At 38.0% G+C, this 72,089-nt stretch overlaps 1 long non-coding RNA gene across 2 annotated transcripts; it reads left to right on the top strand.

The window, feature by feature from the left end:
- The first annotated feature begins 7,296 nt into the window (after nucleotides 1–7,296).
- Nucleotides 7,297–29,123, top strand: LOC118970717 (uncharacterized). Of its 2 annotated transcripts, none has more exons than XR_005058770.2 (4): nucleotides 7,297–7,514; nucleotides 20,210–20,347; nucleotides 27,069–27,099; nucleotides 28,815–29,123. It is a non-coding gene; the product is annotated as an uncharacterized lncRNA (long non-coding RNA). The 2 variants fall into 2 exon arrangements; XR_012132854.1 differs by lacking the exon at nucleotides 28,815–29,123 and adding an exon at nucleotides 27,316–27,488.
- The last annotated feature ends 42,966 nt before the right edge of the window (nucleotides 29,124–72,089 follow it).

The following is a 72,089-nucleotide window of genomic DNA, read 5'->3' on the forward strand; positions in this document are numbered from 1 at the left end:
GACAATAGGAGTATCAAAAGGAGTGGGACCTAGTAGAAGAGGTTAAACAAGCTACTTCAAGGAGAAAACTAAAAGCAGATGCCTACTTAATAGCCCATTCAAAAGTAGTTAGATGGATTAAACAGCTGTGAAAGATAAGCTATAAAATAGTAGAAGGAAATGAAATTGAATGTCTTTATGATATATAAGCAGAAAAGTACTTTAAAAACAACACTTCAAAAATCCTAAGACAAAAAAATTGATGAACATAATCACATAAAAATAAGGATTACTTTTCAATGAAAGATACAAGAGACAAAATGAATAAATGGATGATAGAGTGGAAGATGTGTAAAAAAAAGAGAAGTTTAATATATAAAATAGGCATGTATGCTAACATGAAGATAAGCAAAGAGAAGCTTCTCAAAACCCACAGCAAACATAACATTTACTGTGAAATGTTTGATGCATTCTCTTTTAAAATGGGGGTCGAGCAGTGATGACCCACGGTTCTTGTTGGGATTGTAAGTACACATTATTGAAACTAATGAACTAAATTCCCAGTCCTCATGTGGCTTTTGTCACAGTGGGTCTTTTGATAATGGACTTTATCTCTTGAGTCTGTACATAATGGGAAGATATTAGTCCAAGGATATGAAATTTCAGTAGTCAGATGAAAAAGTTCTGGGGGTCTAAAGGACAGCAAGGGAACTATAGTTAATAGAACTGCATGGCATATTTGAAATCTGCTAAGAGTATATCTTAAGTGTTATCAACACAAAAGGTAACTATCTAATGTAGATAGATGTGTTAATTAATTTGATTATATCAATCATGTCACAATATGTACTTATATTAAATCGTGTTGTATACTTTAAAAAAATCACAACCTATATATGTATACAATTTTTGTCAATCATACCTCAATAAAACTGGAGAAAAAATATATTTTAAAATTTGTTTACATACTTTTTGAAACCCTGAACTTTACTTTTTATCTAGCTTAATGAGGTTCTTTTTTTTCAAAAATTAACCATTATTCTAGTAAACGAGTATATAAGGAAATAATTTAAAAAGAACACATGATGGAACAATTGGTAAATAATCCATTGACTTAGACTGAGTACCTACTGACTTAAAAATAAAGATATTTTCTGATACAGCATCTACTATAACTCATTTTTTAAAGGAAAATTGATGCTTCATTTTATTTATGCTTTAATTTTTTTATTGAAATTTGATTTATAATCTTATACTGTATAATCATATTGAAGTATGACTGATATACAATCTTATATTCAAGTGGATGACACAGTAGTTCAACAGTTACCCATATCATTAAATCCTCACCCCCACTAGTGCAGTTATATCAACAAAGGAAGATGTTACAGAATCATTGACTATATTCTTAAGTGGACAACACAGTAATTCAACAGGTACCCATATCATTAAATCCCCACCCTCTCTTGTGCAGTTACTGTCAACAAAGGAAGATGTTACAGAATCATTGACTGTATTCTCTACGCTATACTACTATCCCTATGATCAAATTACAACTGAGAATTTTTGTGCCCCTTAATCCCCTCCCCTTCCTCACCCACATCTTCAAACAATCCCCCACGGTAACTGCTAGTCCAATCTATGTCTATAAGTCTACAACTATTTTATTCATTATGTTTTGTTTTCTTTATATATTCCATAAATAAGTGAAATAATATGGTATTTGTCTTTCTCCACCTGGTTTATTTCACTTAGCATAATAATCTCAAGGTCCATCCATGTTGTTGCAAATGCCAGGATTTAATTTTTATGGCTGAATAGTATTCCATTATGTATATGTTTCACCTCTTCCTTATCCATACTTCTACTGATGGACACTTTTGTTGCTTCCATAACTTGGTTATTGTAAACAATGTCACAATAAACATAGGGGTGCATATATATTTTCAAATCAGGGATTTTGTTACCTTTGGTTAAAATCCTAAAAAGTAAAATTACTGGGTTGAGTGGTATTTCTAATTTTAGCTTTTTGAGGAGCTTCCATACTGCTTTTCACAGAAGATGCATCAATGTACATTCCCACCAACAGTGTAAGAGGGTTCCCTTTTCTCCACATTTTTGCCAACACTTATTATTTCTTGTCTTTTGGATAGTGGTCATTCTAACTGGTATGAGGTGATACCTCATTGTAGTTTTGATTTGCATTTCCCTAATGATGAGTGATGTGGGGCATCTTTTCATGTACCTATTGCCACCTGTGTTTCTTCTTTGGAAAAATGTCTTTTCATATCTTCCACACATTTTACAATTGGGTTATTTGTTTTATTGGTGTTGAGGCACATGTGTTCTTTATATATGTTAGATGTTAACTCCTTATTGGATAAATCACTTACAAATATATTCTCCCATACTGTAGGATGCCTTTTTGTTCTACTGATGGTATCCTTTGAAGTATAGAAACACTTTAGTCTGATGTAGTCCAACTTGTCCATTTTTGGTTTAATTTCCCTTGCCCAAGGAGATGTGTTATGGAAAAACTGCTCATTGTTATATCACAATTTTTGCCTATGTTTTCTTCTAAGAGTTTTATGGTTTCATGTCTTACATTTAGGTTTTTGATCTATTTTGAGTTTACTTTTGTATATGTTTTTAGATAGTAGTCCAGTTTTATTCTCTTGAATGTAGCTGTCCAGTTTTCTACCAATTATTGAAGAGACTGTCTTTCCCTATTATATATTAATGGTTCCTTTATCATAAAAAATTGACCATACGTGTGTGGATTTATATCTGGGCTCTCCATTCTGTTCCAGTGATCTATGGTTCTGTTCTTGTGCCAGTACCATAGTGTCTTGATAACTATAGCTTTGTAGTATAGCTTGAAGTCAGAAAGCATAATACCTCCAGCTCTATTCTTTTTTCTCAGGATTGCTTTGGCTATTCAGGGACTTTTGTGGTTCCATATGGATTTTAGGATTATTTACTCTACTTTATTGAAAAATGGATTGGTATTTTAATAGGCATTATACTGAATCTATAAATTGCTTTGGGCAGGTTGGCCATTTTAATATTCAGTCTTCCTATCCATGAGCATTGAATAGATTTCCATTTATTTGTGTCTTCTTTAATTTATCTCATCAGTATCATAGTTTTCAGAATACAGGTCCCTTACCCCAATGTTTAGGTTTATTCCTAGGTATTTTATTGTTTTTGATGCAATTGTGAATGGAATTGTTTTCCTAATTTCTCTTTCTGCTAGTTCATTGTTAGTATATAGGAATGCAACAGATTTCTATGTACTAATTTTGTATCCTGAAACTTTGCTGAATTGAGTTATTAGTTCTAATAGTTTTTTGGTGGAATCTTTAGGGCTTTCTCTGTACAGTATCATGTCATCTTAAAGGTACTGATGAGGGTGGGTGGGAAGGGAGGGATAAGGAGAATGAGGGGCATTATGATTAACACATATAATGTAGGGGGGGCACAGGGAAGGCAACAGCACAGAGAAGACAAACAGTGACTCTATAGCATCTTACTACACTGACGAACAGTGACTGTAATGGAGTATGTGGTGGGGACTTGATAATCTTGGGAATCTAGTAACCACAATGTTGCTCATGTGACTGTATATTAATGATACCAAAATAAAAAAATATCATGTCATCTGCAAACAGTGACTGTTTAACTTGTTCCTTTGAAATTTGGATGCTTTTTATCTCTTTATCTGATTACATGGCTAGGACTTCCAGTACTATGTTGAATAAAAGTTGTGAGGTGGACAACATCCTTGTCTTGTTCCTGATCTTAGAGAAAAAGCTTTCAGCTTTTCACCAATCAGTATGATGTTAGCTGTGGGTTTGTCATATATGGCCTTTAATATGTTGAGGTATGTTCCCTGTATATCCATTTTTGTTGAGTGTTCTTTTTTATGAATGGATGTTGAATTTCTTCAAACACTTTTTTGATAGCTATTGAGATGATCATGTGGTTTTTATCCTTTCTATTAATGTGGGGTATGTCATTGATTTATAAATATTATAACATCCTTACATCACTGGAATAAATTTCACTTGGCCATAATAAATAATCCTTTGATGTGTTTTTTAATTCAATTCACTAATATTTTGTTGAGGATTTTTGTAACTGTTCATCAGGGATATTGGTCTATAATGTTCTTCTCTTTTGTAGTGTCTGTCTTCTTTGGTATTAGAGTGATGCTGGCTTCATATAATGAGTTGGGAAATATTCCCTCCTCTTCTACCTTTTGGAATACTTTAAGAAGGATGAATAGTAGTTCTTTTTAAATGTTTTCTGGAATTCAGCTGTGAAGCCATGTGGTCCTGGAATTTTGTTTGTTGGGAGTTTTTTGATTACCATTTGATTTCATTGCTGGTAATTGATCTGTTCAGATTTTCTGTTTCTTCCTGGGTCAGTTTTGGAAGGTTATATTTTTCTACAGATTTGTCCACTTCTTCTAGGTTGTCCAGTTGGCATATAATTTCTCATAGAATTCTCTAATAATATTTTTGTGGTTTTTGTCATCACTATCCCTTTTTCATTTCTGATTTTATTCATGTACTTTCTCTTTTTCTTGATAAGTCTGGCTAGGGCATTGCCTATTTTGTTTATTTTCTCAAAGAACCAGCTCTAGGTTTCATTGATTTTTTTCTTTTCTTTTATTCTGCTCTATTTTATTTATTTCTGCTCTTATCTTTATTATGTTCCTCCTTCTACTATGGGCTACATTTGTTCTTCTTTTTCTAGTTTTCTTAATTGTTAATTTAGACTTTATTTGTGATTGTTCTTATTTCTTTAGGTAGGCCTCTGTTGATATGCACTTTCCTCTAAGAACCAATTTTCAGCAACCACAAATTTTGAACTGTTGTATTTTTGTTTTCATTTGTCTCTATTATTGGTTGATTTCTGTTTTGATTTGTTCATTTATCCATTGATTATTTAGAAGCATGGTTGTTTGGCCTCCATGTGTTTGTAGGTTTTGTTTTTTTGTGTGTCATTTATTTCTAGTTTCATACCATTGTGGTCTAAGAAATTGCTTAGACTGATATTACAATATCAGTCCTTTTGAATTTATTGAGGCTCTTTTTGTGGCCTAATATGTGACCTATACTGGATGGAGAACATTCCATGTACACTGAGAAAAATGTGTATCATGCTTCTTTTGTGTGGAATGTTCTGAAGATATCTGTTAAGTCCATCTGATCTAATGTATTATTCAGTGTCTGTGTCCTTATTTATTTTCTTTCTGGTTGATCTGTTGATGTGAGTGGTGGTTAAAGTCTCCTAAAAGGAACATGTTGCAATCTATTTCCCCCTTTAGTTCAGATAGTATTTGTTTTACATATTTAGGTGCTCCTCTGTTGGATACATAGATATTTATAATGGTTAATCCTCTTGTTGGACTGACCCCTTTATCATTACATAATGTCCTCTTTGTTTCTGAATCTATTTTGTCTGATACAAGTGCTGCTACTCCTTTTTTCTCCCTATTAATTGCATGAGGTATCTTTTTCTATCCCTTCACTTTTAGTCTGTGTATGTCTTTAGTCTGAAATGAGTCTCTTACAGGCAGCATGTAGGTGGGTCTTGTTTGTTTACCCATTCTGCCACTCTATTTGTTTTGATTGGTGCATTCAATCCATTTACAGATAAGGTAGTTGATAGGTATGTAGTTACTGTATTTTATTGTTTGGTTGTTTTTATAGTTCCTCTCTGTTCCTACCTTTCTTTCTTATACTCTTGTTACTTGATGGTTTTCCATAGTGTTGTTACTGGATTTCTCTTTTAATTTTTTGTGTATCTATTATAGGCCTTAGGTTTGTGGTTACCATAATGTTCAAGAATAGCTTCCTAACTATGTGACTATTTATATCAAGTTGATGATTGCTCTATTTCAAACACAATCTAAAAGTACTTATTTTTCTCTTCTTCCTCCTCTACCCTTCATGTATTAGATGTCATAATCTGCATTTTTTCCATATCCCTTGACTGACTTTTTTGTATAGTTGGTTTTACTACTTTTGCTTTAATTTCATACTGGCTTGATTAATAATTGGTCTACTACTTTTATTGTGGGTTTATTTTCACTGGTGAAAAATAGTCTTAAGAACATTTCCATCTATAGAAATCCCTTTCAATAGCCTATAATGCTACTTTAGTGGTTATAAATTCCTTCGGCTTTCATTTATCCTGGAAATGTTTAATCTCTCCTTCAAATTTGAATGATAATCTTGCTGGTTGGAGGATTCTTGGTAGAAGGTTGTTTTGTTTCAAAACATTAAATATTTCAATCCCCTCCCTTCTGGCCTATAAAGTTTCTGCTGAGAAGTCTGCAGATAGCCTGATGGTGTTTCCTTTATAAGTAATCCTTTTTTCCCTCTCTGCCTGCTTTCAATACTCTCTCTTATCCTTAATCTGTCATTTTAATAATTATATGTCTTGCTTTTTTCTTCTTGGGGTTCCTTTTGTTAGGGACTCTTTGCATTTCCATGACCTAAGTGTCTATTTTATTCCACAGATTGGGGAAGTTTTCAATAACTTTTTCCTCAAAGAGATTTTTCTATCCCTTTGTCTTTATTCTCCTTCTGGTAACCTATTATACAAATATTGTTTCATTTGCAGTTTTCACACAGCTTTCTCAGCATTCTTTCATTCCAGAGATTTTTTTTCTCTCTGTTCCTCAGCTTCATTGTTTTCCTGTTCTCTAATTTCCATCTCATTAGTTATCTCTTTTACTTGCAGCAATCTATTTTTCCTTTCCTCTATTGTATATTTCATTTCAATTATTGCATTATTCAGTTCTGAGGGGCTACTTTTCAGTTCATTTTTTTGTTGAAGTTCTCCCTGATATCTTCAATACTTTTCTACAGATCAGTGGGCATATTTATGACTGTTACATTGAAGTCTTCATCAAGAATATTTGTGATTTCTGTTTTATTTAGACTTCTTTCTGGTGTCTTAACCTGTAGTTTTGTTTGGAACGTATTCCTTTGCTTCATTTTGTCAGGGTTTCTGTATTTCTTCCTTTTAGATGGATCTGCTGTGCTTCCTATTCTAAAGAGTAATGGCTTCATGAAGACGGCATCCTGTGGTGCCCAGAACTCTAGACTCTTTACTCTCCAGTGCCTGGTTCAACTTTTCAGTGGTGCCCCAGTTGCTGTTGGTAGGCATTTGGTGGGGCTGCCTTTCCTGGCAGTGGTCAATCACATTCTGCTGCAAAGGGCAGTTTGCCTGAGGAAGGCCTTTGTGATGCTTCTGCTGTGATTGCTATGGGTGGGGCCACCCTCCTCTTGCCCTGCAGCAATGGTTGGGCTGCTGAGTTAAGGGGGTGGGTGGGGCATGCACACCGCAGGGCACACAGCACTGGGCGAGGCTGCCTGCAAGGAGGAAGAGGCGCTGGGAGATGACCCCTGCAGGCACTTCTCTAACTGGGATGAGACAGGGCTGAGAAACCTGGAAAAGCCTCCCTTTGTCTTCCAGAGCAGGCAACAAATTCTGACATTACTGGGCCAAGCCAGCAGGTAGGCTGAGTTGCCAGCAATGGTGATGAGCAATCTGGGCCTCCCAAGACTGCTCCCCAATCTGTTGGGCCAAGGGAGGGCTGAGGAAGTGTCATCTACCTGCCCTTTCTCCTATGGAGATAACTCCTTCTAACTTACCCCTCTGGCACCCTTCCCACTGCTGGCAAACCTTTCAAACCACCACCTCTGCTTTGGGTCTCAGGGGGACTGGCAGAGTGTGCTTGTCCTCAAGCTGCTGGAGTCTCAGCTTCCCAGAGTGCTCCAACTCTGAGGTCCATCCCTGCTAATCACCAGAACCCAGTGCAATGTTGACTTGTGTTCCCATAGCAGATCTCCAGGAACAGGTGTACAGAGTTCCTGAGCACCTATTACCTCCCTGCTCTGTTCCTCTTCCTCCTGTCTGGGGGCTGTGATGGGGGAATGGCTTGGATTCTGCTCAATCATGGCCACAGGATCCATATTATATAGATAATATTTTTTTGTGTCCAGCTCCCCTAACACCTGCTGGAGCTCTGCATATGTTTTCCAGCTAATAAGTAAGTATGGTAAATCACCCTGATTAGGACAATCTGCCCTGCTGGCTGCTATCAGCCAATCCAGAAGCACCTGATTTCCTGAGGTGTGATGGGTGCTTTGCAACCACTGCCAGATGGAAGGGTGAGTCATCAGGGAAGCCAGTCGACTCAGTTCAGAAACCAACATAACAATGTTTTCCACCTGCATATCCCAAAGACGCAAAAGCCATGTAGGCAGAGGTTACAATGGCTTCTTCTGAAACCATATGCTCATGTCCACCAGCTTATTCTGGGTATAGAGGTGGAACATGGAGTGCTCCACAACCTGGGGAGGGAGTGGCTCCTTCCCCTGAGAAGCCTGCTATTGTTGAATTTTTACTTCCTTAATTATAGCTGGTTGGGCCTTTAGTACGGGAGAGGCTGGTGCCTCAGGTAGCAATAGTTCTGCCCTCAGCTCCGCCCTCTCATCTTCTGCCAACATCTCCACTACCATCTCTGGGGCTGAAGACACCACTCTTTTCTCCCCCACAACCTCCTGCAACATGGATTCCCTGGCTGCCTTCTCCCTTGCTGCTACTAATGTATCTTCCAGGAGCGTGACCCATCTTCTCAATAACTGTCTTTCTTAAGGGCATCCCTTTGATTCATTGCCAAGCTCTTGCAAACAATGCCGAAATATGTCTTTCTCCTGCCAAAATGTCTTTCCTTGATAACCCTTTCCACTATCTTGCAAAACAAACATCCATCCCATAATCCAGTTGCTACACAGCCACCCAGGGCCTCTAGGCAGTCTTCTAGCTCATGGAGGGCTAATTTCACAGTTCTCAGTGTCTCCACCCTTCCCCAAATCTGGGGAAGTCCCCACCCACCTAGGAGGAAGTTTACCCTAGACCAGTTTCCCACTAGGGACTCCCCAGGTGGAAGCCCAATGGATAGGGGGCCCCTGGGTGAAACCACAACTCCCACTGCTGCAGTCACTGGGGCCTCCCCACCATACACTGCGGGGGTTCCAGGTATCTCCCCACCATCTACAGGGGCAGCCTGCCCTAGCATCGCACCCATGAAGACAGATTTCAAGTTCAGAGGTCCTGCCGACTACCACCAGGTGTAACTCCAGGGGCTATGGGGAATAAATTCCCAGCCTGGGGCAAATTACCTTTGAAGTCAAAATCAATCAAAAGGATAAAGTGGGAGAAACTCATTTATTGCTTACAAGCAGTCATCTACTTCTGCTCACCCATGTCTTATGCAACGCAGCTATAAAAAAAGAACTCCCCAAACTTTTCCAGTCCAGTTATATCCTTACTCCCACCACCCTTGTAATTACCCATTGATATGGAGATGGACTACTTCTCTTCACCCTAGGAAACATCTATTGATATGGAGATGCACAAGGCCAGCTGAGAGATTCAGAATATATTGCAGTTTTACCCACATCTCTGTGTGGTCTTTTCTTCTTCACCAGGTGTGGGTAAAATTGCAATATTTCCAGGATCTCTCTCCTGGCTTTAGTGTATCTGTTTATCAATAGGTGTTTCCAAGGGGTGGAGAGATTAGTCCATTAACATATCAATAGGTAATTACAAGGGCATGTGAGGGCTAATCTGGACCAGAGAGGTTGGGTGGAGCTCACTTCTGCTGCAGCCTGGTCAAGAGAGAGACAGGACAACTCCTTGTAAGAAATAAATGGGTTTCTTAACTTTATTTCTCCCTTTCACTAATTTCAGTTTTAGAGGTATTTTGTCCTGAGATTTTACCCCGGAGTTACCTCTGACGGTAGTTGGTAGAACCTCTGATCCCAAAATCTGTGTAAGTGGGTGCAACCCTTGGGCAGGCTTGCCTCTAGTGATGATGGAGAGGCCCCAGTGACTGCAGAAGTAGAGGGTGCAGCATCACTCTGGAATCCTCTATATGTGGGACTTCCAATTAGGGAGCCTCTATTGGGGAACTGGTGGAGGGTAAAGCATCGTCTAGAGAGGTGGCGCCTTCCCCAGAATTGGGGAAGAGTGGAGACAGTGGAAGCTGCAGAATTAGTCCTGTCAGACAGAAGACTGCTTAGAGGCCCTGAATGGCCATGTAGCACCTGGCGTTGTAGGATCTCTTTTCATTGAGATAGTGGAAAGTGTTATCAAGCAGAGAGAGGATTACTGAGGAGAGAGAGAGAGACAAACTTCAGCTTCACTTGGAGGAGCTGGGTGATGACCTATGGGACGCCCTTAAGGAAGAGAGACAGTTACTGAGAGAATGGGTCGTGGTCCTGGAAGATTCCTTTGCAGCAGCAAGGGGAGAGGCAGCAGGAGAGTCTGAGTTGCAGAAGGTCATAGGGGAGGGAAAGAAAAGATCGGTGCCTTCAGCCCTGGAGATGGTGGAGGAGTGTCAGGAGGGGATGAGGGGGTGGGGCCGAGGGCTGATCTGTTGCCAAGGCCACTGCCGGAGGCACCAGCCTCTCCCATATTAAAGGCCTGCCCTGTTTAATTAAGAAAGTACAAACACAACCTCAGGCTCCTCAGGGGAAGGAGCCCCCCTCCCCAGGTTGTGGAGAACTCCGTGCTCCACCCCTATACCCAGGATGAGCTGGTGCACATGAGCGTCCAGTATCAGCAGAAGCCATCAGTACCCCTGCCTACATGGCTTTTGCATCTTTGGGAAATGGGGGTGGAAAACATTGTTTTCAGATTTTGAACTGGGTAGACTGGCTTCCCTGATGACTAACCCTTCTCTCCGGCAGTGGTTGCAAAGTGCCCATTACACCCAGGGAATCGGATGCTTCTGGATTGGCTGATAGCAGCCATCAGAGCAGATTGTCCTAATCAGGGTGATTTATCATACTTATCCACTAGCTGGAAAACGCATGCAGAGCTCCAACAAGTGCTGTGAGAATTGGACATGAAAAATATTACCTATAATATGGACCTCCAGGGCTCCAATTAGTTGTTGTTCACCGTAGGAATGAGAACTCTGGTGCTCCATACAGCTCCCCCAATCTCTATTTGGGTCCCTAGTGCTTATTCTTGCACCCCACATAGGGCAACCCGTAAGTGAGGCTACTCGTACTTTAGCAGATCTGGGGAAGGCTGAAACAATAAGGGCATGGAAGGACGTATGGGGTACAACTGAAAGGGGAAAGGCAAAAGTCTCCATGAAGGTCTCAAGGATCCAGATGTAGGTTGATTTGATAAAAACTGGGGTAGTGAAAGAAAGACTTGATGGGCAGCCCAATAGGATCATATTAGAACTGTGGCATGAATTAAAGCCAGAGCAGCAGTTCTAGCCACTGACGTCCAGGACACAAAAGCTAGAGGCAAAGCCCCATGTTCAGCCTGTGTTCCTACAAGACTTCCTGGAAGATAATACTCAGGCTTTACCTGGGCCCTCACCCCCACAGGACAATTGGACATTGCAGTTCAACTGAGGGGAGACTCAAGGCCCCCACCTTGAGGGACGTGGTGGGGACTAGAAGCCACATGTAGAATTAGCAACTCATTGGTCCCCTGCTAATGTACAACATGTCCTGGTGCTGGTGGACACAGAAGCTGCATATTCTTTGATTTATGGAAACCCTGAGCATTTTCCTGGGACCCCTGTTGTGATAGATAGCTATGGGTATAAGGAAATTAGAGTGAAGAAAGCCCAAATCCCATTGAGGATAGGGCATTACCCCCAAAGGAGTATACTGTGTACATTTCTCCCATCCCTGAATGTATTTTGGGGGTGGATATCCTGCAGGCTCTGTGGTTACAGACCACTGCAGGTGAGTTCAGACTGGGGGTATATGTGGTAAAGGCAGTATTGAGGGGACATGCTAAGCACCCACCTGTAGCTCTGCCTGTATCTAGGCAAGTGACAAATACTAAGCAGTATAAATTGCCTGGGAGGCACAGGGAAATTAGAGAAACTCTACAGGAGTTGAAGAAGTTGAGCATCATAAAGCCCACTCACAGACCTTTTAATTCCCCAGTGTGGCCAGTGGAAAAGCCAGACTGCTCCTGGTGTATGACCATGAACTACAGGGAACTGAATAAAGTCACATGCCCTTTGCATGCTGCTGTCCCCTCTATAACAGCCCTCATTGGACACACTAAGCCATGAGCTGGGGATGTGTCATTACGTTGTGGACCTTGCTATTGCTTTCTTTTCTATTGACATAGTACAGGGAAGTCAGGAACAGTTTGCTTTCATGTGGGAAGGCTGGCAGTGGTCATTCACTGTCTTTCCACAGGGGTGCCTCCACAGTCCCACCATTTGTCATGGACTTGTAGCCCAGGACTCGACCACATGGAAGAAACTGCAAATGGTGCAGCTCTATCACTATACTGATGATATCATACTCATGTCTGATTCTCTTGCAGATTTAGAAGGGGCAGTTCCTATACTGCTGCAACATCTACAGGAATAAGGATGGGCTGGAAACAGCTCTAAGGTTCAGGAACCTGATTTGTCTGTACAATTCTTGGGGGTTGTCTGGTGGGGTAAAACTAAAGTTATTCCTGAAGCAGTTATAGAAAAGGTCCATGCTTTCCCTACCCCTACCACTGTGGCAGTCTTACAAGAGTTTTGAGATCTTTGGGCTGCTAGAGAGTGTTTATCCCACACTTGGCTCAAATTCTGAGGCCCTTATACCAATTGATATGAAAAGGCATCAGGTGGGACTGGAATGAGAAGTGTGTAGCTGCTTTTACTGCTGCTAAGCAAGCAGTCAAGGCTGTACAGGCCTTGAGTGTAATGGACTCTTCAAGGCCCTGTGAGCAGATGTTCATGTAACCAGGGATGGTTATGGATGGGGCCTTTGGCAGCAGCTTGAATGGACATGCCAACCCATTGGATATGGTCACAATTATAGAAAGGAGCAGAGGTCTGGTACACCTTGATAGAGAAGCAACTGGCTGCTGTGTACTACATCTTGCTGGCTACGGAGCCCATCACCAGAACAAGTCCAATGAAGGTAATAACCACCTATCCCATCGCAGGGTGGGTATGAGACTGAACCCAAAGGCCATGGAGTGGTGTGGCACAGACACCCACACTGGCCAAATGGGGCACATATTTACAGCAGCATAGCACCCTCTCTACTAGCCCCTTAAGTGGAGAACTCCAATGCTTACTGGAGCCAGTGACCTATACCAGTGGAAAGCAGAAAAACTTGCTTTTGAGTTCATTGGTAGCCAAGAGTCCTTATCAGGAGGGAAAATCCCCTATACCTGAAGATGCTTGGTATACAAATGGCTCCAGTCATGGGCAGCTCCCAAAGTGGAGGGCTGTGGCTTTCCATTCTACAACTGAGACAATATGGATGGAGAATGGTGATGGGAAGAGCAGCCAATGAGCTGAGCTGCTGGTGGTATGGCTCATAATCACCCAGGAGCCCTCCCCTAGAGTTGTCTGCACTAACAGTTGGGCAGTCTATCAGGGGTTGACCCAGTGGCTACTGACATGGTATGGTGTCAACTGGATGGTTGGTCACCTGCCCCTTTGGGGGCAAGAGTTGTAGCAAGACCTATGGGCCTCTGATCAGACTAAGACTGTTACTGTATATCATGTATCTGGCCATTTACTTTTGGCATCCCCAGGGAATGATGAAGCAGCCACACCAGCCCATGTGTGTTAGCTAGAAGGAATGCCTACCTTTGATGTAAGCCCAATGGTTACATCAGCATTTGTTGCATGCAGGGAAAAAGACAATGTGGGCTGAAGCCCATCAGTTGGGCTTGCCTATTACCTTTGAACAATTCAGCAGAGCATGGAGGGAGTGCCTTCTGTGCTCTAAGAGGGACTTACACTGAGTCCGGCAGAAACATAAGACAATAGTAAAGGAGCTGATACCCCTTGTCAGGTGGCAGATAGACTATATTGGGTTTCTGCCCATATCAGAAGGATATTAGTATGCCATGACTTGTGTGGGTATGGCTACTGGCCTTTTGGTTGCTTTTCCTGCATGTTGTGTAGATCAGCAAACCACCAAGAGGGGCCTAGAGCATCTCTTTGCAGCTTACAGCTGGCTGCAGGTAATTATAAGTGATCAAGGTGCCCACTTCACTGGACATGTGTTACAAGAATGGGTGTAGCAATTAGGAATAAAGTGGAAATTTCATGTACTATATAACCCTACTGGGGCAGGCATGATAGAGAGATACAGTGGTTTGTTGAAATCTGGCCTGAAGTCAGACACCAACAGTCTATGGGGGTGGTCAGTTCGCTTATGGACAGTGCTCCAGACTTTAAATGAGAAGTCCTTAAAAAGAGCCTTGAGCCCTGTGGATGTGCTCACACACCTTGCTGCCTCTCCTATACAACTGTGTGTGCAAACCAAAGAGGAGTTATTGAAGCCAGGATATGGCCAGCAGAGCAACAGCCTGCTGCCAGCCCCAACTGCACTAAAACCTGGAGACACTGTTGAATGGATGTGGCCCTGGACATTTTGATACATGGACCAGCAAACACAAGCCCTTCAGGCTCCTTGGAGAAAAGGCCTGGAAGCTGGCCTCATGTGTATTCCTGGAGTAACAGCAGAGTGGACCCCAGAGGTCACGTTAGTTTACCCAAAATGTTGAGGAGGTAAGAGCATCTTGCAGAGAAGTTTTATCTTTATGGCCAGTGCATGTACCTCCCATCGCCCTATATATTGACCTATCTGAAATTCCCACAGCGAGCGGGGGTGAAGGTCTAGTATACTAGACCAGGATGAGATCCCATTCCTGCCACTGTCCTATCACGGGACCACTCTCTTGCATGTATCCTACCTGATGGACAAGATTTTCCTATGCTGGTGTCATTGAAACATGTATCTTACTGCCCTTAAGGTTTTCTTCTACAGTCCCTGTCCTTGATGTGCCTCCCGGCTACAGCTGCCACATGATAATGCTCTGAACTCCCTACCTTTTCAGCTACTGACTAGCTGTGGAGTGGGCGAGCTATGGATTTAATCTGCCTAGGACTTTGAATCTAGCTGAAGCCTCCAGCTTGAGGATTATCATGATTTTATTGCTGTTGCTATTTTATGCTATTAGCCTGGTTACAATGCTTGTTTTCTTGCCTAGGGGCCATTGGAGAAGATGGAGAATGTGTAGATTGTGAGGCAAGATTTCTGGTGGGGTGGGCTGTTAGTAAAATTGTAATATTTCCAGAATCTCTCGCCTGGCTCGCTTTAGTTCATCTGCATATCAGTAGGTGTTTCCAAGGGGTAGAGAGAGTTTTTCCATTTACATATCAGTTGGTAATCACAAGGGTATGTGTGGGCTTATCTGGACCAGAGAGGTTGGGTGGAGCTCTCTTCTGCTGCAGCCTGGTCAAGAGAGAGTTGGGACAACTGTGTGTGAGAAATAAAAGGATTTGTTAATTTTAATTTCCCTTTGATTGATTTCAGTTTTAGAGGTATTTTGTCCCGGGATTTCCCCTCCGTGCAGTCAAAGGGAGAAATAAGTTTCCCAATGTACATGCTATTTTTTACCTTCAATCTATCTTGGTACAGAGCTCATCTGCCTATATTTTAGTGGACCTTTCTCGTATATTTTGTCTTTAACTTTTCCCATATATATATTTCTTTATAGCTCATTGGAATGATTGACAATGATTTCTCCTACCATGGTTACAAAGGAATGGGAAAAGTTAGATAAACAAAGATTATATAACAACTAAGAGCTACAGTATATCATATTGTCAGTTAAAGATCAATTGTAAAATGGATTCAGAGGAACTGGATACAGAGAATCAATACCAGAAAGTCATTATATTAGTATTCAAAAACTGTTGTGAATGCCCTATAGGCTCTGTAATTTAATATACAGAACAGAAATTTGAATGATTAAGAACTCAGATATCACTTCCTTGACTCAGCAAGGGACTTTGACAAACAGGGTCAAGCTAAGGTGTGATAGAAAGGGATAGTACTTTCCTGGCAGTTCAGAGTACACCAGTTTACTATTCTGGGTGGATATAACATTCTAATTTAGAGGTATGAGTATGGAAGTGAGGCAATATACAAGACATGATGAACTGCAAAAACAATCATTTGCTCTTCTCCTTTTTTCTAGCATCTTCTTCTTCCTCCCTTGCATGTATATTATTCCTAGGAGAGGTGTCACATTTTTGTATAATCAAGTTGCCTGAGACAAAATTGATGGACCCAATGGAAGATATCTGATCCAATCTTTCTAGTTCTTTTCTTTAGGAGTTAGTTAAAAAGATTCAAAGAAGTCTCTTAGGTGGCTGAAACTAGAAAGAAGATCTTTAAGTCCATAATTGTTAGAAGTCTGTGTGGCGAGATAAAGGAACAATGCTACCATGCATGGTGGAAAATACTTTACTGCTTGGGGTTCTCTTGGCCAAGGGAGCATATATAAACTGCTCCCAGAGAATAGAAACTACACCCATTCATCTACTGACATCCAAAATTATTAATGAAGGAAAGTCGTAAGGGATCATATCCCTTTTCATTAAGCCAGTAGAGGTACATTTGAATATACTTCTAGTTCAATAAAAATAAAAAGTCTATCACCTACTTTCTCTTTCACCAAAGGCTTGTGAACAAATTTGGGATGATCTAATATATAAGAATAAATGTAGATGGTCTCAGGAAGTCCTTATTTTTTCTTCAAAGCAATATTGCTCTCCTTGAAACTGCAGTCAGCAGGTAGCAAGTACTGATATGGGGTTAAAAGCATTAGCCCATACTGGGTAATCAGTGAGTATTAGGTCAAGTTATGGTCCTGCCGTGTTTTGCAGGCTGTAAGTGCTGTAGGTGAAAGAAACCCAGGACAGCTTAGTTACAAATTGCACTTTTTATAATATATAGATAAAGAAAATCCACACAAGGAGACTTTAGAGTTGCCTGGCTTTTTCTAATTTATTACTCAGTGGCACTTAGAGGCCATATTAACAACTGAAAAGATGAAATAGGAAGGAATCCAATGTTTGGTTGTAGTTTCATATTAAATTCTATTAAATCTAGTGAGTATTTAAGTTAAATCAGTATGAAAACATTATAAAGAATGGATAATCGGGATGACTTTCCATGAATGGAAAAATGAGGAATAAACCAAAACAATTTATTGAAAGGAAGAAAAAAGTCAGAAAAGGGACAAAGGTATTTCCTGGCATTAAATTTCTTTTTAATTTAGGTTTTCATAATTAATATAGAGCAAAAATGTTCCAATTCAAACTGCAATCTTTAAAAGTGTCCACCTAAAACTCTGTCATAATTATGAAAAATATTTATCTTCAATGGATATCAAAATAATTGAGAAATTTGTGTGTGAAGAAAATAAGTGGAAAAGGTTTAAGTTCTTGGCAGATTTGATGTTTAAAGTAGTAATAGTTCTCTATGTACCAAAAAGAAAAAAAAATCTTGTTATGCAGTTGAATATTTTTAATACAAATAATCAGAGCTACCATTGTTGAGAGAAGTTTACCATGTGTCAGGTGCTTTCTCTATGTCATTTCCTATACACTGCTTCATTTAATTTCCACAAGCTTAGATAGTACTATTATTCCTATTTGACAGAATAGGAAAGAAAATAATGCTTGTTTTACAAAGCACTTTTTCAATAAGCATTTTTGAGTACTTGTTTTATTTACACTGTCTAGTTAGTTTTATGGATTAAATAGCAAATAAGAAACAGTCCTTTCTATTAAAAGTATGTCCTTAAAGTCACACAGCATGTATTGCTGACAAGAATTGAACCTGATTTTCTGTGACTTGACATCCTTTATCTTTGTGCAATGTTATACCATCCTTCATCCACTCACCCTCCCCCGACCAAAAAAAAAACTTAAAACAAAGTGTTGCATAGAATAATTTAAATCAGAACTAATTCTAAAATCAGACCTAATTCTAAATGGCATGTTCCCATTTTGGCTACACCATTATGTACATTTTTTTTTTGGTTTTAAGAGAATAAAAGGTTAGCAGTAAGGGCCGGTGAACTGAAAGTCTTCTGTCTTATTAGGCAAGCAGTGTTGCAATATGACCTCTGATAGATGGGAACAAATAGAAGGCATTAGATCATTCACTCTGCGAGCACACTTTCCAAATATCTTTTTCAAAAGTTCTTAACCTGGTGTTTGCAATTCAAAAGGCATCATGATCCTGTAGCCCTTTTCCAATTACAGATCTCATTTTTAGTCCCTGAATCAAAAAAAACTCCCTTTTTATTTCTTGACTTATTCTCCATCTCCAAACTCCCTGTAAGGCTGTGTCATCTAAAAGGCTATATTCTTTATGAAGTAAATTTTCTTTGAGTTATCTTGTTAATTTTCTTCCTTTAGCCCAAACTCCATTTATAAAAATTGCTCCAACAGTGGAAAAGCTTTTCTGAGAGATCCTGAAGAGGACTATTTTCATATGTTAAAATGGCTAAAGGAATGAAAAATAGAAGCCTAGCTTGGTTGTCTCCGTAGACTGGCATGCTTTACTTAGTTGTACTCTATATTTAGGTGCTTGCTAGCCTTTTATAAACCCAAACACCATAAAAGTAACTAAAATATGCACAATTCTGTGACTTAAACATTCTCATCATCTAAAATGTCTTCAGTGTATGTTATACCATGAATGCTAAAGAAGAGGTAATTCTTTAAAATGCACTAGCTTTCATTTACTGAAAGGTTAGCATGTGTAGACAATGTTTTGTATATTAACTAATTTAATCTTTGAAAAATCCTAAAAGGGAAGTAATATTATTTTCCCAATTTCTTAAGTAAAGAAAATGAGATGAAGGGAACTTGCCAAATACTCATAGTTAGAAAGTTACATAATTAACATTTAGTATACAGAAATATTCATAAGGTAATAATGATGTTTCATAAAAAGATTATATAAGTTCTATGATCCAGTAAAGACTATAAAAACTAAAGTCCTTTGAGGTCACATATAGATACCCATCTGCTTTGACTATTTTGGCTGAAATAACTGCCAACTTCTGACATATTAGTCCACCAACCTATCTGGTTTGCCAGTTTAGAAAATGCACTAATTTTAATTAACCTACTGTTTCAGCCACTTATTTCTTAATTTATTCAGGCTATAAATATGATTTATTCTTTAAGTTTGGTATTTTAGAAAGCATTGCCTTGAATTATTAAATTTAATACTACTTAGTCTGCCTTCTGTATTTTATAACTTTTAATTGCCCATTATTTTAAAAAATTTTATTTCATCAAAAATCTTTCCTTTGAACATATAAAATCAGCCAAGTACCTGTTATTTCTGTGTGCAAATGCTTTTGATTTATGACCTTAAGTTACTTAAATGGATCTTGGTCACTTAATAAGTTCAATTTAGAAAATTTAATCATGCTTTTAGATAATATTCTGAGATCTTATTCTTATTCTTATTCTTCAGATTTAGAAAATGTTGTGACAACTCTCTTCAAAATGCTGCCTTTATAGGGAGAAAGAGCTTTCTTATCCCTGGCTTTTCTCTTCTACAGGCTGTAGCTTTTAAAATAATGTAAAAATTTACACTGGTGGTTACTTAAGTCAAAAGGTATATTATTGCCATAATATATTTTTCAGGAGAGCCATTCATCTTTGGTTTAAAAACAATTAAAGAAAATCATTAATGACCATACCAATCCATTCTATTTTCCCACAGCTGTATTGTGATCTGGGATAGTTTTATGTGTTCAAAGTAAAAAGTTCTCATTTCTTCCTCCCTATCCCCATGTGTCATACACACGTGTGCAAAAATACATACAAATATAACTTTATATTCAGTGTAGTTCTTTTCCATTCTATGCATGTGTACACATAAGCATATATACATATATGTGAACAATTAAGGCTGAGCTTAATATAACAATTGGCAAAGAAAAAGAACAATATGAGGCCAGGGTTAACACAACCAAGGCCATGATAGGCTCTGCAGCAAGAAAAATAACCGTTTCAGAGTTTCCAACCAGACAGCTATGCTGCCCCCAGAAATGGCCCCTTGTTTACAAAGAGCTTTTGGAAAGCCCCTGCGCAAACAAGACAACTTGTTTTCTTGCTCTAAGGCAACCAGTAAGATACTAACAGCCTGCTCACCTTGCTTGCGGGTTTTCACCTTCTTAAACCCTCCCCCCACTAACCAGGGGCAGTGAAGTGGGGTGTAACATACTTTCCAGTTATATGCTATTGTGTCTCACCAGTTTGCAAATCTTTTCAAATAAAGTTCACTTTTTAATCTCAAACTCATTTTCTTTGTTTCAGCTAAACTTTTTTGGTGATGAGGATGGAATGTGAAGCAGCAGCCTCACGTGTACACCCAAATGAACAGACTTGCTGGCAGCCAGCACCTGGGCTGCGTGAGCTCTTTCCAGCTCTCCTTCAACCTCAAATGGACACCAGGTATGCTCTCCCATAGCCTGACCTCCCACACTCTGGTCGAGGCTGTGGGGCCATATCTTCCTCTTCTCTCCCTAAGATTTCAGGAGGGGACACCTTCACATCAGGGGGACATTAATTGTCCATAAGGACGGGAACTCCCTCCCTGAGATTTCTTGTGCACAGTAAGGTAGAAGGAAAGTCCCTCCATAAGGTTTTCCACTGTTCATGAAGGTCTCTCTCTCTGAAATGGGCTGCTCCTTGTCTAAGACTAGTCTACCTGAACACCTGCCATCAGGAACAGCTGCAGGATTCATGTTCAAAAATTATGGCCCTCAGACCTGCAAATATCTGGGGGTCTCTGGGTCAAAATTACTAAAGATGACCCCAAATTACATTGGTCTTCCTGGGGCACTTTCACCTCCCCAAACTTGTTTATCTCTGCAATCAACTGGAAAGATGTTGCTAACTTACTAAATAGGCACGATGGTAAACTTATTTTGATTGGTACTTAAAGCCTCAAAAAGGTCTCCTTTAAGATTGAAGCAAATGGAATCAATGCTGACAGAAGTACTAACCAGTTCTTATTTATGATCCATGCTCAAAAACTGATCTCATAAACATTACCAAAGACTTTCCCAAAACTGAAGCTGGTTCTATAGAATTTCAAAGATAATTGAGATTAATATTTACTGCATACAGATCTATATCAATTGGTCCAAATGTTTAGGGGACCAATTAAGGCACAAGAATGGATCAGAAAGGCAGGCAGGAAGGACTCAGTGGGAGATATTAGGCTTACCAACACCAACCCTCTCAAAGGCCTAAGAAAGACTCAGAATATTGCAGAATATTTCCTAGTGCCAATCCCCAATGTTTGGCTTCCCATACTTGTCTGGAAAGCAATAAAGCTTCGTAGTCAGAAAAAGGATGAAGACATATTGTCATATTTAGATAGATTTGAAAAAGATTTTATCAAAAACTCTGGCATTAAAACATTAGAAAGAAATACTATCAAATTATTTGCCACCCTCTTTTTAGATGAACTTTTAAATCTAATTTCTACTTTGGTTAAACAATATGATCCAGACTGGGACACAAAGTCTCCAGCCATCCTTGGATCAAATGGCAACAGGTTAGCCAAAGCCAGAGCGAGAGAAAAAGAAAGTTGTGCCAAACACGCTTTAGCTTGCCAATAAAAGATGACTAAACTAATGGACCTACAATTCCAGCTTATCTATTCCCATATCTTGACCTAGAACAAACAGGACCTAAAGATCAGATCAAATCTGAGTTTTAGGTAAGGAAAATGGCTATTTAAAAAAGGAGTGCTAGAAATATATAAATGGGCAATCCACAAAATGGAGCCCCACTCCACCCCTTTTAAAAACAAAACAGAATAAGGGTGCTCCAGGGAAATATCAGAGGGCCTTCTTTTGTTGACACTCAGCCAAATCAGGGAACTCACCCTCCAGACAGAAAAACAAACCCTGAACTTCTTGGTTGACACTGGGGCCGCTTCCTCTGTCTTAAACCCCGACTGCTGTACGGGCCCTCTGCCCCAGAGTGATCGGACCGTCCAAACGGCTGGGATTTCTACCCTTCCTACTGAAGCCCCTTTTTCTAAGCCCCTTCAACTGGTACATCTATGAGGCCACCATGTGTTCCCTCTTGTACCCTCTTCACCTGCACATTTCCGAAGACATGATTTGTTTCAAAAATGTTTTATTAACATTACCTTTAACCCATATACACATTTATTTAGATTTCCCAAGACCTTCAAATTATGAAGAAGACTCTCTTTAGTTCTATATCCGTATTACCCCTGAGCCAATCCTGCCCTAATCAGGTAGAGACACTTAAAAAAACCTACCGAATCATGACAGGCCATGTCTGATTTTGGACATATGTGCACAGCGGAACTTATTTCCATTTCTATCAACCTCTCAAAAACACTTCCCAATATAAAACAATACGCCCTTAGTCTATTAGGCATTTGCCCTATAAATGAAGACTTCATATCCAAAAGCCTAACAATATCAACCACCAGTCCATTTAACACTCCCATTCTACCAGTAAGAAAGTCAAATGGAAATAGCTGGTTATTTGTCTAGGAACTATTTACACCTTAGCTATCCCCTGACACCTTGTTGTTCCAGACACATTGTTCTCCAACATGCCACCCCAAAGCTCACTTTCTGGTCACAGATCTCCACAGTGCCTTCTTCAATATTCCTGTCTATCCAGATAATATCTTTTTGCTTTCACCTGGAAAGGACACCAGTATACATGGACAGCACTTGCCCAAAGCCATACCTAAAGTCCCACTTATTTTTCTCAAGCTATACATGCCGACCTGCCCAACTTACACTTCCCTGGCCATTCCACCCTACTTCAATATGTAGATAATCTCTTGCTCTGCTCCCCTGATTTCCAATAATCTTTGACAGACACCCAAATGCTATTAGTGGCTCTAGCATCAAAAGGACATAGGTGTCTAAAGACAAGCTCCAACTATGCTGCCCAACTGTAAAATTTCTTGGCCACATGCTGATGCCTGAAAGGCCTTAAAGTAGATCCTGCTAGGAATCAGACCATCCTTAACTATCCCCAACCAAGAACATAGACAATTACAGAGGTTCCTAGGACTTACAGAATACTACAAATCCTGGATACATAACTACTCTCTCTTTGCTGAACCCCTCTTTCAGTTACTAACCAAGGACCTACCCACACCCCTCCCTTGGGACCAAATGACATATGACCCCTGCAGGTTCTAAATCAGCAATTCATTCAGGCACCAACCTTGGGACAAACTACCAACTTACCTTTTCCCTATTCTTACATGAGACAAAAAGAATGGCTACTGGAGTTTTTACCCAAAAATATGAGGACCAACATCACCCTGTAGAATACTTTAGCATACTATACCCTGTCAGTCCCTCTGTGTCCACATGCTGTGCCTGCCTGTAGCTGTTTTACTTTGCCACAAGTAACTGAATTCACCCTTGGCTTGAATCTAACCCTATGCATATCCCACATGATCTAGGCTTTAGCTGACTTATGTCATATGTTCATTTCTCCTCTAACCACCTAACAAAACAAGAGCTCCTACTTCTTTCTGCTCCTGATGTCTCCATTAAACACTGTATTACCCTAAACCCTGCCACTTTACTACCTTCCTCACTCCCTGACCCCAATCACAATTGCCTACTCTCTATTAGCTCTCCACCATGACCTGCAGGAAATCCCCCTCCCAAATGTTTATTTGATGGTTCATATCTTAAAAACTCAGAAGGAAATTATCAGGCTGGTTATGCTATTGTCACATACTAAAATAATAGAATTCTGTTCTCTCCCAGCAGATGCCTCAGCACACAGGCTGAACTCTTTGCCCCATTAAAGCCTGCCAACTAGCAGCAGGTAAATCTTCTAAGAGCCTGTACAGAGAGTAGATATGCTTAAAGCATTGCTCTTGATTTCATAATGTTATGGCCACAATGGGGATTCCTTATGTCTTATGTCCTCCGGAGGTTCTATCAAAAATAAAGATCTCTCTTGATTAGATGCTATCCTTTTATCAAAAGCAAGCACTGTTATTAAAATCCAAGCTCGTTAACCTCCTTTTTCTCCAGAATCTTAAGGCAATACCTATGCAGATTCTGCTGCTAATAAAGCAGCCTCTCGTAATCCTGTCACCATAGCTCGCATAACACCCCTCAAACTCACCCTTGAAACTCTTATGCCCAAATTACATGTCTGTACAGGAAAGGGGGAAATGGATAAATCAAGGTCACCAAGTACTGGATAATTCCATGAGACCATGGCCAATCAATCCTATCTGACAAATTACAATACCCCATTTTACAGTATGTCCATGAATTAACACATTAGAACACTGATAAAGTGATCTAAACATTACTATTGGAAACTATCCCCTACTATTGCTCATCAAATATATGAGAGATGCCATATTTGCCTACCATATAACCCTGGGAGGCCCCTACATACAGCCTCTGGTCGCTATCCATTACCTCAGTCCTCTTTTAAGATTTGGCAAATAGATTTCACACATGCACATCCCCACCCCCCCCAAGCAATCCTCTGTATATTTATATGTATGGGTGATGGTTTGCATATTCTTACACTGGACTGAGGCTTTTCCTTGCTGGCAAGCCACGATGCAATCAGCAGCTAACATCCTTGAGAAATCATCCCAACTTGGGGTTTCTTTTTTCCTTTGAGACTCTTGTTATGTCTATACAGATTGAGCATTATAATTCCCTAGAGAATTTAATTCCCTAGTGACTGAGGAACTAACTTCACTGGACAAATAATGAAGCTGGCTTGTAAAATATCATAAACCACATCCAGTCATACATTTGGTTAAGCAGACTATGTTCTATGGCTGCATTTCTTTGCTATCTCCTGTTCCACAGAGCTTTGGTGCTAGTCTTAAACTTACTTCCTCTGAAACTATTGGTTATAAAGTAACATCTCAACTCTACAAGCACATGGAATGAGACAAAAAGTAGAACCTGTAAAACTGCAATGATTGTAATTTTATAATTTTGGCTTCCCTGAGCCTGCCTCAAGGAACCATAATTAATGCAATACATCTGTTAGCTTCTCTCAGGGGTAAAAAGGATCTAATTGAAACCTTGTAAAGCAGTCGCACAAATTAAATGGAAAGGATATTGACATTTATCTCCCAGCCCCACCTTTATACAGTCACAGATTATTCATGTTTCATAAAAATAAAAATGTTGTAAACCTTCATGCTAATATCACTACAACTGATGAATTTAGGTCAATAATGACAATCGAACCTTTAATTGATAATGTTTAATAAAATTTATTTTCTGGAATGAGAATCTATGGATTCTGAAGATTCTACAATTAGCAATAGTCATTTTATAATTCTCAATAACTTCTGGACCAGCGTATATAAATATTCTATATCTAATAAGTAACAAGTTGATTCATAAAAAGATGATTCTGAGAGCCAAGATAAAATAAACTCATTCTTTCCCCGTACTTGATGTTTGGCATCACTCTGAACAGTGTGAACAATGCAGGCAGGACTCTGAATTTTATATTATAAAAGATAGTACCTGTTTTTTCAGCACTGCCCCTCCTTATCTACCTCTTCTCCCCTTTTTTCCTCCTGCTGGTGATGCAGGATAGGGTAACCTGAATTCTGAGGTCTGCTTACATTATCTTTTTGAAGAATCTGTACCTGGTATTGATTGAACTTTTTGCATTGATTTAAATCTCTCAGACCCAAGAGGTACCTTCTCCAAAGGAATTATATGCATTTACCCTAGAATACATTTTACTCAACAAGTATTTACTGAGCATCTACTATATGTCAAACAGTGTATGATTGAAAATCAGGCTTCAGTGCATGAGACAGACCTAGACTTTCTCTTCATGGAATTTTCCTTGGTAATGATTCAGCTTATTGTCTAATACTCATATGACTTCTTCTTTCACCTATGGTGGGTTATTTTTGACTGAATTTACAAACTTACAAGTATGTGGGAATTTTCTAATCATTTTTTGTTATTGGTTTCTAGCTTCATTTCACTGTGGTCAGATCTATTTGCTTTTGTTTTGAATGTTGATGCTATCTACCCCAAATACGGTCAACTTTGGTAAATAATCCATGCGCCCTTGAAAAGAATGCTTATTATGCAAATGTATTGAGCAGTGTTTTACATATTTCTAGTAGGCCAAGTTTATTAATATTATTCTTCAAATTTTCTGGGTTTTTTTGCATTTATTGTTTTCTACTTGTTTGATCAGTTACTGAGGGAGGCATCTTAACTACCCTACCCAATTACTGTGAATTTCTTCTTGTGATTCTTTTTTCCTTTGAGACTTTTGTTATGTCTATACAAATTGGTAATTATAATTCCCTAGTGAATTTAACCTTTTATTATTATAAAACATCCTTCTTAATCAATAGTAATGTCTTTTGAATAAAATCTACTTCATCTGATATAAATATAATAATATAGCTATGCCAGTTTTCTCTTGGTTAGTAGTCATATTAACTTTATGTGTTATGAAACTTTTCTGTATCCTTCTAGTTTAAGTGTATCTTTTATATGCATTATAGTTAGATTTTACTTAAATTTAAACCCCTCTTATCTTCAGTTGATTAGCCCATTTGTATTTGGTGCAACTACCATTTTATTTGCTGTCTTGACTGAGCTACGTTTTTCTCTCTTTTCTTGCCCTCTTTCATGTTGATTAAATTTCATTACCCTATTTTTTTCCTTTCTTTCCTTGGTAGTTATTCACTTTCTTTACTGCTATTTTACAGCTATCCTAGAAATTACATTATACATTTTGACTTATCAAGTTCTTATATAAGCTCATACTTAGGGTGTTTGGTGATTATGATGTGATTTTTTTAAAGCATTTAACATCCTAATATATAAATATTTGTTACTTATAGACATTTTACCACATTTTAGCTATATTTTAGGAAATTGGTTGGGGTTTCGTGTTGATGTGTAACAAAACTATCATTTCAGGGTAAAATCTTTGAGTGTTAGGAATGGATTATTTAGTTTAGGCATGAGATACCTGTATTTGAGAATAAATTAATGATACAGAAATTGTCATGAAAGCCAGGATTAGATCTGCTTTTATTTGTCATTCAGCAGGACACTGTGAGCTTTGTTTAATAACTGTCAAATACCCAAAACATGACCTTAATTTTCATTTTTTATAGGAATGTTCAATATCCTGTCAACAGTTTCAAGGTAAGTAAGAAGACACAATCGCATTGAGATTTAAAATTCAATAAAACGATTGGAGGTACAGTTTAATAGAAAATATATTCTTATCTGGTAATAAAGAATATTTTTAAAAGTGTTTTTAGTTTTAAAAAAAAACTTCAGTTAAAAAAAAAGCCATCTTATCATATTGGTACATTTCTGGAGATTTCCAATGGCTAACATCAGAATCTCTGCCCAAAGGTGAATCTCTACTGAAGCTTAAGTTGCTGCACTGAAGACTTGGTGTCACAGAGAAATAATGGCTCACCGAAATAGCTCTCTACCAATAATTGATTCAAGTTGTTATATAAATACTTCAACTTCCTCACCCATCAGGGACTTTGAGATTATCCCAGGTAGTTGAAGTGCCAGTTGCCCATAAAGATAATTGACTTGATGATGTACAATTCGTTGGCTCATTCCCCTCCTTGTCTCAGTGTCCATGTCATTACTTGTGTTTCCTGAAATACCTCACAAATTAGTGACACTTGAATCTAGCTGTCAGTTTCTGGGGGAACCCGAACTAAGGCAAACGGATACTAGAAGTGGTTTAAAAAGCAGTTCCTCAGGATAAAACTCTGAACTTGGACTGCTCATTTCCAGATGCTTCTAAGGCCCCATTACTGGTCGGAATAGGGTAATGATAACCCTGAAAATGCTGTAGCATTGCAATAACAAAGACACTTACCTGTGGGTGAGTTAGGTCACAACTGGAATGAATCCCACTGGCTCATGCAATACCTCTAGAGATATGGGGACAGTAATTATTACAGAAGCTATGAAATTTTTTTCAGTCATTAAGTAATTAAAACAAACAAAAAACACCTGAAGGTCAAGTCAACTGGCATGACTAGGCAAGCCAGAGGCTAGTGCAGTGTTAAAAAGACTCTCGTCTCCAATAACCAGAGCGCACGCTGTGCTGAAAATCAGGCCCAGAATCTGAGTATGAGAAAATGAACTTATAAAGAATGCTAAATTCATATCCTGGCAAGTCTTCTACACTCAAGTCAGAACACTGACAAGGAAGGAGTAGAATTGAAGACCTTAGATGAGCTATGTAGTTAGACTAAGAACGTTGAAACCCAAGGCTGCCCAGACCTCTGGGCTAGCAGACATGGCACACTCTTTTTATCAGATAATAACAGTCTCCCTTTTTCTGGAGACCATGCAAAGACTTCACCTGAGGCAAATGTCTTACAAAATCATTTTTTTCTCCTCCAGAGCTACTTCTAATTTTCCTCATTACTTCCATACCAGTAACTATGATTATGACTCAGCATGGCCCAACTATCCCTGTGTATCAGTTATCATAACAAATTACTACAAACTTAGCAGCCTAAGTCAACAGACATACATATCACAATTTCTGTGAATCAGTCTAGACATAGCTGAGGTGGATCATCTCTCTCACACAGCTGCTATTAAGGGGTCAGCCAGAGTTTCGAAACCTAACTGTCACCCACCTTGGTAAAACCCCTCAGACTTTTCTTCCACTACAGGCTCTGAATCCTCAAAATCAGAGTATGGGAGCTGGACTGTATCGTTAATGATAATGGAAACAGATATGTTCAGAAGCAAAGGAAGAATGGGTTAAGCAAGAGTAAAAGCTTAGCTTAGATGTAAAGCAGGTTCATAGGACTGCAGTTGCCCTCCAGAGTTATAGATAATGTTTTGGTACATATCCTTGCATTGTTTTACAGGAGATGAGACCCTCCACCACCACCACCACCACCACCACATGGACCTGATGGCTCACTGAAACACAGACCCCAGACTAGTTAAAGCAAGATGAGTGATGCTTGAGATTCCCGAAAGAGCTACTGGTTGCCTAATGCTCAACCAGTCAGAAGATATCCCTGAGCTGATCATTGATCCTGAGATCCTCACTCACAATTTTCCCTTTAAAAGCCCTTGCTTGTAAGCCAATGAGAACTTCAAGACTTTAAGCACTAGCTACCCATTCCCCTTGCTTAGACCCTTGTAATAAATGCCTACTTTCTTTCACTGCACCCTGGTATCAATGTTTGGCTTGCTATGCATCAGGCAAGTGGACGCAGGCTTGGTTTGATAACAGCTTCAGTCTCATCTGAGGCCTACCCAGGGAAGAAACTTCTTTCAAACTCATGTAGTTTTGAGCAGCATTCAGATTCTGTAGGCTGATTAACCATTGTACCTATGGATGTTGCCTGGTTATACAATAAAAACAACAAAAGCAATTCAAAAACAGGTGATCAAGAGACTGATGCTAGATACCACCATGCAAAATCATAATGTTATACTAATATCCAGGGAACCTATTCCAGAAGAGGCTGCATCTTCTTGAGGAATACTGCATAAAATCCTATCAAGTATATGTTGCACCAGACACCATAATCTTTCCTCAAAGGGATCTAAAGAAATTTACCAAGACCTACTTCTATACTTTGAAACCTGTCAGATACAGAGTTTAACTAACAATATACTAGGGGACCCAAACGTCATACAGACCCTAAGCAGAATGCAAGCATATGGAGGCACAGTGATGCATGGAATACTTGCCTTCAGTCATCTCACTGTGGATCCAGCGATTCACAGGGCCCTCAGCTCTGGCTCCAAGAGCATTTCTCAGTCCACAAATGTATAATTAGGATGCATATATTTAATATGCAGAGCTCTTGCACTTGCAAACTTACTTTTGGAACAAAGCAATAATGGTAGGAAAATTCAAGTAAAAGCCCTGAAACTTCCTCCTTCTAAGTAGGTGAGTCAATTAAAAGCAATACTGCCTCTCAGGTAGAAGAGCAGAATGGTAGAGGCCTAAAGATGCAAGGGTAGTGTTTTTCATTTTAAGCCTATTTAACTAACCAGTCTGCATGTCCCCCCCACCTAAAAAACAACCAGAGCATGGCAAATGACAGCAAGTAGCATACACTTAACCAGGTGTTATTTTCAATTGCAGCTGCTGTACCAGATATATAACTTTACTAGGACAGATCAATATGGCCTTGAGCATTGATACACAGGTATTGATCTGGCAAATGTGCTTTTTTTTCTAATACTAATCAGGGAAGAGGATTAGAAGCAGTTACATTCACCTGGAATAGATGGTACTATACACTCATAGTCCTGACCCCAAAAAGCATTAGTTCCATACTTATTTTAGCAAAATACAGACGGAACCCAGGTAATTTGACCATTATATAGAATACATATAGCTGGGCCTTGATATTAACGTCATCACAGTGATTGGACCTAGTGAGTAGAAAGTACGAAGTACTTTGGATATCATCTTATGTGCCAGAAAGTGGGAGAAAAACCCAACTTCAAAACTCTGATTTAGGGACCTTTCAAATGAGGGAACTTTTTAGAGATCTAGTAAATGGAAGCATACCAGAACATTTCCGCCAAAAGCAAAAACACATCATGATACCTTGAAACTCCTATGATTTTCAAAAAGTTACTCCACTTGGTGGGACCATTTGGATTTTGTCAACAGCACAGAAAGACTTGGTAACACTGTCCTTGTCCACTTATCAAGTGACTCAGAAAACTGTCAGTTGAGTGGGCCCAGAAAGGGACAGGACTCTGTAGTACTTTCAGGCTGCCATACGAGCATCCCTGCAACTTTATTGCTATGGCCAGGTGGATGCCGTGGTGCTGGAGGTGTCTTCTCAGAAAAGGGAAAAGGGTGTCATATGGATTCTCTAGCATAGGAGGTATTTAAAACAGGGAACTATTAGCCATTAGAAAAGCAGCTTCTGGCACTGATTTGTCCCTAATAGAGACGGAACTAAGTGTCTCTCTACTAGGGACCAGATCTACAACTGGTACTACTCATCACAGGCTGGGAATTATGAACCTACCAAGTAATAAGATTGTGTAGACACAACAGAAATTCATCATTTCATGAAGATTATTAAGATGAGGCTTGAAGCAATTCAGAGCCCACAGATAATTTACAAAAGCCCAGATTCCAAGTTACCTAATTCATTTGTTCCAACATCTCCCCTGAAGCTCACATTTACAACCTGGTATGGAATTCCTGGTTCCCAGTTTGTGACCATAATCATGGTCCAGATTCATGAGCCAATATACTGATGTTATCCAAAAACAAACCTTCACAGAAGTGGCCTCATGTAGTGAAGAGACATTTTCCTAATGGGCAAAGCTTTGAGCAATGCTAGTCATTGCCTGATTGTAGAAGAGGATGCCCATTCAACTTAGGAGATGAATAAATTCCCAGACATAGGTGAGTGGCCTAGCTTGTTGGTCAAAAATCTGGGAAGAGTAAGAACAGATGACAGAGACTTGAGGGAAAGCATGTGACTTGTTCTATGAGAAAGTAAACAGAATGTGAGGATATATGCATCCCAGGGCAGTGCTCCCCAAGAACATCCTTCACAGAGGAAGTGTTGACAACTAAACAGGTAGAAAGACTCACACAGTGGTGGGTTAGCTAACCTCAGACTCATTCACCTCAGTGCTTGCATAATAATTCCATGACGGGAGTTCCCAGAGTGGGAGGGAGGGAAACTATGAACAGCAGCTCTTTCCTCATCATTGAGACTAGCCAGGCTACTGCTGCTACCGAATGCATGACCTACAACAGCGTAGCCCAGTGCTGACCCTTTTATATCTGTTATTGATGTAATGTCTTTGAGTTCCTAATTCATACTTCCTTGCCTGCTCTGTGATACTGGAACTTAATCCTATGAATTTCTCTCCTTTGGCAGCTGGTGTAATGTTAAGCTGGAAGGTCACTGCAAGGTCACCGTAAGAGGAACAGACTTCTCACCTTGGTGTGGTGTACTTTTTATTTTCCTATGATATAAAGTGCCAGAAAATCAGTGTGCCAGAGGCCTGGTGGTAAATACTCTCTGGGAGTTTCTTTACCACCCTGTAGGACCATCCTACCCAACAGTTCAAGTGCATACCTTCTGGCAAATTACTTCTCTACTAATCTTCAGCATATTTGTATGGCAACCACACTTTCTCTGAAGTCTGAATCTTAGCCTGGCAGTTAGTGTCTCAGTTCCTTCCTTGTTCCTTCTCTCTTAGCCCTACATACAGTAGCAAGGTGTCCTTAATTCTTTTTAGTAGTTAATACCACTTTACATTAAATTTTCTTCATTTGAATAACTAGTATGATTTCTGTGTCTTGACTGTGTCATGATTAATACTCATGACATCTCTCAAAGAAACCAACCAGATATTTTTTTTAACTACAGCATCTTTTTTATTTTTTTTTGTATCATTAATCTACAATTACATGAGGAACATTATGTTTACTAGACTCCCCCCATCACCAAGTCCCCCCCACAAACCCATTTACAGTCACTGTCCATCAGCATAGTAAGATGCTGTAGAATCACTACTTGTCTTCTCTGTGTTGCACAGCCCTCCCCATGTCCCCCCACACATTATACATGCTAATCGTAAGGCCCCCTTTCTTTTTCCCCACCCTTATCCTTCCCTTCCCATCCATCCTCCCCAGTCCCTTTCCCTCTGATAACTGTTAGTCCATTCGTGGGTTCTGTGATTCTGCTGCTGTTTTTGTTCCTTCAGTTTTTCTTTGTTCTTTTACTCCACATATGAGTGAAATCACTTGGTATTTGTCTTTCTCCACCTGGCTTATTTCACTGAGCATAATACCCTCTCACTCCATCCATGTTGTTGCAAATGATAGGATATGTTTTCTTCTTATGGCTGAATAATATTCCACTGTGTATATGTACCACATCTTCTTTATCCATTCATCTACTGATGGACATATAGGTTGCTACCATTTCTTGGCTATTGTAAATAGTGCTGCGATAAACATAGGAGTGCATATGTCTTTTTCAAACTGGGTTGTACAGCATCATTTTTCATATAAAACAAAGTACTTGTATTTTTTTTTAAAGGGCATCTCTCATATTTATTGATCATATGGTTGTTAACAACAATAAAATTCTGTATAGGGGACTCAATGCACAATCATTAATCAACCCCAAGCCTAATTCTCAACGGCCTCCAATGTTCTGCAGCATAACGAACAAGTTCTTACATGGTGAACAAGTTCTTACATAGTGAATAAGTTCTTACATGGTGAACAGTGCAAGGGCAGTCATCACAGAAACTTTCGGTTTTGATCACGCATCATGAACTATAAACAATCAGGTCAAGTATGATTATTCATTTGATTTTTATACTTGATTTATATGTGAATCCCACATTTCTCCATCATCATCATCATTATTATTATTATTATTATTATTATTTTTATTTTTAATAAAATGCTGAAGTGGTAAGTAGATGCAAGATAAAGGTAGAAAACATAGTTTAGTGCTGTAAGAGGGCAAATGTAGATGATCAGGTGTGTGCCTGTAGACTAAATATTAATCCAAGCTAGACAAGGGCAACAAAACATCCACAGATGCAGAAGATTTCTCTCAAAACAAGGGGGGTGAGGTTCTAAGCCTCACCTCTGTTGATCCCCAATTTCTCACCTGATGGCTCCCCTGCGACTGTGCCTGTCTTAGGTTGTTCCTCTCTTGAGGAATCTTACCCGTCTCTGGCTAACCAGTCATCTTCTGGGACCATACAGGTAAATGTAAAGTTGGCAAGTGAGAGAGAAGCAATATTGTTTGAAAAGTAACCAGATATTTTTGTTCCATTGACAGCATTGATCCCATCCATGGTGAAAGAACAAGGATTCTGCCTCATTGGGATTCAGGCATTTTCCAGATCTAGGCTTATGTTTCCTCTTTTTAATGCCTTAGACCACATTACTCAAAAAATTTCACAGGACAAGTTAAACAGGTGAGGGAAACTTAATTCAAGACTATTGCAATAGGTGAAAGCAACTAAATGCAATTGCACTGAAAGAGCAGGAGAGCTTTTAAGTGCTGGGATGAGGTAGTGGAAAAATACTAGGTGATCCTGGGGGAGGTTGGCCAATGTGATCAGGCTGCCTGAGTTTGCTATTTGGTGTTTAGGTCATGGTGGAAGTCAGGCTCCTGCCCTCCCTCAGGGACCAGGAGATAGAAGCACTGTCTTCCTTCATGATTATATTTCAAAGGACAGCACCGAAGAGCAAGAAAGACAGTCCTAGGTTATAAAACTGACGAGAGTCTAGGAAAGATTCACATCTCAAAGATGCAAAGAAAGAGTCTGCAATTATAGGTAATAAAATAAATGCTCTAATAAAGGGGAGGGCAGGGGACCTATGGTCAGGAAGAAACCTGTCAAATTTTCAGTCAAACTGAGGGCAGTGTTACTAAAGCCATCTTGGTCAAGGCTCACAGAGCAACTGATTTACTGTCCCTGCATCCCATATAAAAATATTACCTTGGATCAAGGAATCCATTTTATAGAAAACAAGGTGAACAATGAACGTATGAGCATGGGATCCTCCAATCTTGAATATATCTCATAACTTAGAAACTGCCAGCCTATCAGAATGTTAACATGGTCTCTTAAATGCATAGCAGAGACACCAGTTTGGAGTGAAGCTGTTCATGGTTGAATGCTGTCCTTCACGGTGTAAAATACAGTTGCACCAATGTACATGATATGGTGTTATAACCCTGATAGATTAAATTCTAAAAAACAAGAACAAACAGTAGTTCTTCCCACCACATTCCAGGTGCTCACGTAAGGCATTTGTACTGCCTGTGCCCATAACTTTAAGCTCTGCTGGACCAGAGGTTTGGGTCCCCAGGGGGACTTCCATAATAGGTAACACAGTCAAAGTTCCAAAAACCTAAATGTAGGATGCCACTTATTATTTTGGGCTTCTCTGGACTGAAGACTAGAAAGCAAAACAAACTCTAGGTGCCAAGGGTAGGCCAGTCCAAAATGTGCCACTTCGGCATGCAGATTATGCCAAAACTGAAAATCCAGGCCCAAAAGACTCAGAAAGAAACTTTAACCTTCCACCCACAACTGTGTAAAAGGAATTTAGATGGAGGAATTGCTCCAGGAAAAGCTATCACCAGAGATAATTACCTCATAAGGTGGGCTCAGTGGATACACAGGAAGGAATGTGGCAAGGTCTGCTAAAATTCTTCTCTGTGTCCCATTGTTTCTGTGTGACCCAGCAAATATTTGTTTACTAAATATTTACATTTTCATCTTCCTGTGAATTGCTTCCCTTTCCCTTTGAAGTCCAAATCCTATCCCTTTCTCCTTAGTTCAGGATGACATATGTCCCTGAATGTCTTTGGAATTTCATGTCTATGGTTTCCCTTTATGTATATAATTAAACTATGGTTTCCGATTAATCTGTCTCATGTCAATTTGACTCTTAGACCAGGTAAAAGAGGGAAATTGTTCCTCCCCAACTAAACAAAATGTTACTATACTAGCAGGAATATAGCAGAAAGAATAGAATATGATTATCATGAGGTGATAGAACTGCTGTTAAATGATGGAGATAGGGAGAATTGTGTCTAGAATTCAAGGTATCCCCTGAGTAGTCTCCTGGTACATCCAAGCTAAGAGATATTCATTAATGGGGAATTATAACAAATAAGCCTTATAAGGGCAATATTTTCTAGGGACAGAGATCCCTGAGGGAAGAAGGTCTATGTTTACCTATTGGGCAAGGACAGAAAGTCAAACAAAATAAGAAGACAGAAATACTATATATATATCAGGAGAGAGAGAGAACATTACATCCAAAAAGAACAGAATATCCATTATTTTCAAGTGCAGAGGGAACATTCTCTAGGATAGATCACTTCTTAGGCCACAAAACAAGTCTTAATAAATTTAAGATATAAATCATACCAAGCATCTTTTCCAACCAACCACAGTAGTATGAAACTGGAAATCAATTACAGGAAAAAACACACACTTGGAGGCTAAACAAAAAGATACTAAATAACCAATGGGTCAATGTGAAATTAAAGAGGAAATCATAAAATACCTAGAGAATAATAAAAAAACAGAAATACAATTCAAAGTCTTTGGGATGCAGCAAGAGCAGTTCAAAAGGGAAATTTATAGCATTATAGGCCTACCTAAGAAACAAAAAATCCCTCAAATAAGCAATATAACCTTATACCTAAAGGAACTAGAAATAGCAAATAAAGCCCAAAGTTAGTAGAAGAAAAGAAATAATAAAGATCTAAGCAGAAATAAGTGAAATAATGACTAAAATCAATACAAAGGACCAATGAAACTAAGAGCTGGTTCTTTGAAAAGATAAACAAATTTGATAAACCTTTAGCTGGACTCATACAGAGAGGATTTAAATATATGAAATCAGAAATGAAAAAGAAGTTACAACTTACATGAAAGAAATACAAACAATTATGAGGTTACTATGAAAATTTATATGCCAACATATTGGACAACCTAGAAGGAATGGATAAATTGCTAGAAATGTGCACTCTTCTAAGACTGAACCAGAAAGAAATAGAAAATCTGAACAGACTGATTACCAGTAATGAAATTGAAGCAGTAATAAAAGAATTACAAAAAAAATTCCCAACAAACAAAAGTCTTGTACCAAATGGCTTCATGGGAGAATTTACCAAACATTTAAAGAGGAGTTAAGACCTATCTTTCTCAAACTATTCCAAGAAATTGAAGGGGAGAGAAAGCTTTGGAATTAATTCTATGAGACCAGCATCACCTTTATACCCAAATTAGACAAAAACACTACACAAAAAGATTACAGACCAATATCTCTGATAAACATAAATGCATAATTTCTCAACACAGTATTAGTAAACTGAATGTAAAAATACATTAAAAGGATCACTCACCATGAACAAATGGAATTTTCTCCAGGGATGTGTGGATGGTTAAACATCTACAAACCAATCAATATGAATACACCACATTAGCAAAAGGAAGGAAAGGAAGGGTAAAAACATATTGTCATCTTAATAGATGCTGAAAAAGTACTTGACAAAATTCAGCATCCATTCATGAATAAAAGCTCTCAACAAAGTAGAGAGAGAACGTACCCCAACATAATAAAGGCCATAGTGGCAAACCCACAGCTAACACCACACTCAATGGCAAAAGGCTGAAAGCTTTTCCTTCAAGATAAGGAACAAGACAAGGATGTCCATACTTGCCACTTTTATTCAACAGGACTGGAAGTCCTAGCCATAGCAATTGAGCAAGAAATATAAAAAAGGCATCTAGATTGGTACAGAGAAGTAAAATTGTTTCTATTTGCAGATGACATGATATTATGTATAGAAAAACTTGAAGACTCCACCAAAATTCTATAGGAATAAATTAATTCAGTAAAGTTGCCAGATGCAAAGTCAATATAGAGAAATTTGTTGCATCTCTATATACAAATAATGAATGAATAGAAAGAGAATTTAAGAAATCAATCCAATTTATAACTGCATCAAAAATAATACTTAGGAATAAATTTACCCAAGGAGGTGAAAAATCTGAACTCTGAAAACTAAAAGAAAACTAGGAAAACAGGATAGCTATTTGTAAAAGAATGAAATGGAATGACTCTCTTACACCAGACAGAAAAATAAACTCAAAATGGATTAAAGACTTACTTATAAGACCTGAAACCATAAAATTCCTAGATGATAACATGGTCAGTGCACTTTTTAACACCAACATTAGTAATTTTTCTTTCTGTATATGTCTCTCCAGGCAAAGGAAACAAAAGAAAAATAAACATATTGAACTATATTAACTAAAAAGCTTCTGTGCAGCAAAGGAAACCATCAACAAAATTAAAAGTCAATGTATTATGGAAGAATATATTTTCAAATGAACTCTCTAATAAGGGGCTAATATACTAAATACACAAAGAACTAATAGAACTCAACACCAAAAATAAATAAATAAATAAATAAATAAATAAATAAATAAATAAATAAATACACCGATTAAAAAATGGGCAGATGCGAGTCCAGCTCCAGCAGGGGGATGTGAAGCCCAAAAGAACGAGATGGAGTCGGTGCACAGAGAGACAGGACACAGAGTCAGATGGAGGTGGTCTCTCGACAAAGTGCCGATGACAGCTTTATTTATACCATTTTGCACAAGGATATGATTATTTTTTATTGTTCTGTTGATTAATTGGTATAGGCAGTTGATTAATAGGTGTAGGCAAGCTTTTTTCTTTCTTTTTCTTTCTAATTTATTCATGGTTGGTCCAGTGTTAGATGGGTGATCTTTTTCTGTTCCTTGACCAAAACTTTTCCTAGCAACATGTACTGTATTGTGTTTCTTGTTTATATGCAAAGCGGTTTCTAAGTAATGCATGTGACCACAGAAATGTGCAGCATGTAGCAGTGACTATGGAGTCTATCAGCTCAGGGTGAAATACAGGTCACTCACTACCACAGTTAGCTAGGCAGGTATCATCATCTATATTTCTAATGTAATGGGTAGATTTTATCTCCTCAAAATATTTATTCTATCATAGGTAGATGCAAGATAAAGATAGAAAGCATGATTTAGTGCTGTAAGAAGGCAAGTGTAGATGATCAAGTTTGTGCCTACAGACCAGGTATTAATCCAAGCTGGACAAGGGCAACAAAACATCCACAGGTGTAGAAGATTTCTCTCAAAACTGGGGGGGTGAGGTTCTAAGCCTCACCTCTGTTGGCCCCCATTTTCTCACCTGATGGTCCCCCTGCAACTGTGCCTGTCTTAGGTTGTTTCCCCCTTGAGGAATCCTACCCGTCTCTGGCTAACTAGCCATCTTCCGGGGCCATACAGGGAGATGTAAAGCTGGTGAGCGAGAAGCCATATTCTTTGAAAATGTTAGCTTTTTACTTCTTTGCAGATTTATGCCCTGTGGCTTCCAGGCCCAGCACTTGTCTTGAGGTATCTTTACTTCTTGAAAAATTATGGTATTTGGTAATTTCACATATAAGGCACAAATTCTAGTAAAGGGCTGTAATTAGGAAGGAAGAAGAAAAACTATAGAAGTAGCAGAGGGAAGAAAACATGAGAAGATTGATTAAGTGTCAGGGTTATTCTATTCAATATTCTCTCATAACTCTATTTCTATAAAACTCTCCATCACTAGTTTCACTAGCATTGTAATAATAAAAGGGGGGCATTCTCAGTGGAAATAGGGTGGTCAATGTTTGACTAACTAACAGTAGGTTTCAGTACTTTCTGCCAAGATCACCATTTGGCCCCTGCGTGTTCTATTCTTCAGGAGCACTGTCCTGAGAAGCTCCTAGGAAACTTATGTTCTCCTCCTTTCCACACTGCTCAGCAAAGGTTAGTTAACTCTTAGCAAAAATGCAGGTAAAAGCAAAGCCAATAGTATAATAGAAAAAGCAAAACCAAGGCGGGTAGTAGGGGGAGCCAGCTGCAAAGGCCCCTGATTTATGGGGGGTCTTCCTCCAGCCTGAGCTTGCTACACAGCTTGAGTAGCATGGCTCCCACTAGGCAGAGGACCTGAATAGACATTTTTCAAAAGATAACATACAGATAGTCAAGAGACACATGAAAATATGTTCAACGTTACTAATCATCAGGGAAATTAAATTCAAAACCACAAACATATCATTTCACACCAGTCAGAACAGCTAACATCAATAAGTAATAAGACATGTTGGTGAGGATGTGAAGAAAAGGGAACCCTCCTACACTATTGGTGGGAATGTAAATTGGTGCAGCTATTGCGGAAAGCAATATGGAGGTTTTCAAAAAACTGAAAGTGCCATACAACCCAGCAATTCCACTTCTGGGAATTTACCTGAAGGAAACAAAATTGTTAAACCAAAAAGATATATGCACTCTTATGTTTATTGCAGCATTATTTACAAAGGCCAAAATATGGAAATGACCTAAATGTCCATGAGCAGATGAATGGATAAAGAATATGGGTACATATATACAATGGAATATTAATTACTTAGCCATAAAAAGAATGAAATCTTGCCATTTGCAACAACATGAATGGACTCAGAGGGTATTATGCTAAATGAACTCAGAGGAAAACAAATACTTTATGGCTTTTCTTATATGTAGAATCTAAAAAACAAAAGAAATAAATGAAACTGAAATAGACCCATAACACAGAGAATAGACTGGTGGTTACCATAGGGGAGGGGGCAGCAGGATGGGTGAAACAGGTAAAAGGAAAAAAAAATTAGGATAAAGTTTGGTATCTTGATCAAGCATATGGTTACATGAGTATCTATACATGTCAAATTCATCAAGCTGTACACTAACATTTGTGCATTTTATTATATGTACATTAATTTTTAAAGAGTTAAGTAAATAAATAAATTGTAGAATAGTTATCTATAGAATACTATGCAGCAATAAAAATTAACGATATACAATATGGATTATTTCCACACACATAACATTGCGAAACTGGTTAAACCTCCTGTGCAATGGAGTCAAGAGGCCAGAAAAGGGTGCTCTCATGCCCTACCACTCTCCACCAATCACACACACCAAGGAAGAGACATATCTTGCATTCCCAAAACAAAGAATCCTACTGTACCACTACAGCAGGAGCCAGGAAGAATTTTTCCTTGCCTAGCAGCAAGCTCAGCCCATATGGAAATACGACAATTCAGCCAATAAGAAGCCATCACCACCTGAAATCTTGCTTTCCTCTAATGGACTTCAGGTCAAAGTAGCCCTTCCCAAATCCCTCATTTTGTCTATAAAGTAACTTTCCTCTCCTTTGCTCTCTGGATTTGCCTATGGTTTGCCAGTTTACATGTCCTGAATTGCAATTCCTCTGCTATTCTCAAAATAAAACATTTCTGTTGGTAAAATAAATGACTGATTGACTTTTAAAGTCAACCATGTTGAGAGGAAGAAGTCACAAAAATTTACGTATTTTTTTGTTCCATTAACATAAAATGTGAAACTAGAAAAAAAATGATCTATGCCATCAGCAGTCAGTATTTTTTGGGAGGCAGGTAGAAGTAGGAATAGGGTACAATAAGGGCTTTTGGTGTGTGGACAACATTCTATTTTTTGATCCTGGTTATTCAAGGGTGTTTGGTTTGTGAATATTTAGTGAACTTACATGTATGTGTGCTTGTGTGCATTTGTGTGCATGTGCATGTGCTTGTTAATGAAAAGCTAAGAAAAGCTAGATAGAGTTAAAATCAGAAATATTTTAGAAGTTATCTGGCACAACCAGGTTTTATTAACAGTAGAGTTCATTATTTAAATACATCAAAATATTTCCTTTGATATTCTACATGATTTGAACTGAAACACTTTATTACTACCAGATCATTGATTTCTATCATATCATCATCTCTTAGGTAGTTTTGTAGTGTTTCAGATGCCAACATCCACACAATATGCCTCAGAATACTTTTTTAACTCAGTTAAAATTCATGACAGGCTTGACAGATTCTGATTCAAAACATTAAATGTATCCTTCAAATTAATTTCCCTGATATTACTTTGAAGTGCTTTAAAATTGGCTTTCAACTTTTTAGTTTCATTATATAAATCATAACAGACAATATTTCTTAGATGCTTATATTCACTATATTCGCTTTCTCATTTCTTCTTTTGAATTTTTTTCTTATAGTCAAGAAAAAAATTCTTATTATACATTAATATCAGATGATAAACTATATTATTTAATATTTTGCCTTGATAGAGATTTGAATTGCTGTAATAACTGGAGTGGTAGCAGTAGTAGACAATGAAATGATTTTTTTTCCATGGTAATATCAAGGTCATGTTGATCTTACAAAACTTGGTTTACCAAAGTTTACTTTATGTTTACTAAAAACATAAACTATATTTATACTTAATCAAAAATCTTTTTCAATTAATCAGTCTGTTCATTCATGAATGTGAAGCTACTTTTTTACAACCAAGTATTTGGATGTCCTCTTAAAGAGCTCACTGTCCAGTGGGACTGACATGTCACAAAAATCATTCTGTGTCGGTTGTTTTACTAGAAGTGCTACCTAGAGTTTGAGGAAGTTCTAGGTGAGCACTGTTAAGCCTTTCTGGGTTAGTAAATGACAGTTATTTTATCAGAATTTATTTAGATATTTTAGCCAAATTAGTGGTTAAGGGCCATTTTCTACTCAGTCATTCATTCATTTTTTCAGCCCCAGGTTTTCTTTTCCATCCAAGGTCATTTCCTACACCATTTTGCTTCCTCCTGCACAAGGCTACCAGTAAATTTATGCTGCTTTCTTTACCTAATAAAGCTACTAATGTAAGATCCCAAATTTATTTCCTCCATTAGTTTAGCAAATACTTGGGTTCTTTGAGATTTTAAGTGACACTCCAGCGACTAGAAAAAGACCAAGGGGAAACAAACAAGAAACAGTGATAAGAACAAATGAACAGTGATAGGAACTAAAACTGAGATATGTACAGAGGTTCTCGAAGGATTGACTATGTGTTGGGTACAAAATAGAGGGGATAGTGGTGTTGGGAAAAGAAATATGGGAAATGTTCACTGAAGTGATACATGTGTTGGTAGAGCCTTTTCTGTCCAAGTGGTAATGAACTTTACAGGAATAGCCAATGTAATACAGAATTGCATAAAGTGAGCTGTACAAGCCACTTGATCCTTTATGACCAGAAGGCATTGCCTTGCTTTGCACCAGAGGCTACCTACAATCCTTTACTTCATTAAATCAAACTGTCACCCTGGGACCCCAGCCTGCATGTTGTTAGGAAGCACAGATCACACAGACAAGCGAGTGACAGATTCTGGTCAACAATTTCAGCGAATGTGTCAGCTAACAGCTAATATCACCCACCAGATAGTAAGTAAGCAACTCTTCGGATGGTTCCAGAACATAGACTTCCAGGTGACATCTAGTAGAGGAAGGATGAGTTATTCCCACAGAAGCCTAGAGCCCGGCTCAAACTATACACTGACGAGTATAATAAAAGTTCTTTTTTGTGTTAAGCCACTAAATTTGGGAGTGATTTTTTAAAAATCTGTAACTCATATGATCAATATGACTATGTGAGGCAAAGTAACTCTGAAATGAAACTGAAATCTCTCTTGAAAGAACTTACAGATTAATAAAGCAATATAAGTATGTGAATTTCTATAGTAAAAGGAAGAATTTTTAAAAATGTGTAATCATAAAGGCCCAATGATCACAAGGATTATAGGCTGGGGCAAAAAAATTACCAATTTTGGAGTCAGGAAGTACTTCATAGAAGAGGTGGCATTTGAGATGTGCTTTGTACCATTTATTTCCATGAAAATTATGCATCTTTGTTCTTACACAAAATTTATACTTTGATGGTAATTTAATTTCTTTAGCACTGTAGCATAAATCTGACAAATGTAAGTAAAAGTTTTATTTCCCGTTTTCTCTACACTTTGTCTATATGCAGACCGAAAACTGTAAAATAAGAGTCCCTCACTTTGGGTTCTATAGTAAAATCTGTACAGTATGCAGAGAGATAATTAAGATATATTTGCTTCACATCTTTCACTTAGGAGACATTTGAGGCGCCAGAAAATGCATATGCAATTGGATTAGAGTCATGTTAGAACAATTAGCTGCCCAACTGTGTGTTTATTACAAACATAAAAATAATTTAAATAACACTGCAGGTATAACTTGAAGATTTAAAGCATATGTATGGAATATTCCCATCAGAGCAGTTTGTGAGCTGAGTAGTTAAGGAAGGGTAGAAGTCAAAGCTGCTGAGAATTAGAAATAAAGATTTTATTCTTCTCTTTTCAGTCTTCCAGTTAAGTTCCTCTCAATGGCTGGTTAATGTCCCAGTGTGAATGCCTCTAGGAGAATTACCTTCTGACTACCAAACCACAGTCACTATGTTGAATAGCTTTACATTTGCTAAGATGTTTTAATTCCCATCTAGAATTTCCAAATAGTGATGTGGCCTCCAGGCTAGTCAGAACACAAACTGGAAGAGTTTCAGAATTTAGGTATTTTTCAAAAACATCACAAACGCAAACCTGAGATTTATACAGAATGTGTAATGCCTTTTTAGGCAGAATTTATTCTAAAGGGTTTTTGCATGATTGAAATTCATCAGATAATTTTTCAGTTTTCAACACTGAATAAAAACAGAATTGAAATATTTAAAGAACAATCTGGAATTCTCTAATGTTCTGGTATAACTAATTTATATGACTCAGTGTCTTCTTTAGTGTTTGTCCCCCCACCCACCCATGCAGCTACCCATTCTATAGCAAAACACTAAGAAATCTGTAAAATAAATTTTAGCTGAAATAAGCAGGTGAAGGGAGGCAACAAAGGGCCAGGTAGTTTATTTGAATGCACCCCGGGGTGATGTTCCGTGGTCTGGGCACTACAGGCCGGGGAAGTCACACCGGTCAGGGAGGTGGGGGCTTATAAGGGATTAGGAGGGGGAGGAGTGGGCAAGCTATCCTAGGGGGTGTGGAGAGGTATGATTGGCTAAAGGTGACATAATAGACAACTAGAAACTTTTTTTCCTTCCAAGAGGGAGGAGGCTGACATCTGAGTCTTAGTTGGCACATCAGAAGGATGGAATTCAGGAAGAGCTGTTCCCTTTCCATATAAGGCATGGACCTTGGGGTCTGGTCTGTTCTCCCCGTATGGCATCTCTCTGTTCTGTTTGCATGTCCTTGTTTTTCCTTCCTCCAGCCTAGCATTCCAGCCTTTTGGTCATAATAGGCGACGACTCGATCTGGCTACTTCCGGCTGACAAGGGGCATCTTGGAGGTTTGAGGCTGGTATTAGGCTGAAGGAGGGGGTTTAGTGGGAAGAGGTGCGTAACGGTGAAGTAACCTGGTTGGTGGCAACCTGAGTCATCTGGGTTAGATGCTGTTGGAGGAACCTGAGACACAAGGGGCAACTAATAGTAAACCACAAACTGTTATTCAGGGGCCCAGTAGGGGCATTAGCCAGGCCATTATGGGGAACTTGAATTCTGGATGGAGTTTACATCTCAATGAGTAGTATTAGGATTTAGTATATAGATAAGACTGCATTATTGAAACAATACTTTTCTCTAAAATCACCCTCATTTTTATTAGAAGTAGCCAGATTAAGAAAATAATTAACAATTGGCTTGACTATTTGCATAAGTGCAGCAAGAAGAGCAATTGGTTACATAGGCTCTTTTAAATATGCTTTGCTGGAACTTTTTGTAAGGAATTCCAGATTGAACTTTTAAGGGCTTCTTGAGGCCAGAAAGCCAAGCCAGACTTGCCAGCAGGTTGTGCCTGCAGTACCTGTAGATTTGGGTGAATTCCTCTCTTTCTGAGGTTCCTGCACCTGCCAGGAAGTGACCTTCCTTACTAACCTGGTAAGGCTGCTGGGAACTCTGTAAGCAAGGTACCAGGCCAGTTCTTCTAAGGGGCTTTGTTGGCTTTATAAAGTCAATCTTAGTTCCTTAAAGCTGTCTGTTCATATCTGACTTTACACACGTGTCTCTCAGGTATGACATTCCAGTCAAAGCCTTGGTAATATAACCAGTGTTTTTAATTGGTCCTCTTACAAGGAAAGCAAATTATTATTGAACTTGTACAAATAAACATACTGCCATGAAATATAAAAATAGTCACTGAGAGTTTTTAAATTCTGGAGGGATCAGGTAGAAAAAAAGATAAAGTTTCAGTTCTGCTTATAAAGGCAGTCATTTACTAAACTGTTGTCAGCTTAAGAGGAAAAGCTTAAAATACTTTATCAGCAACATTTGAAACAAAAACTACAAAATCATCTTCTTTAGTTTACTTCATCTTATGTAACTAATACTTGTTCTGCTGAAATCGTTCTTTACTAGCTTAAGAGTAATAAAACAGTGACTATAAATAATAAAAGATTTACAAATGACAATGGTTAAAGATCTGATGAGAGCTTACTGTAAGACAGTTGACATAAGGAAATTCTGATATTTCTGTTAACACAAAACATTCAGTAACAAAGTTTAGCATTATTCTTTTTGACAGTGCTTTCTAGGTAATTAAGTAGGTAATTATTTATCAGATAAATAAGTTAAATTAGCCAAATACTTTCTCCAATGAGAAAAAGTTCTTTTGACATGTTCCAGAGGCCCTCTGGAAAATATCAGAGTTAAATAGAGGTAAAAGTACCTTTTTGAATTTGATTTTGGGAAGCTGTTAAAAGTTTTAAGGCACTTGCTTAAATAGGATTATAGGTTACTATGAAGCAATACTTATCTATTTAACCAGAATGACAACAAAATACCTCAAAGGCAAATAAAGAAGGTTACACAGTTGTTAGCAAACTTTAGCTTTTAGTCCTTTTAATATTAAGATCTCATTTTCTTAAATACTCTGACAACTCATTGAGACTTTAAGCATGAGAAACTGCTTTGATAAAACAATTAGAGAACTTTTTGCAATTTTTCAATATTAAGAGCAGACTAACAGTTAAGAAAACTTTGTCTTTTTAACTGAAAACAAAATTCTAATTTTGCTGTGTACTGTATACTGAGACTCATTTGCTTTAATTTTATATAGCATGAACATATTAAATTCTTCTACAAACTTTCTACAACCTTCTTTTTACATTTAGATTTATCCTTCTAAATAAACAGCTGAACTTTAGAACAAAGTTACTTTCTTTTATCAAAAGACATATTTTTTAGCATCCAGAAATGTTTTCCTTACTACTTTAAGTAGTTTTGATTAGAACTTAAAACTATTACTTTAACCTTCAGTGAACACTGAAAAATAGGCTACTGTAAACTGTTACACTAGCATTCTTCAGATTGATACATCTATGAAAGTATATTATCATTTTGGAAATGTGTCTTATAGCACAATTTCTTATTAGGTACAAAATATGTCTATATAACTTAGTGAACTTTAAGAATTTTGGTTACTACAAAAATTCTCAGACTGTTTGCTTATATATACACTGTTATACATTAATACAGTATTATTATTAAGATATTTATTTGCTAGGCTTGTTTACTTATTTTTAGCAACTATGCTAGATTACTTACAAAACTTTTACTGAATGTTAGACAAAGCCAAGCCTTTAAGCATTTTATTCTTAAAAGATTTAGAGATAACACTGACTTTAATGACCTTAGGTAAACTTAGGCAGCTGATAACAAGGACATGCCCGCCTCAGCCAAACCCAAATTAGCATTAATGCTTAACATTTTTATCAGATTTTCTGGAAGTTTTAGAATGCTCAATTTTCACAAGCGCTTGTTTTTAAATAAAATATTTTTCATCTATACACCTAGACACACAAACGTACAAACTGAGATACAACGACTACAGTCAGCAACCCCCCACACAAAAACATATACACAGACAGACAAACTGATATAAAGACTTGAGTCACTGATATCCAATTGCTTTCCCTCTCCCCAGCTTCCTGTCTGTGGCTTCTGGAACCAGAGGGCGGGAGGAGTGTGTTCCAGTGGGGGAAGAAGGCAGTGAAGGTGGAAGGAGATGGAGAGGGGGTGGTGCAGCCACCAGAAGAGGAGAGCAGGATGACAGCATGATTGAGAATGTAGGACTTTAAGATGGCGGCAACACGTGTGAAGACAAAGGACTTAAAGATGGTGGAGAAAGGGGGAGGGGATTGCGAGCTGAGGTTGGCGGGCGACTGAGGTCTTCTGGTGGATCTGCAAGGGAAGAAGGACTGAGCAGAGTAAGAGGCTGACAATCTTTAAGTGGAGATCGGGCTAGGAGAACCTGAGTCATTGAATACAACATAAAGGTCTGGGCGGGAGTGCAAAGTCCAAAAAGCCTGCATATATGGGATTTCACTCTACTCTCCGCTCCAGTAGCAATAATTAATCAAGGTGGTGAGGAGGCTAAAATTGAAAGTTCCCTCAGGGTGCCAGCGAGATTGATTGTCCAAGGGATACTGAGGCCCGGCCTCAGAGCAAAGAAAGACTAGCTTCTATTTGGGAACTTCCCAGGACAAACGTAGAGTAGCCAAATTAGAAATGAGACACCGCAGTGGGGTCTGAGCCTCTGCTTTTGAGGGCTGGTTCCCCATATCTGCACCACTCCCCAACTAATCCTGCTGAGAGGAGCGCCCAGCGTCCCAAGCGAGCCAAGTCAGGAGAGACATCCTGGGGCCTGGGGTAGGGACATTTCCCATACCGCAGGGCCAGGGGCAGGCCAGATGCCTGCAGAGGGTGGGCTGAATGCCCAGGGACCAGATGCCCCACCTGGATGTACGCATGATTTCAAACGGACCAGGTGAAATGGAGTTAGGAAGGGAAACAGACCGGGGGAAATTGAGGGACTCACCGGAAAATAGTCCATGTAGTGGAGAGCAGGCTGAGGTCCTGGGTTGGGGAAAGAGGGGGCAGGGCCACCGGTGGCTGGTTGGGGCCCCACACTCACGCTCCTTCCCAGGATTTTGGCACCAAATATAAGATAAATTTTAGCCAAAATAAGCAGGTGAAGGGAGGCAACAAAGGGCCAGGTAGTTTATTTGAATGCACCCCCGGGTGATGTTCCGTGGTCTGGGCACTACAGGCCGGGGAAGTCACACCCGGTCAGGGAGGTGGGGACTTATAAGGTATTAGGAGGGGGAGGAGTGGGCAAACTATCCTAGGGGGTGTGGAGAGAGATGATTGGCTAAAGGTGACATAATAGACAACTAGAAACTTTTTTCCTTCCAAGAGGGAGGAGGCTGACATCTGAGTCTTAGTTGGCACATCAGAAGGATGGAATTCAGGAAGAGCTGTCCCCTTTCCATATAAGGCATGGACCTTGGGGTCTGGTCTGTTCTCCCCCTATGGCATCTCTCTGTTCTGTTTGCATGTCCTTATTTTTCCTTCCTCCAGCCTAACAAAATCCATTGACCCAATTTGTTCTATCATGACAATTAACACTTGTGCACTTAAACTGGCTCTACCAAACTACAAACATATTACTTTCTCCTTCATTATGAAAGCTAAATGAATTAGTCACAGAGTCCCATTCAGTATAGACTTGCCTGACGTCCATATTGATTAACAACTATATTAACATATAAATAATTCTGCCCTCTGGATAGTGAATTACAGCAAGGAGGAATGTGATATTTCATCAAGACCTAAGAACATACATGTAATATTTGCCATATTTGTGATTAAAATAATAAAAGTTAACTATAACACCCAGTCGTTCTCAACTGAAGCAGTTTTGCCTCCCTCATCCTTGGCAATATCTGGATACATTTTAGGTTGTCCCACCTGGGCAGCATCTAGTAGGCAGGGGCCAAGAATACCACTAAATATTCTATAAATATAAGAACAGCTGTCACCCAATAAAGAACTATCTGGTCCAAAATGTCAGTACTACCAAGGTTGAAAAACTGCTATATCTGTTAAAAATTATTTTTTTCCACTTGGGTTATAAATATTCAAGTAACAATTATTATATTTATTCCTAATACTTTCAATTTTTGACACTTAATTTTTTTATTTAAGAAAATTCAGAATATTTGAATAATAATGAGATGATAATTCAGAGTTTGAATAATAATGTTTCTTAAAAGAAAAATTATTGATCTACCAAAGTTCAAAATGCATTTGGAAACAATAGTTTACCTGAAAAGAGGTAAGTGCTGTTAATGTGTAAAGCTTTCTTAGATGAACTTCTAGGCATAAAACTACCTGGAGGAATATAAAAATAATAATAATAATTTAATATGCTTTGTAAAGTGGTTTGGGTTTTGGGGTTACACTCCAGAGAAGGAGGTTTGAAGGTGATGATATTCACAGCATAGCTGAGGCATCATTACCCGCCAGAAGCAGAGATGCTTAGACAACAAGCATGTACTTGGTTTTCCCCGCCATCTCCATCATTTCAGCCAGGAAATTAAGAATCCACTGGAAATAGCAATCTAAAGATTTGATAAAACTGGGAAATAAAGAAAGAAAAGAAGAGAGAAAAATAAGGAGCCTTACAAGTGTTCAAATTTAAAATAGTTTCTGTGATGTATCTTTCTAATTGATGGTATTTCCATCATCTAAGATATACTTTTATAAGTGATGGGATTTGAGAAATCTGCATTATACTGTAGTTTTCTTTCGTATTCTGCACTTGGCTACTCTCTCCTCTGTGACTTAAATGAGCTAACCTTGAAAACAAAGGACCCTTTTGTATAAAAGACTGGAAAATGAATTGGAAGAGAAAGTTGTAAATAAATTCCTAATTTTAAAAAGACAGTTACCCTTTTCACAATAATGCAAAACAGCTCTTTCTGAATTCTAAACATTTTCAATTCTGAGAAATCCCATTTTATAAAGTATGCAATATAGCTTTATATTTTAAATGGAATTTTAATAGAATTGATAAATCCTGTATAATTATTCCATTAACCTCTGTAAATATTCTCACTTCCTCCTGCAACTCAGTAACTGAATGAAAACAGACCACCAGGACCTCATTTACTTGTTAGTTACAAGCCAATTAATTTATATTTTCTGTATTTCAGTTACATGGCTCCCTTAATGCCCCAAATAATCTATAGTGGAGAGCTTTCTAAATTCATACTATTTTGAGCACAAGAATCCTGTTTTGTATCACTTGATACACCATGCCTTGGTACTGTTGGGGTGTCCCACAGCCCTAACTATACAGAATCCACAGAAAAACTATCATTGCAGTGAGACAGAGTCAAATTACAAACCAACCAAGGAAAGAAATTGCCAGAATGGGAGTCAGCACATGAAACACATGAGAAAGTTCAAAGCCTATGACCTTGGTTATAAGGTCTGAGAGAAATCGAAGCACAGAAGCCACATAATATGAATTTAAAAATCGGAAAAATTGGAAAAAATACCAAATATACATCCTATAAAGAATAAAATGAGTAATAATTATAGGAAAAAACCTCAATAGATGGGTTTAGCAAGAGACTGATAAACCATAGAGAAAAATAATTGTGTGTGTAGATGGATCCTGGCACATGGCTGGTGAGTGGAGTCATGTGATGGAGATCTAGCTAATGAAATGTGAGCAAAAGAGAAATGTGTACTTTCTGGCCTGGCCTACAAAAACTTGCCCAGCCATCACACTCCCTGTTTGTTTCATTTCTAGTGACCTGGAATAGGGATGATCCCAGGGTTACATGGATCCTTGAAGTTTTGCCTGAAGGAAAACTGGCTAAGAGCACCTGTTTGGTCTATTACCTGAGTGAGAAGTGAACTAGCACAGTGCAAGTCATGAAATGTGAGGGTTAATCTGTTTTTATTTGTAAATACATTCAGTGTTCACTGTTACCCTAGCACCTTCTGAGATTAAAAATGCAAGTAAATTTTCTCTAACATGCAATCATGAAAATAAGCTGTTTGGTAAATATGTGTGTGTAAATGTGTGTGTATATACATACACACATACACATCAAAATGTACATATGTATATATGTTTTGATAACTTTCTTCAACAAATATTCTCTTTGTGGCATTCATTATTGTTCACTGTAAGAAGTTTAACAAATCTAAATTCAAGGGGCCAGGGATTAATAGCGACAGCTCACCTTCCCACTGTGAATTCTCAAGTATTCTTGTTCACATTAAGTCTTGGACTTACACAGGAACCAAAGTTTCCTGTTTAATCATCACAATGTTCTGATCTGATTTTCCTGCGCTCCTAAGGACTTAACTTCTGGCAAACCCACTTAGTTTCAGTTTTTATTTTATGTTTTCTTGCCCTTGACATGCTCTTGGTTTTTTCTACCATTAGCACTCAGGTGTCATAAAACCTTTGAAGTACTCAACATTTGACTTACTCTAAATATATAAACCTGGACTATATTCACTTTGAATATTCTCTTTTGATTATATTAATAGGCAATATTTTAGGGACTACTCACCTCATACTCACTTTTCTAGAGGGCCTTTTTTTTTTTTATTTTAAGCAGTAGAGCTGAACAAAATGATTGTGTCTTTCTTTTATTGTCTCAGAACTGTTAACCCAAGTAGCATACAGGTAAGAAATTCAAAATTATATGCATCTGGTGACATTTCTCTTCATGATGTGAACACTGCTACCTGTTCTTTTCCACTATGATAGCTTTTACAAGGTACACTATGTCATTGGCCTTTTATTCCACGGAGAGGCTTGCCATGTTCACAAAAGAGTGACAGCTCTCCTCCAACGAGTGAGATTTCAGAGGAGAGGGTGACAGTGTGGCTGAGCCAGACTTCACAGTGGGTCGTCTTTGCAGTGTTAACATGAAAAGTCAGAGAGTGAAAGAAGACTGGAGAGAGTCCCGACTAAAAAAGAAATGAAGACCTAAGGACCTGTCACCATAACACTTATTTTCCTGAGTAAAAGTAACTGAGATATAGTAACGGTCAATGGTTTTGAAGTCAGAAAGACCTAGATTCATGTATTTTAACTTCTCTCTGTTTCAGTGTCATCTTAAAAAAGGAGACACTGTATCTACATTATAGGATCATTATGAAGATGAGGTGGAAAAAAATGCAGTCCAACTCTGCATCTGTCACTCAGAAGTACTGACAGTTATGGAACGCTCTTACCTGCCGAGCACTGCTCTAGGTGCATATACAAAACTCCTTGCCCACAGGGGTGCACTTTCTATGAGAGAAACTGAGAATAAAAAAGACAAATAAGGGAAATGTGTAGTACATTAGAAAGTGAAAAGAAAAGGAGATAGTGCAAAGGAGAAAGATAATGTAAAAAAAAAAATTGTGTAAATTGCTTTTGGAATAATCAGATGGCCTGAAGAGTCAGGACAATCTCACGAGCAGGCAACGCTGAAGTAAAGTGGGAAAGTGAGCCCTGCCGATACTTAAAGGCAATCTTTCCGAGAAATAAGAGCAAATACAAAAACACTACGACAAAAGCACGCCTGGCATATTTCTAGAACAGCAAGGAAGCCTTGATTGCAGCAGAGTGAGTGAGGGTAGATGTGATGGGAAATGAGGGTCAGAAATACCATGCATGGCCCTGCAGGGCTTTGTCAGGGCTTCGGTTTTACTCTGATGATGACTTGCCCGAAGGCAACTGAGCAGAAAGGTGATAGGATCTCACTACCTTTTAGTAGGGTTACTATGACTGCTGTTTTAAGAATAAATAGAGGAGAGACAAGTCCAGAGGCAGGTAGACCAGTTTTTACAAGCTTTTTATTAATCCAGGTAAAAGATGAGGATCACTTGGTCCACAGTCATAGCAAGATAGGTAATAAGAAGTAGTTAAATTTTGTATATAATTTACAGGCAGGATAGGCAGGATTTTCTGAGGACTTGGACATGGAGTTTGAGAGGCAGAGAGGAAGCAAGGCTGACTCCAGGGTCTTGAACAAGCAGAGGAATGTTAGTTCTTTGCTCCTTCCCTTTTTCTCTTTGTCTTTCCCATATTTGGGGGCTTACTGGTTGTCAATATATGATCATTTATCTTCTAAGAACTGGACTCCCAACAGGTTTATAAATGATTAATCGGCTAATCAGTGACGTAACCAGAGAACTCCATATGGGAACAGGAGGGAAGAAGACCTCAATTACATTACATGGCCAATGTTTAAGAAACATTCGTGTATTTTTTTAAGTTTTATAGAAGTCAAATGATACAATCAATATTGATTAAAGCGACTCCTTATTAAAGGGACTCTTTGTCAGCTTAAAAAATCCATTTATAATACTATGTCTATACTGTTTAAGGCTTTGTATTTTTTGTAAATTGTTATCTCATTTGTTGATATATTTGTTCTCATATTAGGTGAAATAGGTTCTAGTAACAAATAATAAAGTATTTTAGTGCAAAAAAGGTTTATTTTTTACTTATGGAAAGTCTAGTGAGAGTCAGGCCATTTCTATGTGAAAATAACACAGTATCAAGTGAGTTCACCTCCCCCCAAAATTCAGCTATGCCAGAAAACAAGGTGGATTCCATCCTGCTAACTGAGGCCCAAAAGGAAATGGAGTGGGCAGCCATGTAACTGACAGGAGACCACACGTGTATTCAGTGTCCTCTGAAAAGCCACCAGCTGGCATCTGCTCCCTGAAGCAAAACCAGTTCTTGTCATGTTCCTGCTACTGTTACACAAAAAGACAAAGGCTGGGAAATCAACTAACCAGCTACAATTTGCATCAACCAATCAAGACTGAACAAGCTTGCATCCTTCCTTTACATAGACAAACCTCAACAGGAACCCTCCTGCGGGAACTCTTTCTATAAAAACAACTTCTTTTCATTTCCTTGGAACATAGCTTTTGTCTCTAACCAAAGACTATGTTTCCCCAGTTTTCAAACTGCTTTTCTGCAGTAAGGCTTTCCCTGATTATATTTCTTTTTTTCCAATACATTTTGTTAACACCTACCAGGCAGCAGTTCAGAGTTTCATGTTCGACATCTCAAAAATAACTTGTAGGGAGGCCAACAAAGAGAAAGTGAGAACTGCAAGGGGTGTAAAGGCTTTTTAAAAAATTGACTGTAGAAATAGCACACTCACTTTCATTCACATTTCTTCGGCCTTTCTTACTATAAGGAGTTCAGGAAGTAAAGAGAAATATATGGAACATTTGAATAACAGCATTTTTTTCTGCTGCTAGTAACTTATCCAGAATTTTGTCTTCCCACCCTCCTCCCAGAAAGTCAAAGTACTTGAATCTCATAGTTAGCATATTACCTTTTAATATCGCGGCCATGTGGATTATAAAACTCTGTTGACATTAGAGTGGAGTCATTGAAATTTGCCAACAGAGTAGAAATTAATATAACAACAGAGTTCTCATGAAAAAATAAGAAGTAAATATGTGAAAAAATGGATGCATTAATTTAACTCAATGGCTGGAATCTTCTCACAATGTATATAATCATATTGTATACTTGAAAATATTACAACTTTGTCAACTAGCCACAGTCAAAATAAATAAATGGAGTTATTGAAGGGAGTCGTTCAAGTGAACGATGATGCTCTAGCTCTTGCTCCTCCAAGGGCTTCCCTTCCTGTAGCAACTGGGAAGGATTCTGGTATTTAAACTCTTGACTTGTCTGGTTTTCTCTATTGTTTTTCTACTCTTCATTTCATTTGTTTCCACTCATCTTGATTTCTTTCCTTATGATTGCTTTAGGCTTAATGTTCTCATTTTTTAAAATGTACTTTCTAGAATTGAAGGTTAAAATACTGATTTGAGATCTTTTAAAAATAGGAATTTACAGCTGTAAGTCTCCCTCTGAGCACTGTAAAGCTGCATTCCACAAGTTTTGTTGTTATTTTCATTTTCATTTATCCTGAAATATTTTCTAATTTCCCTTGTGATTTTTGTCTTTGTCCCTGGATTATTTAGGAAAAGTGCTGTTAACTTCCACATTTACATTTTTTAATTTCCTTTTTTATTGAATTTTAATTTTATTCCATTATGGTAAGAAAAACTACTTTGTATGATCTCTATCATGTTTAAACTTATTTAGGCTTCTTTTATAACCTAATGTGTGGTCAATCCTGCATAATGGAGCATGTGCACTTGAGAAGAATGCGTATCCTGTCCTATTGGATGTGGTGTCTACAGGTATCTGTTAGGCAATTTGCTCTATAGTGTGTTCAACTCCTTTATCTCTTTATTCATCACCCCGCCAATTGTCCTGCATATTCCCAAAATTGGAGTATTGAAGTCTCCAACTACAACAGAATTGCCTGTTTTCTCTTCAATTCTGTCAGTTTCTGCTTCATATAATTTAGAGTTCTTTTGTTACATACATGTAAATTTATAATTGCTATGTCTTCAAGATGGACTAATCCTTTTTTATCTTTCATCTTTGACTTAATATTCTTAATACTATTCAACCCTAGTGACAATCTTTGTCTTAAATTTTCCTTTTGTGTGATATTGGTATAGTAGTCCAGGTCTCTTTTTGCATCTTTAATGAATGGTATATCTTTTCTCATCCTTTTTCTTTGAACCTACATCTCAATTCTTTGAGATTAAATTTGTCTTTTCTATGCAGTATGCATTGGATATGCTTTTTTTTATCTATTCTACCAATCTCTGCCTTTTGAATGGAGTGTTTAGACTATCCACTTCAATTATTATTACTAAAAAGGCAACATTCAAGTATGCCAAGTTGCTATATGCTTTTTATATATTTTGTAATTTTTATATTTCCCTATTCCTCCATTACGTCTTTCTTTTAAGTAGGTATTTTCTAGTATATCATTCTGATTTCCTTGTTTTTTATTTTATTTTTGGATTATTTCCTGACGATTATCCTAGAAATTACATTTTGCATCTTAAAACAATCTTGTTAGTATTAAAACCAACTCAATTTCAACAGAATACAAATTTTTTTTCTCTTATAAGCTCTGTAAATTTCTCTCCTCCTTGTGTTATTTTTGCAATAAAAACTGCAGTTTAAAGTTACTTATACATTATAAACCCACCCCTAAATAGAATCTAAATAAGTAGTAAATTAGAAATAAAGTGGAGCTCAGGAAATATTTTTACCTCTAAGGCCATGAAGAATGTAATGAACTCTCGGAAACTAAGTTGGTTCTGGTCTAATCATTCTTTCCCAACATATTTTAGTTTGATTGAATATACACTAAGATTCAACATTTAATCTAAAGGTGAAGGTTAGTATCAAGCTCACATAAGTTATTGTCAAAGGTCCAGAAAATTTCCACAGGAGGTTAGGGGAAGGGAATGTTAAACTGTAGCCATGCAATATAAATTCCAAACCCTGAACTACTCAGGCAGAGGTAATAAGGCACTTTAAAGTAAGATAACCACAGATGATCAGAAGCTTCTCTATATTGTTCTTTTAATCCTCAGATTCTATATTTGAAGATTCAAAAGACTTCACTGAGGTTCAAATCTGCTACAGCAACTCACAGAGCTGGTACACTCACAGTTACAGTTTATTACAAAGCTGGTACACTCACAGTTACAGTTTATTACAGCAAAAAGGAAAAAGGTGCATAGGGCAGATTCCAGGCAACAACAGGCACACATTTCCAGTTTTTCCTCCACAGTGGAGCTGTGGACTCTTCAGTACACATTTCCCAACAACATGTAATGATGCAAACAGAGCATTACCAAGCAGAAACGTTCACCTGAGCCTTGGTACCCAACTTTGTGTGGACCATCACATAGGCATGACTGTCCACCCATGTGGCTAAGTTTAGTCTCTAGCCCCTATAAGGCTAAGGAACCCACCATAAATCATAATGTTTGTACAGTCCATGTGGGGTGGCCCAAGGCACCCACGTTAAACAAACACTCTTACTAGAGAGGATATTTCCAGGGCTTTGAAGTTACCTCCCGGGAGCATGGCAAGGGCTAAACCTTCCTTTGGGAAGTTCAGAGTGTGGCCAACCCAGAATTGCTGAGTTGATCCTTTACTGCATAGGATCCCAACATGGAAAGCCATGAGATAGATCTGGGTCTCATGTAAATTACCCACACTTCTGGCAGTCTGAGGTCCCATATATACTCCAAAAGAAATACTGATCATCTTTGGAGGACAAAAATGCCCCAGAAAGTTTTCATTATCAAGAAAAAGATTTATTTCCCTGGGCAATTATTTCCCTGCAACTAAACAGCCTTGTGGTGAACTCCATAATAAATGTTTACTGTGTATCTACTGGGTATTCAGCAATGAAAACAACACAGTATCTCCTCCCATCAAGGAAGTCATAGTCAAATGTAGCATAACCCAAGAAAAAGTGAGTGTTTAAATATGATTAAATAGGTGCTATGGAAAAAATAAGCACAGGACATAATCACAAAGAAGGGGCCCCTAACTCAGCTAAAGCAGGCAGGGATCGTTGCAAATAGTAAATTACATTGAATCTGAGTTTTAAGAATGAGCAGAAGGAGAGAAGCAGAAGATCACATTATTATTGAAATCAGCCCCTCAGCATTCATGGGATTATGAGATAAAATGGAATGCTCAGGGGAAACTTCGAGAAGGTTAGTTTAAATGAGCAGAGGAATGCTGGGACCTAAAGCATGATCATCATGAAAACGTGTGGAAGAGTCAGGACCATACAGAATCCTAGGCATCCACTCTCTAACATACTAAACTTTTTGGCTCTTATTTCCCTCACAAACAAAAACAAATTAAAAAAAATAGCAACAATGAAGTTTTAACTGAATTATTATTCAGTAAATATTGAATATTCCAAAGTTATTTAAGCACAGTCCCTTACCTTGTTTCTTAACATAGACCATGATTTTATTCTAGAGTATATTAATTTTTTGTTTGTATACATATAAACAAATATAAGAAAGCTCCAGTGGGCATTAGATGAGTTTGTGTACACTAGTGATAAAGTTTCAGTGAAATACAGAAAGTTAATGCTCGGGACAATAAAATTGTTTTTACTGAAGCCTCACCAAACTACTAGATGTGAACCTGTGAAAAACAATGTCAGATGGAGAATCTCATTTCATAGCCCTTTCAGCTGTTATGATACCCCTTATGATGAGCAAGATGAGTCTTTCTATAGCACTTGGCAGTTCCTGCATCCAACAGGAGCACAGAAATGCAGAAATAACTGAACCTCACTCAGACCTTACCACTTGTGAATGAATTTTTAGCTGTTTGCTTCTCAGAATGGCCAAATATGCCTCCTGGTGGTAAACTGCAGGTGCACCTCAGTTGCAGCTTCCATTTCAGCAGACATCGTAAAGGTGAAGCCAGTTTCAAAGCTACCCCTGAAGCATCCAACTCTTCAGTAACATTCCCATAATACCATGAAAGGGAGGTTAGAACTCTGGGAGGATGCTAGGATAGGAATGAGGAGATCAGGTGCCAAAACCAGGAAGCAATGAACATTTTTTACAAATCAACCATAGAAATATTATAAAGCATCTATCAATAAAAATTCTAAAAAAAATTCTGGGATTCCTAAGAGGGTTTTGTAGATTTTCAGTAGTTATGAAATTTGTCATAGGGTGCCTTGGTTTAATATCCCATTTCTCTTTTAAGAGACTCAAAATTACTGTATGAAATGGATCCTTCTAAATCTGCACAATAATTTCAGAGAATGACAATATTCTCAGCAGGATTAAAAAAGGACAGAGCAAGGGAAGCATTTTCCTTGGATAATGAAACTGGAGTGTACAGAAAAAGCCCCTAGAATTCCTCCTCTGTCATGTGTTTCAACTTCTGTGTTTTGAAGCCTATCTCCTATTTCTATCCTTATTTCATGGTTTTTAAGCCCATCATAGTGAAAATCATAAATATAAACACAGAGCAAGTAAAGGGACATCTCAGAATCTGATCACACAAAAGACTGAAGGGTTTTGAAATTTATTTCCTTAGCAAAAAAGCTAAATAATGTCACTTGCAAGATTATGTCCTTTTCAAAACAAAATTGAAATGATTGCCAGAATATACTTTGGAAATTTTCTCAGTGCCTCAACTTCAGATCACAATTACATCAAGTTAATTGGTTCTGCAAACTCCAATCCAACTCCTGTAAGAGCTCTGGAAAGATTTAAACATGATGACAAATACATTTTAACTAATGGGTAATTCTCCTTATTGGTCTTTAAGTGAATATGTGCTGTCAGCTGGATTCAGTGGCTGTTTGCCATTTGTGAATGCCAGAAATTAATAATAGCATGCTTGAAAGAATAGATTTATTCTCTGGTCTCACTGGTAGAATAAAAATGTTAAAGGCTGAATATTGAATTCATTGCTAACAATTAATTCTCCTGGATAATGCATGTGTTGCGGGCATGTTGTGAGTGCAAAGGGTCAGTGTTCATTCCAGTCTGAAGTATCAGCCCTGTAAGTGATGTTAGAGCTTGACTTAAAACATCCACCATGCACACAGCTGCCTGAGTAGGAGATGGGGTGGTTAATGGAGATGGGAGCTATTCTTTAATAGTAGCCAACCACCTATAATTTATAGGGAAAGCAAATGGTTTTGAAAGACTAGTTGATCCCTTGCCTGTCAAAAAGTATTTCCTACCCGTCCTATAAGCTCTACTAAACACATCGGATAAGCAACAGCAAATCTTTATAGGAAAGCAATGAATAGCTCAGGATTTAATATGAAATGTAACATACCAAAAGAAATCAAGATTTAATGAAAACTTACCAAGACAGGTTTGTAGCAGCATAGGCTAAACTATTTTGGAACTGTGTGACTCCCTGAAATGAACAGTTACTATGAATAAAGTTGATAAAGGGTCACCACTTCACCCTTTCGCACAGCAAATGTCTGTAGAGCTGTGACATGCTGCTGAACTGAAGAACAGGAAGGGACCAGAACAGGTCTAACTATCTGTCACCTCTGTTGGATTTTAAAATCTTCAGTGAAGAAATTGTCTAAACAGGGTTTGGGAAACAATGGCTGAAAGATCAGATTTGTTCCAGCCCCTATTTTTGTAAATAGCCTCATTACAACCACAACCACACTTGTTCATCCTGTGTTTCATCTATAGCTGCTTTCACACTACAGAGACAGAGTGAGTAATTGCAACAAAGACTGAAAGGCCCCCAAGGTCTAAGATATTTGCTACCTGCTCCTTTTCTGATGTGGAAGACATATTCAGCACACAATTACGCAAATGATTATTTACTCATTTTAAAATGGCATTTTTAAATGATTCAGGGCACAGTGGGAGTTACAGTTTGTCTGGGTTGGAGGCAGCGACAGGGATGAGAATGATGCCTGAAGGCCGAGTAGGAGGTCAGACGGGAAGTGTTTTAGAGAAGCTCAGTGTGTGTGAGGCCCTGAGACAGAAGGAGTTTGATAACTTCAAAGAAGAAAGGCATCTAACATACAGGCACAAAAATGAGATGTATTAAAAAGCATGGCTAGATAGGTCTAAAAAATTATCTCTAAAAATGTACTCACTTAGTGGAAAATCCAAATTTTAACCTCTAAGGGTTTATTGTATAGTCTCACTATGCATTCTGATTCAGACTATGAGAGGGCTCTGCACTCTTTGAAAAACTGTGTGTGCCAAGAGGGAGAAATCAAGTGAGAGTCTCTCACCTTTGAGCGTGCACCTGCCAGCATCCTCAGGAGAATTCTGTGGTGTTGAAGCAAAGGGAATAGCTGCTGGTCCTATTGACCCGCTTTGTGCTCCAATTGGTGACCCCTAGCAGAGGTCTCATTCCTGACTGAAAGTGAACAGAAGCCCTTTGGAGTTTGTGGAGAAGGGAGGGGCCTACAAGTCCCTGTAGCCTTTTCAATAAAAACTGAAGACTAATTGTGTAAAGAAGAACCTTCCTGCCTAGTCCATTTCCTAACCTTTAAGGGATATTTGGAAACAAAAATATTCAGTTGTGTTTTGAATCAAATGTCTTTTTTTAGCACTTAATAGTTTTCTTCTTTCTACCCTACATAGATAAGCTGCTGGAAATAGTGCAATATTCGAGAAGTAAATTACTAAATTCATTCCTAGAATCCTCTGAGAAACTAGGGAATAAAAAGCTATTGTGATCATTCAAGCAATGTGTCTTCAATTGTCTTAACTTTCAGGTTAAGGAAAATTATCTGCTGTACCTAGAGGGGAAGCTTTCACAAAGTGATGAGATTCATGCAAGGACCGCTTTAATTTAATTAGAGAGATTATAATCCTGTATCATTCTCCTTGTGCTGGAGCTCTCCTTCCCTAGAATAAGGAGTTTGTCCAGGTAATCTCCAGGTGGGCCAGCATAGAACTGAGGATTAGTAATAAGATAACATCTCTGTCAAGTATTGGATGATCTAAAAATACAGGAAAACAAACAACATGAATACTAATGAAGTAAAAGGGAATCATCAATCCATTCTGTTTGGCTGCAAAAGGAATCAGATCAAGGTCTCTCTATCCTGCATTGAAGAAGTCTTCTAACCAGCCTGGTTTTTTTTTACTCATCAAACTGCTTGAACTTGCTCAGCAAACCCTCAGCCAAACTTATTCCCAAACATATGGTTTCTCATATGCATCTTCTTCCCCAAGTCCTGCATCTATCTCCTTCCCCCTCCTTCCTACTTCTCAAGCCAGCACTTCCCTACACCCTCTTTTAAGAATCATAGATCTTATACACTTTCTTCATTTATCCTATTTTTATATATATCAAAATACAAAAACATATCACGGTGCCTCAGAACATTCTGTAGGGGCCAAGGGCAAGCAGCCCCAAAATATGCTACATTGTTATGCAGATTATTTTGAGCTGAAACAATCAAGGCTCAAAGATTCAGGATGAAATTTGGGCTTCCCCCACTAACTGAATAAAAATAGTTTACGTAAAGGACCTGCCCCTGGGATAGAGCTATCGTCACAAAAAGCTACACTGTGATATGAACTAGGAGTCATAGACAGGGAAGACTTCAGCAAAGTCTGTTAAAATTCCTCTCTATGTCCCATTGTTTCCATGTGGCCCAGCAAACATTCGTTTTCCAAACACTCTCATATTCCTGCGAATTACTTCCCTTTGCCTTTGAAGTCCCAAACCCCCACTCCTTTCTCCTTTGTTCAGGATAACATATGCACCTCATTTTGCCTGTCTTTGGAATCTCAAGTCTGTAGATTCCCAGTATTAATGTAATTACACCTAGGTTTTCTCCTGTTAATCCATCTCATGTCAGTTTTGATTCCTAGATCAGCTAGAAGAACATTGAAGGATAAAGAAAAAATTTTTCTCTTGAATAATTTAATGACTTGTCATGTGGTCTTTGAAAAAGGCATCATGTTTTTTTAGCATAAAAATAGGTCATCTTTGTATAACCTTAATTTTGAAATTGCATGCAGATCGCTACCTAAATTTTCTGGTGGCAGATTTCCAGTCCATCATCCTCTTGCTGCTTTTGCTGCAACATTGTCAAACTGACCTTGATCTCCACAATGAATCCAAGAAGCAGACTGGAGAGGTTGTTGGCATTCTGTGATGTGATAGTATGCAGTCTGCCATCTCTGACCTGTACCTCCCACGGTGTCTGGGTCTGGGTCAGTTGTATAGGTTTTAGAGGCTGATATGCAAGATGTTCCCCAAGGCCAATCACTCATTGGTCCAAATTCTAACAACTGATAAAAAAGAAATGAAGTAAGCTATTCCCTGAACTAAAGAAAAAAAAAATGTATGGGATTTTCAGCAAAAAAAAATTGGTTGGCTTCACAAGTGGGCCTAGAGAGAAGAAGATTAAAACTAACAGGAAACATGTACCACATGTAGAGACCAAAAATACTTGCTTTTATCTATACTTATTTTGCCATCTCATTGGTTCATATTTAGACTTAAAAACTAAAAGTTATACAAATTATATAAGCAAGAGGACATGACTTTATAAGAGATAATGAACAAGCAACTTTAATTTGACAGATTCTAAAAGGTGTGTAGACTTAGAAATGATGAGCCTGGACAATGAGCAATGCAGCTCTATTAAAGGTCTGTAGAAGACCTTGCTGACTGCTACATTACCTTTTATTTCTTTTTGCTCAGGCAGGGAAACCAGTTTCAGAAGCTATGAATGACTGTCACTTCACACAGGAGCACAAACATTCAACAAGCCCTTCAGGCCCTCCGTAGCTACAGTTCTTGGCTCCTTCATGCTTTCAGAAAACAGTTCCTGGAAACTATCGCAGAATCTTTTCTTCCCCCCACATAGCTGCTGGTAGGTCTCAGGAGCTTCAGGAATACATGAATTTGAAATTTCCCAGCAGTACCTTACATGTACCTAGAGCAGCATTCCAAGAATTAGCCTATTGCTGACCACTTTCAGTTACAACCTATAAACAAAGAGAACCTAACAGAATTAGGTGTCCTTCCTCAACTACTTTATTAAACAGAATAAGCAAAAAGAAAAAAAAACATAGATAGTCTTTTCACATATTTCTTTGCTCACTTCTAGATTCTAGTGTTGCTTGGGAAAATGGAGAAAAAACACAGGATGAACAAAAGGTCAAACAAAGAAACTAAAGAGTCATGAAGTAAAGCTGAATAACATCAGATCAGTAGAACCAATGAGAGTCCAAAATTATAAGAATCCTCTGGGAGGATAAAATTTATTTAGAGTACTTTTATCTTTCAAATAAATGCAAAGAGAGGATATGATCAAAGTTTGGCACATTTATGAAAGTTGCAATGAGGACACAGACTTGCAATGAGGATACAGACATACATCCCAAAATATCAGTCCTCAGTAAAAAGGTTGAAAGCTTCTAAACATAATTGGGGAAGGTAAAAGGATGCTTAAAACTGACCTACTGGCATTGAATAAATACACTGAATGATTAAAAACTAAAGTAAAAAGAATAGACATTGGAACTGTTTAGAAAAAAGTAATGGTCTATAGTGTCCTCATTTAGATTGTATCTCCCACCATGTGGTGCAATAAATACTTTTTCCTTTTTCAGAATCATATAATATATTCTTGCTGAATTAAGTGAATTTAATTAAGCATTTTAGATATCATCTTCTTAAAGTAACTGAAGTCATTCTTGTTACTTTAATTTCTAGGAAGCCCATAGGGAGAATTTAGAAATTCCCATAGTTGGAGCAAATGCCTACAAGACAAGATTTTTCCAATTGTACATCTTTTGTTAGCTAACCCAAAACTCATCCAGGGGGAAAAAATTGCTAATATGGCTGAAATAAATCAAAGTTGTAAAAATTGTATAAGCAGAACATGACTTAATGAGAGAAAATGAAGAAGAAGAGGCTTTGATGCCTTGTAAGAGATTTAAGTGTCTTCTTAGAAATGAGCCTTAACAATGAACAATGAAGCCCTATTTCATGCTTCAGAGAATATAGCGTGATCTTTGAATGCATAGATAAATGTGGGGATGATGTTGCCACCACAGGAAATTAATAATAATATTTGAAGAATCTCTTCTGAAGGTTACGGAAGTAAACATATATAGGTGTGATAGAGCTGCTGAAATTCTTTCTGGAAGAAGATACATTATAAATCAGTAAACAGCTCTGTACTATCAAACTGGGGAAGTACTATCTTCTGAGAAGAGTAAGTCAATATCTTTTAACCTATTAAAATATATTCAAACTATACTACTTTTTCTCCTGCTGCTTCTAGGATAAATTAACAGGACTAGTAATAAAAATCCAAATGAAAAATTCATTGAGTGCCTGTTCTGTAGTAAACACACTGAGGGAATTTGGAAGCCACAAGCAAAAGTCACAGCATTTGCTCCCAAGAACATTAAAATATGCTGAAAATAATTGCATTTAGATAAAGCGAGATGATTGAATACATTTCCTGTTGGAATGGATTTCAAGGAATGGAAAGGAGGCAACGAGAGCACATGGATGGAGTTCCTAGATCTGGTCAACAGAGATCAGGGAGGGTTTCCCGGAGGAGCAGAGCAGAAGCACAGTAGGGGCTTTAGAGAAGAAATGAATAGAAATGTGCAAGTGGGATTATAATGCAAGGCACTTTAATTTCTAGCCATATGGGTAGAGAAAGGACTTAGATGACAATTTTCTAGAACAAGTTGAAAATTGATTTTGAGGCCTGACATCAAATTTTGCTCAAAAGTGAAATATCTGTTATATTCCAAAGATGAAATACACAAACTTAAACAAAACTGTTCTGACAGAAATATCTTCCTCTACCAGCTATACACACCCGTATATATTATATATGTACTATATCTATACACATATTATGTACTACAGTGTATATATGTGTGTGCATATGTACATACATTATATATACATTTTAGATATATACTTACATATATATATACACATACTATATATAATGGAGTAATATTTTATTTTTGAAATCATAACCACAATGAATGAGCTAATGCCAATAAATTATAAAATGTATATGTGTCAGAAATTTCCTAAAACATAAGCAAACATATGACCAAATTATCCCCAAAAGAAATTAGAACTCTGGATGGATTGACAAGCATTAAATAAATGGAATAGGTAGTCAAAATCCCTCCCTTCCCCCAGTCTCCAATGACACCAAATCTAGATGCTATTTACAGGCAAGTTTTAGCAAACCTTCCCACATGGTTTATCTCTGACCTTCACAAACTTCTTCAGAGAATATAATACAGGGAAAGATATCAGATTCATGTTATGATACTTACATAACAAAAATGCCAAAACTAGATCAGGTCAGTATAAAAAAATACATATATATATATAGGTCAATCTCACTCAAAGAGTCAAACAAAGCCTTGAAATATATTGCATTGTATTAGTAAGCTAATTCCAACAATGTATAAAAATTTGCTAATCAGGAATGCAAGACAGTCTATTCACACAATTCACTGAGAGTAAAGAATGCATATGATCATCTCCAAACAGAAAAATTTTCAAGTAAATTTTGAATGTAATAACCATCAAAATAAAGGTGCTTTGGAAATTAATAATAGGAAGGAAACTTCTTCATGTCATTTATTCAATTCCTAGAGCAGATGTACTTAGTGATGAATATTTAGAAGCTTTCCCATTACCGCCACAAATAAACCAAGTGTTCTTATTGCTGTCATTCAACCTTTAAATGCTGCTTCTCTACTTCCTCCTTCCTCCTTCTGAAACGCCTAGTAGACAGGCTGAAAGTTTATATGTCCATGTCTTTTACCTTCTTTTCCATGTTTTTCTTCTCTTTGTGTTTGTACTGCAGAATTACTTAGATCCATCTACAGACACAATTATTGTTTTCTATGGTTTATCAGTCTCTTGTTCAACCCATCTACTGAGTTTTTTTCCTATAACTATTACTTGTTTTATTCTTTATAGAATGAATATTTGGTCTTTTTGTCAATTATTTCTGTTTTTAGATGCATATTATATGGCTACTGTCCTTTGATTTCTATTAATCCTTGTAACCAAGGTCATGGGCTTTGTTTCTCATGTGTTTCATGTACTGATTCCCATTGTGGCAGTTTCTTTCCTTGGTTGGTTTGTAATTTGACTCTATGTTACTGCAATGATAGTTTTCCTGTGGATTCTATATAGTCAGGGCTGTGGGACACCCCAACAGCATGAAGGAATGATGCTTTTGTCTAACATCACAGATATCATTAGAACAGAACAAATTTTCTTTGTCTTCAAGTACATGAAACTCATAGCTATTATGAGTCAGATTCTATTCCCAAGGTCATTAGGAGCAGAGGAGCAGCTTCCTCTGGGTGTCTCACACCCTGAACCCTGAGTGGGAGGCGCTCTTGGATGCTGCTCCTGGGACACTGGGTGTTATTTTTAGTCTCCCTTTCTTTCAAGTGGCAGCCTTTGTGACCCTTGATGCATGCTCTTGACTTGGTTTCCCTCTTCATCTCAGCCATAAGACAATTTTCTTCTGTCAGTTTCAAGATGGGTGACAGATTCTAAAATGATTTTTTTCTGCCTTGTCCATGGGTTAAGAGTGGCTTCCATATCAGCGCAGACTGCCACATTAGCTGATACTACATACTGCACTATTTGAAATCACTTAAAAAATAGTCAGTGAAAATTCAGCTACGGTTCTTTGTCTAGAGACTATGAAAAAAGCATGACCAGAATGTGGTCACCAGTAATCTAATAAATCTCAAGCTTCAGAGGCCCTTACATGGGCTACTTTCACAGTCCTATGAAATTTTAAAAAGTAAGGTGTTTTATGTAGTTTTTCTTAAAGAAGACTTCCATCCCCAATAGTATAAGCTTCAGGCCCCTTAAAACCTGGAACTTCCCCTGGGTGTGCTTTTGAGAGAGGGAATCTGTTCAGGAAAAGTATGGCAGAATGAGCTGAAATCATAAGTGCCAACAAAGAGAATACATACATAGAAAGTCACAATCCCAATGCTTAAGGAAAATGATAAAATGCTAGCAGCTGAAGAGAGAAGGCACTCCTACTCAAATCCAATTTTAGTTCAGTCTTCTAGAGTCAGAAAAATAATTTTTACAACAGAAATGTATTGGAGGTCCCAAACAAGTGATAAAATAATCTAAGATTTCCAGTTAGCAAACGAAGGAGCAGCAAATGTGGTATCATTGTCTAACAATTGTGAAAATGAGGAAAGAGGAGAGCATGCTCGGAAAACGGGAAATTAGGCAAAAGTTTTCAGAATGAGGAGAGAAAAGATAAATTACTTGAGAAAATTACAATCTGAGGTGTGAGAAACCTTTTTGGCAAAATTTTAAATAGTCAAAGAGTCTGAATGGATTTTTTAGAAGTATATGATGATCTTTGTGCTCTAGCCCTGCTGAGCAGCAGTACATAATGACGAACCTGCCTCATTCACATTTTAGATGAAATTGCTGGGAGGCTCTTGGTAGTAGTAGATTCATTATATTGACATCAAGACACACATAATGGGGAATTCTTTTGTAAAAAAAAAAAGGGGGTGATTTTAAGAAGGCTGTTTATTGTTTGATTCAGTTCTGTTCAAACCTGGGGGCAATAATATTATGTGGCTCTGTTTTAGGGTTTATAATGATACTTTGGGTATTCTGTTTTGCTTTTAAAATTTTTTCTAATTTAAAAACATTGAAGGCAGACTTACTTATCAATTTTTTAAGTGCAACAAGATGGGGAAAAAGCTAATTTAGTAGTGACAAGAACAACATTCTTTTATTTAGGTCACAACTGAAGACAGAAAATTAGAAAAGATCGTGAAAGTCTTCTTAGATTTCTAAGCATATATTACTGTGGGACACCTGTTGTATTCTTCACTGGTTAAAATATAGGATCAGAGTAAGCCAACAAAATAACAATGTAGCTAACACAAACTAATGCAAGCATAGTATGATAGAAAATGCTCCAATGACATGGAACAAAATCTTGCTTCAACAAGCAGAATATATCCAGTGAAATGGGTTTAAACCACAGTGGTTCACATTGACAGGCACACTGAGAATTAGAGAAAAATCATAAATAGACTAAAAGGATATTACTCTTTTTTTATAACTATTGCTAATATTTTGGTATATTTGATATATAACTTCTTACATATTTATGATTATTTTATATATAAAATTAGTTTCTTCTTTTCTTTTATTTTGGTATCATTAATCTACAATTACATGAGGAACATTATGTTTACTAGGCTCTCCCCTTCACCAAGTTCCCCTCACAAACCCCATTACAGTCACTGTCCATCAGCGTAGTAAGATGCTGTAGAATCACTACTTGTCTTCTCTATGTTGTACATCCCTCCCTGTGCCTCCCCCCACATTATACATGCTAAGCATAATGCCCCCTTTCTTTCCCCCTCTGCTTATCCTTCCCTTCCCACCCATCCTCCCCAGTCCCTTTCCCTTTGGTAACTGTTAGTCCATTCTTGGGTTCTGTGATTCTGCTGCTGTTTTGTTCCTTCAGTTTTTTCTTTGTTATACTCCACATATGAGTGAAATAATTTGGTACTTGTCTTTCTCCACCTGGCTTATTTCACTGAGCATAATACCCTCTAGCTCCATCCATGTTGTTGCAAATGGTAGGATTTGTTTTCTTCTTATGGCTGAATAATACTCCATTGTGTATATGTACCACATCTTCTTTAGGATATTACTATTTTGTGTGTGTGTGTGTCAGATGTGGATGCCATACACAACATTTAAGGAATTGAGTTGGTTCCTGAGTCTAAGAAGGAGAAAAAGAGATATGATAGAGTTTTAATCATATGGCTTAGGGAAAACAGTCAATCAGACTAAAGAAGCCTGTGCTGTCCATTTTCATAATTTGCCATTGTTCACAGTCCACAGCCAAGAGCAAGTCCTCTGTGAACAGTTTGTGTATTTCCTGCTATGACTTTTATCCATGTGTATTGTATTATGTCTTTATGGGTGTATTCCTCTGCGGAGTTGAGAGCAGAGACCATATTGTATTCAAATTTACAGCAAATAAAATTCAGTTTAACTTACACCAGAATTTTCAAGAAATTTGAGCTGTTGCACAATGGTATGGAATGTAGTATTTTGAGATAACATGCTTATTTTTGTCAATGTTTCTAAAGTGAAAATTCATCTACCTAGCAGCTGATGAGAAGGCTTTTTCACCAGGTTAGATGGGGAAAGAAATAGAGACCGAGGAGGTGATGGTAAGGTTTTCTTTCAGTTCCGATGTCTGGGTTTCCTTTCCACATCTTTCCCTTCAGCCCATCTTCCCTGCAGCATTTTGGGTGCCCTGTTACCCTCTCAGCACCTGAACCAATATCCTGGCCGGGGATTCTTAGAGCTAAGGCCCTCTCTGGTAGCTAAAAGATCACCTCATCTACTTCAGTTAAACCTTCATTGTGTGGGCAGAACTTCTAAAGAGAGGCTCAAAGGTTTATAACAAGTGGAGCAGACAGGTGAAAATTGCGAGGATTTAGAAGACTCATTTGAAATTTACTCAACTTACTATATGGCCTTTATTAACTTCCTTAGCTTCTATGAATCAAATATTGTGTTATTGTAAACCTCAATTAGGATCATTAATGTGAAAGAATCTATAGGTGTCACACAAATATTAAGAAGTATTAAGAGCATGATTTTCCGGGTTATTGTAGCTTCTTTGCCCTCAGTGTCTGTGGGCTGGCAGAATGTATGTCAGAGACAGTGGCTTCAAATAGTACCCAGTTTTCTTCCTTCATTGCATACAAGTCATTTCCCTCTTTCAGCAGTACATAAAACAAAACTCAGCATCATTTAATGCAGAGACCTCAAGGTCCTTTTTCTTGGTGTCACAGAAAATTACACATTTTGCATTCAGTGAGGAGAACTGGTGGCAGGCACATGGCTCTGAAGAAGCCTGGTACTATACATCATCACTGAATTGTCAAAATAGGCACGCATACCCAAGTGCTAGAGACTTTGCTCTGGTGACTTTGGAGGTCATCTAGACCCTTGATGCTTACTGAGCTTATCAAGTACCAGGACTTGGCCACTTTATTTATGAAGCCCCATGCAAAATGAACATACAGGGTCCCTTGTTCAACAATTAACAATCTCAAAATGTCAACAATGATGCATTAAACCAAAGTGGGGTCCAAATGCTCAGGTCACACACCCGTGATGCCAGCCCTGCCACACATCAACACAGTAATGGTGAAATAGTTATAAACCACTAAAAAAAGTAAGTGAGCATTTTTTATACCAATTATGTAAATATTCAAATTAATGCAGAGAAATTTCTGAATAGATGCAATCTTTAAGGAACTTCACATAATTCAAAATAGAGCTAAGAGAAATTCTGCTATTACTCACTTTAAAGGCAGAATTGAGTATCTGTATTCTCCCTTTTAGTTGTAGACCTTAACACTGGGAAGGGCTGGGTTGCTACCAAATAGTTCTTCCTTTTCACGAGAGGGGGTTCCATCTCAGTGGTCCTTGTCATCTTATAGCAATGTATCAGTAAATATTTGTAAGTGATTCTGAGGCAAAACATCCCTCCGTTAATACAAGTCATTATTTTTGTAGTAGGGACTCCATTAGTCATTTCTTATTAATGGCAAAAAAAGTAAGTAAAAAGAAAAAATTAAATCAAAGCAGAAAGTAAGAAAAGTCTGTTGGGGGAGAGCTGGGTTACCTCCCCCACCTTCTGTCAAATGCTAAATGCTAGAACCTGGGAAAGGAATGTCTGTGTCATGGCAAACTCCATCTCATCCACATGCCAGAATTTTCAAGGGTTTTACATCATACTCATTTCATTTGGATTAACAGAACTGACCTCAGTGCTTGATAAATTTCTTAATGGACAGGAAAGCAAGGCCTTGATTTCCTCATATTTTATGGTAACAGTTTTCACTGAGCTAATCATTCCTCTCTTTTCCTTCTTTAATAATAAGAGATCCATGGCTTAATTCAAATGAAAATTTAGGTAAATCAGAAAAATTTCTATTCCCCGTGAATTGCAGATTTTTAGGCCATCTTCAAAACATTTTCTCGAATAAAAATTCAGATATAATTTAGTGGGAAAGGAAATTGTTTATATTTTTTTCTCAAATGTTTTCTATATTACAATTATATTCCTACATTATATATTAGACATTAGAATCAATATCATATATATTAATCCTTTCCAATGCTAGCCTCAGCCCCACCTCATTGATAATTTAACACACATTATAGTGTACTCACATACAAATACACATTTCAGTTTAAAAAGAGACTCCTTGAGCACAGACCAGTGTTATAACGTCACTATTTTATGAAAGACATATGTCTTGGTGGCATTGCCTCTGTCACTGGTTTATCTGGAAAACAATTTCAAATGACTTTTTTGTAATAAGTTTCAAAA

This window comes from Manis javanica, chromosome 1 (assembly GCF_040802235.1).
Source record: "Manis javanica isolate MJ-LG chromosome 1, MJ_LKY, whole genome shotgun sequence".
Lineage (NCBI taxonomy): Eukaryota > Metazoa > Chordata > Mammalia > Pholidota > Manidae > Manis > Manis javanica.